Source organism: Ceratotherium simum, chromosome 6 (genome assembly GCF_057802395.1).
Source record: "Ceratotherium simum simum isolate JZ-2026a chromosome 6, ASM5780239v1, whole genome shotgun sequence".
NCBI lineage: Eukaryota > Metazoa > Chordata > Mammalia > Perissodactyla > Rhinocerotidae > Ceratotherium > Ceratotherium simum.
Window position 1 is genome coordinate 8680422 of NC_141905.1, and position 71877 is coordinate 8752298.

A 71877-nucleotide genomic window follows, 5' to 3' on the forward strand; every position below is an offset into this window, starting at 1 on the left:
ACCTCTTTAAAGGCCCTATCTCTGAATTCAGTCACATTATGAAGTACTGAGTTTTAGGACTTCAACACACGGATTTGGGGGAGGCATAATACAGCCCATAACAGATACAAACTACCAAAGCTCACTCAAGAGAAAACAGATAACATGACCAGCCCTAAATTTATTAAAGAAATTGAATTCATAGTTTAAAACCTTTCCACAAATAAAAATCCAAGCCCAGGTATCTTCACTGGGGAATTCTACCAAACATTTCAAGAAGAATTAATACTACATCTACATAATCTCTTCCAGAAAATAGGAGATGATGGAACACTTCTCAACTGATATCAAAACCTGACAAAAACATTACAAGAAAAAAAGCTACAGAACATAGATATATGTTCCCTCATAAACACAGATGCAAAATTCTAACCAAAACTTTAGCAAATCAAGTCCATCAATATATAAATGGATAACACATCATTACCAAGTGGATTTATCCAAGGAATGCAAAGTTGCCTTAATACTCAAAAGTCAATCAACATAATCTACCATATTAATTGACTAAGAAAGAAAATTATATGATCATCTCAATAGATGGGGGAAATATTGGTAAAATCCTGTTCCTGTTCCTTATAAAATTCTCAGCAAATGGGAATAAAAGAAATTTTGTTCAACCTGATAAAGAGCATCCAAGAAAAAACTTTGGTTAACATCATGCTTAACGATGAAAGACTAAATGCTTTCTCTCTAAGAACAGGAACAAGGCAACTTCTTATAATTTCTATTAAACATATTAGAGGAGGTCCTAGCCAGTGCAATAAGGCAAGAAAAATAACTAAAATGCATAAATATTGTAAAAGGGGATATAAAACTATTTGGAGATGATATGATTGTCTTTGTAGAAAATTCAAGGGAATCTATTTTTAAAAAAGCATTATAAATAGTAAGCCTGATCACATTATATAAAAATAAATTGCATTCCAATATACTAACAATGAAAAATTAGAAATTGAAATTTTAAAAATACCATTTATGATGGCTAAAAAAATTTACAGATAAATTCAACTAAATATTTGTTACATCTGTACACTGAAAAACTATAAAACATTGCTGAGTAAAATTTAAAGATATAAATAAATGGAGATATAGAACACATTCATGGATTGGAAGGTATTTCTCCTGAAATTGATATATAGATTCAACATAATCCCAATCAAAATCCAAGCAGGCCTTTATTGTAGTTTTATAATCAACCTTGAAATTAGGCAGTGTAAGTCTTCTGGGTTCTTCCTTTTCAAAGCTGTTTTGGCCATTTAAGTACTTACATATAAATTTTAGAATCTACTTGCCAATTTCTAGAAAATAGTTTAATGTAATTTGGACAGGGATTGTGTAGAGTATAGATCAATTTGGCAAGAATTGATTCTTAACAACATTAAGCCTTCTAATCTATAAACATGAGATATCTCTGCATTTATTAGCTCTTATTTAAATTACCTCAGTGTATACATTCAGTGCACAGGTTGTCGCACCTCAACGCCATGGTCAGTATTTCTGGGTCTGCTCCATGGGAGAGTCCTCTCTCCCGTGTTCTCCTGTAAGACTCTTCTTCCTTCAAACACCACCTCCTCCAGGGAGCCTTCCTTGACTCCCACAACCCTCTGCACTTCAACCTAACTGGTAACTCAGTGAATTAAACTGTTTACACATCTCCCCAGCTGGACTCCTGAATTGGAAGAGCCAGCACACAGACACACGCCTCTTTCACCCCAGGCCCCAGCGTCTAGCACAGAGGAAGTGCTCTGAGAAGGGGATAAATGAATAAATAACTTGCAGAAAACAAAACATCTCCCTTGTGCTGAGGCTTCCCTAGCATCTTTGCTGGGCTACAACAACACAAGCCTAAGGAGTGGAGACGCCCACAGATCTGCAAACACCGCCTGGTGCTCCAGGGAAAACCGTCCAATGGAGGCCAACATTCTATTCTCCACATGTTGAGTTTTTTCTTTCTCCCCATTCCCTGCCCTCTCTAAACCATTTGCCTCTTCCACCAATTTTACAACATGAAACAAAAACAGAAAAGCTCTCTGAAGCATTTTTTTATTTCTCTGTTATTTGTTTTTCTACTTCAGTACACGTGAGCTGTGGCTGTATTTCACACAGAAGCTGACATATCTCATTATGACACGCCCCATAAAACAGAGCACAGATAAATTGCCTGGCATGGTCCTGCTTCACCTGGGTGTTATTGCTGAAATCTCTATTTCTAAGAGCACGAAAGAGAACATCCCTTGAATCTACAGATGAACAAAGACAGGGTGAGCAGCAGCCAGATCTGCCAAGATGGGAGAGAGACCAAAAACACAGGCTCCTGGGTGGCTGTCTGCAGAGACATGAACATCTCAGATGGAGAAGCCACATAAAAATTCCAAAAAGACCAGGGCAGCTGGGGAAACACTCCAGAACTACATCCCATCTACCAGACCCCTCTGGCTTTCTCCATCCTAATAGATCCTGAAATAAACACAAAGATCCAAGGTGGCATAATACCGAAGCCAGTGGTGCCTACTCTTTGGCCTTAATCACTATGTACCTTTTATCCTGGGGCCCCTGACAGCCCCTTTTCTGGGCAGGAGCACCGCCCTTCCCCTCACCAGCCCCCTATGTCCCCAGCTAACACCCTGCAAGACCAGGCAGGCCGTGTCCAACTCTAAAAGGTCTTGCCCTCAAAAGCCTGGAGATCAAAGGCAGTATCCAGAAACTTCTTCAGAGACACCAGGTGAGTGTTCCTGTTTCCTGTGGCCGGTGCAGCTGCTGGGTCACGACCAACATACCTGGGAGAGGAGAGTCAAGCTAAGAGCAGAGCTGGGCGTGGCCCAGCTCCTGCCCCAGGACTGCATGGGTCTAGTCCTTGTCATCCTCCTGCTGTAGACGTGAAGACCTGAGGCTCCAGGAGACTAAGGAATTGGCCTAAGATCAAAGGCAGGAGATCTGGGACATGCAGGAGATTCTCTAATTCAGTTCTAACTGCAGAACAAAATCAAGGTTTACTCTCTGTAAAGTGGTATTGACAGGGATCTCTGTTGAGGAAGCCAAACTGTCATTGACAGTCACAGGGCCAGGGGGGACTCTGGGGCCCAACCCCTCAGTTTCTAACGCGGCCCAGACAAGGGCAGTGGCCAGTTCCAGGTAACACGGCAAAGGGGGTGGGCAGAGCCAGAACAGAGCCTCAGGCCTGGCAAAGGTGAGAGGTAAGTGGCAGGCACCCCCGGCACCCAGCCTCGTACCATATGGGCCGTGCCCGGCTCAGGATGGTCATGAAGCGCGGGCTGATGTAGTCATAGTAGCCCATGTTCTTGTGTTCCTCTTGGCACCACACCAGCTCCGCAGCTCGGTACTTCTCTGCCTCTTGCTTGATCAGGTCGAAGGGGAACGGAGAGATCTGGGACAGGCAGCGAGAAAGGGGAGCATAGCCAGGGAAAGGGGGGCATGCCCCCAGGATGGCAGCCACAGCTACCCTCACAGGCCCCAGCCCTGGCCCTGCCTGACACGCTGCCCAGAGCCTGGGCTGTGACCTTGTCCATCACTCTGGCTGGGCAAGGGGCTGAGGCGTACCTGCTCCAGGCGCGTGATGGCCACCTGCTCCTCCAGGCCCTGGCTGCTCCGCTCCTTCACCAGGTCGTAGTACACCTTTCCCGTGCAGAAGATAAGCCGCTGCACCTGCTCAGCAGCCTGCGCTGCAGCCCCATCCTCAGGAATCACCCGCTGGAAGCTGGTCCCTGGGGGACCAACAGGGCATGGCAGGGGCATCGGCTCCCAGAGGGGCTGGAGCAGCTGGGGAACCAGGCCGGCATCCCCGGCACCCCCAGGCTCTCCCTGGCCACTGAGACTACCCCAGATTTAGATCTGTAGCTGCAATGGGCACCTCTCGAGCCAAACAATGGAGTAGGGGACAGAAAAAACCCTGAGATGTCACTGGGAGAGGGGTGGAGATAGGAGCTGGAGCCAAGAGCAGAGCCCTGGAAGCATCAACATTTAAGGTGATGAGTGGGGGTGGGGTGTGATGCGGAGAGCCCCTGAAGAGAACAGAGAAGGTGACGTCACGCCCCCATCTGATGGTGTCCTTGTCCGAAACCTGCTCGCATCCAGTTGTACCCAACTCTTGCACGTACTCCAGCCACCCAATCACCAAGCTGGGAGGTGAGCTGTTGTCTCTCTGCACTTCCCCCTCCCTCAGCCCCGCAGCCCAGCCCCCAGCTCTGAGTCCTGCCCATTTTTCCCTCCTGAGATCACGCCATGTGGCAGGTACCAGACCAAGCACAAGGCAAAAACCTCTGAGGAAGCTACTGTAGTGTCCCCGTGTCCCAGGTCAGGACGTTGAGGTACAGAGGGTTACTGGCTGCCAGGCCCCACCATAGAAAAGCCAGCAGCGGAGCTCAGCCCAGGCGGTCCAGCTCCAACGTCAGAGCTCTGAACTGCTGGCTCAGCTACCTGCCCACACCAGAGGCGACACCCAAACACACACAAGTGAAACACACACACTTGTCCCCATCGCTGAGGCCCTTCCTGGCCAGCCCCTGCCCCACCTTACTACACAGGACCGTTTTCTGAGACAGCTCTGCTCTGTCAAGCCTCGGGGCCCCACACCTGTCCCTCCCTGATCCTCCACTGGTCATATCTCAGTTCCAAAACCTGGTCCTTCAGGTGCTTCATCTGACCTCCAACTCCCAGGTTAATGAGGCTGAGAGCTCCTGGAGGGGCACCGGGTCCCCAGGGCCAGTAATGTCTGTTTGGCGCATGAGTGCAAAAACTGATGAATGAATGAATGATAGTCAGTGCCCCCCCAACTAGGCACACCTCCACCAGGCCTCCTGCCTCTAAGTTTCTCTGGCACAGCCACGCTGGTCCTGCTGGGTGGCCTGGGGCCCCAATACACTCCTCTGTCCCTGGTGCTTGGCCCAAGTGGCCCATGACCCTAGCTGGACCAGGTTGGCTGGCCACAGCACAAACTTCCCAACCCAGTCACTGGGGGAGACCAAGCTGGGAGCTGCTGCAGGGCCAACAGAGCCACAGACAGAGGTGAGGACAGAAGAGCCCCAGGATCAGAGGCCACGTCACGGGCCACCAGGCCCCACATTAGCCGCCTCCCCAACATGCCCAGGCACGTACCAGACACCATTTGGTCAAAGCTGGACTTGGCCTCTGGGTGCCTCAGCAGAGATTTGGGTGTGAAGATGATCAGCTGGAAAGGAAACACGTGTCCAGCTGCCCGCTGCCTCCGCCTGGCCAGGGCTCCCCACATTTGGCACCTGCACTGCTACGGTGATGACAGGGACGGGTGGCTCACCGGCTTGCGGAAGGGCAGCAGGATCTGTCTGCGCAGCACGTGGAAATAGCTGGCCGGCGTGGAGCAGTTGACCACGATCCAGTTGCAATCATAGAGCTGGCGCACCTCGAAGTCCTCGGTGAACGCCTGGGGGGACAGGGAGCTGCTGGGAGGTGGCCCGCCTGGGGCACCCAGGCCCTGGCCTCGCGGGCACAGCAGGGGGTGTCCTTGTCCTGGGGGAGGGCAGGCAGCACTCACAGGGTAGGCATCCGAGTCATCATTGCTCATCTGCAGGAACCTCTCGGGCCTCGCTGAGGAGTGCTCCGGGCCCTGGAAGCAAACGCCAGACGGCCCAGCTGGCCTGAGTCGGGTGGAGGGTCTGTCACACAGGACAGACACCTGGCCTTGCAAGGACCCGGGGCTCAGGGGAGAGTCTGGAGGGCTTCTCGGAGGAGGTGCCCTCACTCTGGAGCCTGCACCACAGGAAGGAACCAGGAACGTGGGACAAGAGTAGGGAGAGCATCCTCAGAGGAGGGTCTGCCAGAGCCAGCACACATGAACACGCGGGGCAGGAGAAAAAGGCAAGAAGGCCAAGTTGAGACACTCTTTCTCCAGAACGTTCTGACCTACAGAGCGGCCGTTCACTGAGCGCTGCTATGTGCCAGGCTCAACTCCAGGGCCCTACGCACGATTCACTAATCCTGAAAGCAGCCCCACGATGCAGACACTTCCCTCCTCACTTCACAGAGGAAGAATGTGAGGGGCACAGAGATTTAAAAGCAACCCCAAGGTCACCCAGCCAGAAGGGGCAGATTCCACCCCAGGTCTGACTCCTACCTGTGCCCTCGCCCAGGCGGGCTGCTCTGCTCCAGGAGAGCAGCAAGATGACCCCGCACTCCAACCTGGCTCCCCGTGAGACAGGATCTGACCTGTCCCTTAGTGGGGACGCCCCAAGAACCCAGCACCACAGGCACAGCCAGGCCAACCCAACTCTCCCCACCCCGTGAGCAGCCAGCCGCCTTTATCGCTGGGTGACCTTGGGCAGGTCATGCCACTTCTCTCCTCCCATGTGAAACGGGAACAGGACTGACCACCTAGTCCAGTCGGGAGGATTCCACAGATTACACAGGGCATGTAAGGTGCTCGGCACAGTGAGTCTTGGCTCTGAATAGCCACTGAGTGATGACAGTAGTGTCAGTTCCTGACCGGATGACCAGTCCAAGCTGAATGCGTCCTCAGGGACATCCACTGCAGCCCGAGCATCCCGGGCAGGACGGGATTGCCCCAGGTCACAAAGCCAGGCAGTGGCTGAGCACGCCCTGCTCCGTGCTGCCCCTGCAGCCAGTACAGCCCGCCCATCCCCGACCTGGTCAGGCTGCACACCCACTGGGGTGGCATCTCATGATGCTCTCTGCTCCTCCCCAGCTGGCCTGCACATCCTCCCTCTCCCCGACGTGTGACTGCACAGGCTGGTCACCCTGGAGAGGACCAGAGGACAGGCAGTACTGCACGGCATAGGTTCAAATCCTAGCCACTAGCTGTGTGACCCTGGGCAAGCTACTCCACCTCTCTGTGCCTCAATTTCCTCATCTGGAAAGTGGGAGCAGGACCTACTTCATTAAGTCGTTGTAAGGACTAGATGAGTTAACATACAGAGAGAGTTTTAAGCAGAGCCTGCCACACAGCAAGCTCGCAGATGTGTCAGCTATTTCTACTGCCTGTAACAGCAGCACCATCATCGTCTTCAGCAGCAGCAACACACACCTGCGCAGGCCTCACCTGAGCACACCGTGTGTTCCAGGAGGCTGGGAGGTGCATACCTCCGAACCCTACAAGTGGCCAGGGGTCTACCCACCCTCTCCCACCGGCCCCCGGCCCCCACGGCGGCCCTCACCATGCCCTCCATGCCATGGGGCAGCAGCAGCACGATGCCATTGTGCCGCACCCACTTGGCCTGACCCGTGCTGATGAACTGGTCGATGATGCACTGGGCTGTGTTGTGGAAGTCACCAAACTGAGCCTCCCAGAGGACCAGGGCATTGGGGCTGGCCATGGCATAGCCCAGCTCAAAGCCTAAACAGAAAACACCAAGATGGAGCCTGCCACACACTGTCACCAAGGGGTGGTGGCTCCAGCCAGACCCAGCCCTTCTTCATACACCCTCCCTGCGCCACCCATCCTTCCCAGCAGGCCAGGAAGAGCCCAGGGACTCCTTGAGGCCCAAAGGCTAGGATCTCCCTTCCTGGGAGCCGACAACACGCCCAGAGATGCCACCCTCAGCCCTGACCTCATGTATGGCCAGCTTCAGCCTTATCTAGGCCAGAAGCCAAGTCCAAAGACACTCCGGGGAGGCAGCAGGGGCCGTCTGCCAAGAGAAGCCCTCAAAACATGTGCAGGGCTGCTGACAGGAAGGGGCAGGGACAGCCCCAGAGGCAACTCCCCAGAGGGAGTGGCTGGTCTCTGGCGGCGTTCCTGCTTCTGGGAGAGGGCAGTGAGGGAGGCAGCAGGCCAGCCAAAGTCAAGCCAAGAGAGAGAGCACGGGGGACACAGGCTGGGAAGCCCAGGGCCTAGGGAGGGGACCTCAAGACAAGGCTCCTGTGTACAGGGCACAGGAGGCGAGGTGGGGGTCAGGAATGTGGGGGGTGGAGGGGGCGGCCTGGATCAGGGCCGGGCAGCGCCTGCATCCCACAGTGAACTCAATGGGGTTTTCTGTCTGGGCCACTGGTACCCAGGGATGGGCTCTGGTATCCTCAGAGCCCCCACCCAGGCAAGCAGGGCCCCCCAACTGGGCTCCCTGAGGCGCCAGACAGGACAGGACGTCATCTCCCACGTGGCCTCAGGTGGGAGCAGCCCAACCACTGTCCCTCAGGGCTGTCTCAGGACCCAGGTCCACCCGGGGCCCTCTGAGCCTCTCCAGCCACTCCCCCCCAGGTCCTGACCCTGGCTCCCTCCCAGCCCCCGCTGTCTTGGCCTGCAGGCACAGTTCTGACCTACCCAGGACTCCATATTCCGAGAGGGAGCTGTTGCACACGGTATAGGGGGCCTGATCAGGCCACAGGTGGTTCATGGGGACACACGTCCTCCGGTCAACTTCCTGGTCATGGAGAACATGGTGCCGGTGACTGGAGAGAGAGAGAACGGGAAGGGCTGGAGGGCAGGTGGACTGGCACCTGTTCACCCAGAGAAGGTGGGTCGGGCAGCAGGAGGCAGGCAAGCTTTCATCAGTGTGCCAGGAAACCTGACAGTGCCACAGGATGGTGACACCGAGAGGGCCCTGGAAAGCTAGACTGATCTGGTCCCTCCTGCAGGCAGCCTCCCTGGCCCACAGTGGGGTGGTGTCCACACACAGTGTACTGGGGGTCTTGGAGCACAGACTTGAGTTCTCAGCTTCTCACCTAAGAAGGGACCAATGAGACCCGCCTTCTCGACCTCCCAAGTGCTGGGCAGAGCCTGAGACCCTAGGAGGCCACACTTCTGGGGTGCTGCCCACCCCACTACCCCTTTACCCCCTCGCCTGCTCTGCCCAGGTTCACAGGAAGCAGGAACCCCCAAGCCTGGTGAGGACTGACACGTAGCTCCAGGTGCAAGGGAGTGGCCCCTTACGCCCCTGGCTGGAGCAGCGCCAGCAGTGATGAGTGACTGGGACATGAGAAAGACAGTTCGTCAAATCCTGGAAGCCATACCGCCATGACTCACTAACACAGCAGTGACCGAGTCGGGATCCATAACATCTGGGGCCCCAAAGAGAGGAAATGGGATGGGGACACTGACAAGTGTAAGGTCCTTCATCTGGACTCAAAACTCAACTGCAAACAAGCAAGATGCGGGGGCTGGCTTTACAGCAATTCATAAAAGAAAAAAATAAAGGCTCTTGAGGACCATAGACAGCCACAAAGCATGACACTAACCAACAGCTTGGGCCAAGAGGTCAGTTCAGCACACTTGCCCACGGGGGTAGAGAGAAGGCCCAGCGGCCCTCTGGCGGCTTGGCCCAAGGGTGGGGACTAGGGATGGTGATGGGGTTACCTGTGAACACCTCAGCCAAACAAGGGCCTCCTGGGCACCGCAGACAAGGCCCAGGGAGAGGAGGAAGGGCCGGCTCCACTCCGGAGCCCCGGGCTAACCCTGGGAGACCCAGGCACAACTGAGTTCTCAGCGCCCCAAAGGCTCAATGGGGACAAAGCTGACACCCAGAGGGCCTGGGGCCCAGAGCCGCCTGCCCTCACCTGAATGTGCCCCTCTCCACGTCCTGCCCGCTGAGCCGCACGTGGATGCCCTCCTTGAGCAGGGAGCCGAAGGCCATGTACTCTGCCAGCGCCCAGTCCACCGTCCGCTTCTTGATCATGTCCGCACGGCCCCGCAGGATGCGAGAGAGGCCTGCGGGACAGAAGGGCCAGCTTGAGAGACACAGGGGCATGGCCACCCTACCTGAGACAGCCATAGCACCAGGGCCCTGATCCAGGCGTGTGTTTACTCAGTGTATACACCTCCCACAGGAGGCCCAGGGCCAGGAACGCCACCTCCAGGACCCCCAGTCCAACCAATACAATGGGCAGACCTGAGCCTGCCATCCCCACCAGCCTCCCTCCCTACAGGAAGGAGTAGGTACCACTGGGTGAGTGTCTGCCACATGCCAGGCACTGTCATAGGCATCTGTGCACACTGAGTCGGGTACATTCCTCATAACCCCACAAGGGTGGTACCGGCTGTCCCCACTCTCCAGATGAGAAGACTGAGGCTCAGAAGAGGGAAGTAATCTACTCACGATCACACAGCTATAAAGGTGCCTGGATTTAAGCCCAGGCACCCGCCCATGCTGGGCTCCAGTCAGCCTCACACCTGCACAGACCCCCTGTGACGTGCACACAGAGTAGGCACCCCAGGGCACCTGGGCCTCTAAGTATACTGTGGAGGAATGCCCCTGGAACTCCCACAGGCTGATCAGAGGGTGTGCAGGCGCCCCACTACTGCCATGGCGGCCCACCAGGCTGCCTGAGCAGAAGCCATGATGGCCACAAGGTGCCAGCCAGTGCAGCCAGTGACTACCTACTAGCCCAGCTCACCCAGGAGCCAAGGAGTCACCCTCTGTCATCCACCCAGGCCCCCTGCAAGCCCAATGCTCCCATCTTCACGACATTCCAGGCCCAACCGCCCCCTCCATGGGAAGCCCTTGCTTCACTGCTCTCCTTCCGCCTGACCCAGGGACGCCCCAGCAAAGCCACTGGGAAATCCTAGGTGCCTGGCCACTGGCTCCCAGCTGGGAGTGTGGCGTCTGCATCTGCCCGCCCTGAGCGGAGCTGTTATCATGGGCACCTCACGGGGGTGGCAAACAAGGCTCTGCGAGTTCAGCTGCTCAGCCAACAACCAAGCGGGGACGCAGACCAGGCCTCCCTGACCCCTGACGTCATCTCCCACGGGGCCCGATGTCTGGCCTGGGACAGTGGCCCGTGCTGGAGCCTGCACAGCAGCCTCACCCGTGTGGATCTTAAAGTCCTCCAGGGGCACAGAGCTGGCCACGTCGCCAATGTGGGTCACCACGTCCTCAGGAATGCCCGTGGCTGGGCAGGTCATGCTCTTGGGCTCCCCGTCCACATTGAAGAAGCCTGAGAGGGCAGAGTCTCCATGAACTTTTGGGTGGCGGTGGGGCCCCAGGTCCCCCCCAGTCAGCCTGCCTCCGCAGGACTCAGGGGTCAGCCCCTTACTTAAGCCCACCAGGCACTCAGACTCCACCTGAGCCCATCCTCAGGGCCTGTAACAGCTGACAGCTCCAGCTCCTGCTCCCACACCTACCCCACATCCCCCCCCCGGGCTCCTGCGCAGCCCCTCCCTGGGCCCAGGGGCAAAGCCATCCGGCTACACCCCAGGGAGAACCTCTGAGCACCACTTCCAGGGCTCCAAGAGCTCAGCTGACCCACCAACAATCAAGTGGGGACAGAGGCCAGGCCTCCTTGACCCCAACACTGTCTCCTGCAGGGCACGATGTCAGGTCTGGGACAGTGGAGCACCCTCTGAGCACCCCGCCCCAGGGCGCTCTCCACCTGGTGTCCACCCACCCGGGCCTAGCCCTCCCTTCCCAGAGAGCAGCTGGTCACACGTGGTCTGAGGGCGATGCCGTCTCCCCTCTATTCTGGCCTACCCCCACCTGCAGGAACAGGCCCCACGAAGCCCCAGGGATCTCAGGGACAGAGCCTGCAGGCCCTGGGCTGGGCGACGACTGCCCTCATCCAGGGCCACTACGGCCCTGGTCCCAGTGTCAGACCCCAAGGCCCAGGCGGATGGCTCCCAGCCGCGGCACTCGCTCACCGGGCCAGGGGGAGTCCAGCCAGTGCTTCATGTGCAGGATCTCTTTATCCTTGGATCTGCCGTATGCCTCCTCACAGATCCGGTCATAATCGGCGATTTCTTCCTGAAATCAGGATGAAGGCACAGATTGAGTCAGTGATGCCTTGGGCAGCCAGAGCTGGGGGGTAAATCCAGGCTTATAAGTCCTGGTCCCCCTCACCAAGTTGTAGTTCTGTCCGCTGGCCTGCAGGGACCTTGTGGCCAGATGCTAAAGTCTCAGAGTTTAAGGGGGATCCCCCCTACTCAGCAAGGGACTTGGAGGAGACCTAGGAAAGACTCATAGTCCTTGCTCTCTGAGCTCCCTGAAGGCAAGAGGACCAACACATCCATAGACAGATGTGGGACAAACCCAGCTCAGGGCCACCTCCTGCAGGAAGCCTTCCTAGACTCCTGCCTGAGGCTGGACTTCCCCACATCACAGCATTCACTGCAGCCCACTAGGCTGTAAATGTCTTTGGTCCTCTGTCCCCCTTGATAACATGGGGCTGTTGAGGACAAGGACCATATTGGCTACTTTCTTAAATCGCCAGTGCCCAGCACTGGCCTGGTGACATCAGCAACCACCCCAGGGTCCTGGCTCCACTGAGGCTTATCTCAGGTGCTCAGGAACCCGCCCACCCACCTCAAACTCCTGCAGGGTGACCACGCCCTCGGCGATGAGCTTGTCTGCGTACTTCTTCAGCACAGGCACCTGTCTGTGGATCTGCTTGTACATGAGCGGCTGCGTGAACATGGGCTCATCCATCTCATTGTGGCCGCGACGGCGGTAACAGACCTGTAGGGACAGTGGGGGAAGGGGGGCTCAGTCCCTGCCCTCAGGCAGTGTGGTTGGCCTAGTCATTGCACAACTGGGGCACATCTGGCAGGCTACACCTTTTGAGGCCCCTGAAACCCCCCACCACCCCCATCACTGAATGCCCCACCCCTAAGCCTTTGCACAGATTGCTCTTGACAGCACAAAACCTTCCATCCAAGAAGCATCCCCAGCCCTGACTGCTGAAAATGCTGCAGACCTGACCTGCTCAGCAGGGCAGGGACAGGCTGCCCACCCACCACCTTGGCCTCGGCCCCCAGACCCACCAGGTCCACCACGACGTCTTTATTGAAGGTGTTCCTCCATTCAGCCGCCACACTGCACACGTATATTACGGCCTCTGGGTCATCTGCGTTCACGTGGAAGATGGGCGCGTTGACCACGCGGGCCACGTCAGTGGGGTATGGTGAGGAGCGGGCCACTCGGGGGTCCGTGGTGAAGCCAATCTGCAGAAGCAGGAGGGACTGGCAGCGCCTCTGTTTAGTAGAGCTAGAGCAGTGGCTCAAGGAGCTGGGGGGGGGTGCTGTGCCTCGAGGACCATCAGGTGTGCCCAGGAGGCACGTGGGACATGAAGGGGTAACAGGTGAATGGCCCGAAATCAGACACAGCGGCAGGTGCCACGCAGATGGCAGCACCGCCTGGGGAACCGTGCCTGCTCTTTTCTCCTGCCATTGTTTTTATACACGGTAGCAGTGAGGAGCACAGGCCGGGGGAATCCCAGGCCCACCAGTTACTATGTGCACAATCTTAGGCAAAGAACTTAAATTCCGAAGCCTCAGGTTCCTCATCTATAAAAAGGGCTCATTCAATTCCTACCTCACAGGGTTATTCTGTGAAGATTAAATGATTTAAGGCAGTTAAGCCGGGGCTTTATAGGTTCAGAAGAGCTGTTAACAACCACAGCTGCCATACAAGCAAGGCCTGTGACAGTCGTGTTCTACGATGGACTGGCGCCTACGAGCTAAAGGTAGCATCTAGCTACATATCCAGCCTCTGTGCTAGGCGCTGGTTACACCTGCATTCCTTTGCCCTTAAAACTTTCTCCAAGATGTACACATGGATGTATATCTCTCTATACGTGTGTGTGTACATATATATACATGTATGTATAGGTACATATCTCCCATTTCCACAGGGCAGGAAACAAGGCTGGAGAGACTGGGCCTCTTGCCTGAAGTCACATGCTGGTAAGTGGCAGAGCAGTGGGATTAGAACCAGGACCATCTCACTCTTACCCCCAAAGTGCTGCCTCGATTTCAGAGATAGGCGACCCTGAGGAGGCCTGGCATTCAGCCGAAGCCCTCACCTGGTTGTTGACAACGACATGCACGGTACCATTGGTGGTGTAAGACGGCAGGTCGCTCAGGTGGAAGGTCTCGTAGACCACCCCCTGGCCAGCAAAGGCGGCGTCCCCATGGACCAGGATGGACATGACCTGTAGAGCAGGATGTGAGCCAGGAGGAGCCCCATGCCCCAGCCTATACATTCCAGCCCTGCCCCCTGTACTGCAGAGACCCAGGGCCCAGCCTCTCAGAGCCCAGATCCTCAAAGCCCACCCCAGTGCCCACCCCTTATGGCCCAGGCCCTCAGAGCCCACCCCTCAGAGTCCACACCTCGAGTCCAACCCTCAGAGCCCATCCCTCAGAGTCTACTCCCAGTGGCCCAGACCCTCAGAGCCTAGGTCCTCAGGGCCCAACCCTGAGACCAACCCTCAGAGCACAGCCCTCAGAGTCCACTCCTTATGGCCCCGCCCCTGAGAGCCTAGCCATCAGAGCCCAGGTCCTCAGATCCAGCCCCTCAGAGCCCACTTCTCGGGACCCAGGTGAGCCCACCTTCTTGCCCTGGGCATCCCCACGGTAGAACTGCTCTGCCTTCGTCTTCCCCTGCACCACAGGGTCCACGGCTTCCAGGTGGGAGGGGTTGGCCACAAGTGACAGAGTGATAGTCCTGTTCGTGACTCGGTTGATCCTCTCATGATACATGCCCAGGTGATATTTGACATCTCCAGAGCCCTGAAGGTTGAGGTGAGCTGAGATGAACCCAGCCCTTCCATCCCAGAAAGGCAGATGGGCAGATACACAGGCCCACAGCAGGGCCAGGACAGTCTCTGATTCTGCTTCCCAGGGCGGCTGTGCTGTCCCTGACCTACACCCTCTTCCTCCCACCCCCACCCCAGCACACCGCCCCTCCCTGCCCTCCAAGCTGGCCTGAGAAAGGCAGGCAGGTTCCCCTGGGCCTCGGCTCATAGGCCAGACCAGCCGCTCCTCTATCAGAGCCCCTGAGCATTAATGACCACAGAGGGAGTGGGGGAGGCACCAGCAGGAAGGGGCTGGCCACTGGCAGTGGAGGCAGAGAAGTAAAGAACAGATCACAAGTGGTGTTGAGACCACGGGCCAGGCCTCTGGCCCAACAGTGGAGCTGGACCCCTACCTAACTCCTTCCACCACAGGAACCAAAAATGCACACGCAACAGACGAAGCCATAGTTATCAGAGGAAAGTGTGACATGTTTTATGGTCTTGGAGTAGGGAAGGCCTCTCTAAACAATGTACAAACCTCAGAAGCCATAAAAGATAAGACAGCTAAAATCTAATAAATTTGTCATGGGGGAAGCAAATCTATGCAGTGTTTAAGAGAAAAAAATCAAGCTGAGAAAAATATTTATAAGACAAATGCAGGCAAAGGGCTAACTCCCTCAATACATAAAGCACTTCTATAAGTCAGTAAGATAAAGCCCAAGAAACCCATAGGAAAATGAGCAAAAGCCATGAAGAGGAATTCACAGAAAAAGACATATACGTGACTTAAAAACACGTTAAAAGGTACTTAAATTCATAACAAAGAAATGTGTTAAAATGCAATCGTTTTTGTACTCATCATATCAGCAAAGATGCAAAGATTTCACAGAGTAAGGGAGCACGGGGGCCTGGGACCCTCGCACACACCATGGGTGGGCTCGCTGACGTCTGCAAGCTCTTTGGAGGGGAATTCAGTCCTACCCCCTCAGCTCCAGCCACTGTATCTCCTGGGCACCATCTCACAATATACTCATACACGTGTGCAGACACTCATTCCCGCAACCTAATACCCACCGGCAGGAGATGGTGTAAACCAATGGGACGCTCGAGCTCGGGGAGCTCCATGCGCTGCTATGAAACAGGGACAACGTGCTGAGAGGCATTGCAAGCCACGCCCCTGGCCTTTCACGATAAGGCTGTACAGGACAGATATGTGTGTTTGTACAGGCGCGGAACATTTCTGGAAGCACACACCTTAACACAAACAAAAACCCGCCACAGTGGGGGCCAGCCCGGTGGCGTAGTGGTTAAGTGCACGCGCTCCGCTCCGGCAGCCCGGGGCTTGCAGGTTTGGATCCCAGGGGCGGACCAACGCACCGTTTGTCAAGCCATGCTGTGGCGGCGTCCCATATAAAGTAGAGGAAGATGGGCATGGATGTTAGCCCAGGGCCAGTCTTCCTCAGCAGAAAGAGGAGGACTGGCATCAGATGTTAGCTCAGGGCTAATCTTCCTCACAAAAAAAACAAGAAAACTGGCCACAGTGGAGCCTTTGGGAACAGGAAAACGGTCTCACCAGAGAAACTCACTCTCTATACTCTTTTCTTTTTGACCAATGCTCATATTTCTTTCTCAATATAGAAAGAAAACACTAGTAAATATTTTTTTTAAGTCTCCTCTGGCCAGCTTTTACAGTTCACACACATGGCATCTCTCTGACTCCTCACCTCCACCCCGGGGGCAGGGGCTGCTATCCGCATTCTACAGAAGAGCAACTGAGGCTCGGAGAGATGAAGGCGCCGGACCAAAATGAACGGGACGGCGGGCAGATTCTAGGCTGGGAACCAGCAGATGTGGATTCTATTCCTGCTCCGGCCTAATGTGCTGGATGACCTTGGAGCAGTCATTTAGTGTGATTCGTTTTAACAAACCAAGCACCTGTGCTGGGTGCTGGGGCTTTGGATGAGGTCCCTGCCCTCACCCTGTTACCAGCCTGGAGGGGAAAACAGACACACACACATGTGCACAATCTGGAGAAGGCCGGAACGGAGACGGTTCTGAGGGCAAAGGGGGCACAGAGGAGGGTGTGATGGGTCCGCTGCCTGGAGGACCAAAAGAGCCTCCAAAAGGGGAGACAGACAGGGCTGTGAAAGCAGCAGAGAGCTGTGGAGAGAGGAAGGCCATCTGGGCTGAGGGCTCAGCATGGGCAAAGGCATGGAGAGTGAGGCGTGCATGACATGTATGCAGGCCAGGAAGGGGGCGTGAGCAGAAAAAGGTTTCTTCTGCTCATCGATGGGCACAAGAAACCATCCTGACCTGCCAAGGCTGTCCTGGGCAACCAGAGAGTGAGGAGGCCCTTCCAGGCTGGTGGACAGAACTTTGTGCACAGAAGCACAGCCACACAAGTTGAAGTGAATAACTTCAGGCACTGCCCTGCACCTCTCTGGTCCTCAGTTTCCCTAGCTGGGAAAGATTATCCAAGGGCTCTCCCAGCCATCAGAGGCCACAGCACCTGCTCCAAAATGCCTCAGCAGCCTCACACAAACACCCCCAGCCTCTCTCCCACTCTTCTGCACGTCTGTCCATGTTGAGGTCTGTCTGAGCCTGGAAGCTCCCAGCCCAGGCCCTCCCTAGTCCACCTCCCAAATACCTGGCTCTCCAGGAGCTCTGGGACCCGGGCTTGGCACCCACCTCGTCCGCCGCCTCCAGCTTGGGGTCAAACTGGCAGAAGATCTGCTCCAGGTCCTTGCGAATGACGTTGGCCAGCACATTCAGCCTGCCCCTGGAGCCAGAGGGGGCTGGGCTCTCACCTGGCACAGAAGCCGCCTCCCCTCACAGGCTCCAGATTCGCCATGCTCCCTGTCCACCTGGGACCTATCAGAATCATCTGGGGGTTGGGGACAACCCCCTCAGTAGAGCCCAAGTGAGGCCCAGCCCTCTCATTCTATCTCAATCTACGAGGCATGTCAGTGGTCCTGGCCCACCAGCTCCCTGGGCAGGAGACCCCCCTGCACGTCTCAGATTCAGGAGGCCTTCGTGAGCAGGGAGCCACCCAGCCTCATGACAGGATGCCACTTCCCCCCACCAAAAAGCTGAGCCCAACCCAGTATCTTGACCTCAAACTGCTAAAGCCTCACAGCTGATCACACATGACCCCCCTCACCCCAGCCGCATCCTGGAGCAGGACAGGAGAGAGGGGACTGGACTGACCCTAAGATCAGGAGTTCCCAGGGGACCTGTCCAGGGGAGCTGAGGTCCAAGGGGTGGGGGAGAGGAAAAGAGCGAGGGACCGGGGATTCTCCAGTCCAGCCTGAACTTCCCCTGAGGGAGCAGTTTATTCAGAGGTAGGCCTCAGCCTGATGAGAGCAGAGAGGATGGCTCAGAACTCGCCCCCCATAACCCACCAGCAGACACCAGCCCCAGGCCCACACACACCCTGGCCCAACCTCCAGCCCTGCACGGCCCTGCGATGAAAAGGCAGCCCTCTTCCAGGTGGGCCTCTCTCCCACTCTGCGGGGGCAGGGCTGTGGGGCCACAGGAGCCATATGAACACCCCTCAGCCCCTTTGGGAAAAGCCCTCCAGCCTCAGAGGCCCCTCCCCCACCATGGAGGCCTAGCCTAGAACAGCCCCTCGTCCCCCAGATGCCTCCTCAGGCCAAGAGCCCGCCCAGTGCCATGATGTGGTCCCGGAGCCACCCCGACCACCCAGCACCGTCCTTTCCCGCAGTTCCACTGAAGCCACGTGGGCCCACACCACCTCTGACCACTGGGTCAGCTCTGCCTAACCCTGTGACCGGACACTACACATTTCCGGGCCCCTCAGGGCACAGAACCTGTGACAGGCAAACCTGTGGCTCCCAGCAGGCCAGCCCACAGGAGGGGGACCCTCCTCACACTACATCTGGACACCCCTTGTGCTGACGAGATCCGGGGCTAGCCCAGCTGTGAGCAGCCGGAAACAGTCACAGGAGACACCAGGGCTTTGCTGCCCACACTGCTCAGCATGTCCTCTTATGCCCCATGCAGCAGGGCCCCTGGCCACCTTGCTCTCTGTCCCCAGGCTGTATTCCTCATTAGCCCACAGGCTCCAGCTCAGACATAACCGCCCAGCTGCCAGGCCAGCCTTCCAAGTCTTTATCAAGGTCACAGGGAAACGTGTAGTCGGCTGGCAGATGGGGAAAGAGACTCTTGGCTCACCTCCAGAGACCTCCCTCTAGGGGATGCCAACCTGGGGCCACCTGCCCAGGCCCTACCCTCACTTCCCTGGGACATGCCCCTCCACATCTTCTTGTCCTCAGGAACCCCACAAAGATATACCCTTTTTTGAAATCTAGACCCTCCTGGGGACAGCGGCAACACAGTGAGAGAGAAACTGAGTCTGAGAGAACCTGGTTAGTCCCTGGCTCCATGTGATGAACAGGCCAGGGCCCAAGGACTCGGAGAACTTTCTAGGCCATTCTGCCTCTACCCCCACGTCCCACCAACACCCCTGCTCTGATTTTCATCCCCTCCCTTCTACCTCAGTCTTCTGGGCCTGGAGGAGAATGCACAAGGCTGTGGAGGGAATGGAAGGGGCCCACCTGTGTGGCATCCCCAGGATGACATTCTCAATCCCCATCTCGCTGGATTTGTCAATGATGGTCTTGAGGGCCGGAATCATGACCTCACAGCCCTCCAGGCCAAACCGCTTCTCTGAGGACCACTTTCGGGCCAGGAAGTCTTCAAACCTGCTTGGGGAGAGAAGGAAAAGGATGGAGAGGCTGGGGCTCACAGAGGCTGCTCACGAGGGCCTGGATCAAGATGCCCAGGATAGAGGACGATGCAAAGTCAACTCCCTCTACACAGCCCAGGACCTGCCACAGACACCACGATGTCCCCACGAGAAAGCAGCACAGGTGAGGGGAACGCTGGGGGCCCCCCCAGCTTAACCAAAGACCTCTGCCTGCATCCATTCCCAGCTACCACACTCTCTCACTTCCAAACTGTTCCAACAAGCCATCTCGCCCTGCTGCCAGCCCACTGCCCTCCTGCACCACATGCACCACACAGGGCTCTCTCACAAGGCCCCAAAGACCCCTCACGGCACAACTCAAACTCCAGCCCACACCCCACTGCTCAGGGATCCACTCTGCACCAAGCAGCTGGACCAGGTGCTCCTCCAGGCCCCTCAGCCCTGGGCAGACCCAGCTTCAGAGAGCGCCTTGGGCAGAGCAGGCGGTGCCCCACTTGCAGGGAGGCCCTGCTACACACACTCCACGCAGAGACACCTTCCTGCCCAAACATTCCCACAACCACTTTCCGCCACCTCCACCCAGGCTTATTGTGTCCCCTGCTGTCGTGTTCTCCTGGCACCCCATCCCTGCCCACCTGCCCAGCTCTGCCCAAGACCTGGCCCCAATGCTCCTAAGGGTCTCCCTCAAGCCAGGGGTAAGGCCCATCCAGTCCTGCCTTCCCTTGCCAGGCCCCCTCCTAGCTTCTTAGCCAGGGCCTGAACATCTCATACAGCCCTGGAGCAGGCCCCTCTAGCCACTCAGGCCGGCCGGGGCGGCGCTGAGGGCCTCACCTCATGGAGCGCACCAGTCGGGCCAGCAGAGTCCGCTTCTCCTCGCTGGAGAACTGCATCACGCCAGGGGTCTCAAACTTCTGCCGGATCCACTGGCACTGCTCCACATCGTTGATGAACATGAACTCCAGACCGATGTGCTGGCAGTATGTGCTCTGGGGGGACAGGTGGGGACTCCACAAGGAGCCAGGAAGAGGGACAACTGCCCTGGCATCTGGAACAGAAAAGGCAGCGCCCTCCCTCCCTCTAGCACACTCCAGAGAGCTCCATCAGGTGTGCCCGACACACCTGCCTGTGCTCACCTCCAAGCGCCGAATGATCTCCCGCAGAGAAAGGGTGTGTTCAGAGCCCCCAATAAAGGTGGTTGTGGGCAGCTGGAACTCCTCATCCAGGTCAGCCTCCCGCAGGTCATAGAAGGCTGGAGAGGCACACGTGGCAGAGCCCAGGCAGCAGAGAGGAGAAGAACGGGAGGTCAGGCCCAGGTGGGGCCCAGACCCCCCAACACACCCCCGGCATCCTCCCCCCACGTCCCGCCTAAAGCTTAAGGACTCTCTGTCATCAGGGAACAGAGGGCTGGCGCCAGACCCTAGCTTGCCACCACGAGGGAGCCCAGACAAGTCTTTTAAGCTTGCTGAGCGTGGTGTACCAGCTAAGGAAGATGGGGTGACATCTCTCACAGGGACATCATGCAGTAGGTGGACAGGGGCCAGAAGAAAGCCTCCTGGGCGCTCGCTGGGCCCCAGGACCCAAAGGCACCATGGGCTCAGAGCCCCTCACCGGGCCACAGGCACCAGCAGGCTCTGGCATTGCCAGGAAAGGGTATCAACTCTCACCCAATTTATCGATGGTTGTGATTAAGTCTGAGGGCACAAAGGAGTCCAGGTCTGCATCCAGAATGCCCAGGGGGTCCAACTGGGCCACATGGTGGCCCCGGATCTGGGAGAAGAGGAAAAGGTCAGGGCCAGGCTGGGACCCAGCTGGACAGACCTACACCAAGAGCAAGGTCTGGGCCCCAGCCCCTCACTTCCTGCTTTAGAATTTCAAATTTCCACACCTCTCCAGCACCCAGCCACTGCACACTTGTCTATGAGGCCCCCACCATGGCCACTGACGTGGCAGGAGCTCAACTCTGTTTAAAAGTACAACATGCAGCTTTCAAAAATAGGAAAGGATGCACACACAAAAGTAGTTACTACAGTAGTATCAGGAATCACAAATTTCTAGAAACTTCCCAAACGTCCATCAACAGGAGACTGGCATATGGATATGGGAAATCCACTCAGGGGAGTACTATAGAGCTTTTAAAAGGAATGAGAAAAATTCCTATCTGCCTCTGTAAGGGAGACTCCACAAAATATTGTTAAACAAAAGAGCAAATTATAAAAAGATGTGTGTGGTAAACTACCCATTATCTAAGAAAGGGGAGATACAAGGAAATATATGTATTTGCACCTATCTATATATATACAAATAAATATATGCATTATAAGAATAAACCATAAAATAAGAAAACCTTAAAATAAGAAAAATTATTATCTATGGGGCAAGGACAAAATAGGGTGGAGTGGCAGGGCTAGAAGCTAGACTTTAAGAATATCTCTTGATTTGAAGATTTGACTTCGGAATCTTGTAAATATTTTCTATCACTATAAAATGAAATTAAGTTTTAAAATTGAAAGTAAAACAAAACAGGGGCCGGCCCTGTGTCCTAGTGGTTAAGTTCGGCACACTCCCCTTTGGTGGCCCAGGTGCAGCTTCCAGGTGCAGACATACACCACTCGGTGGCGGCCACACTGTGGTGGCGACCTACATATAAACTTGAGGAAGATTGGCACAGATGTTAGCTCAGGGAAAATCTTCCTCAGCAAAAAAAAAAAAAAAGAAAGAAAGAAAAATAAAACAAATGAATTAATGCATCCATTTGGTGGCATAACTACACAGAGAGAAACTATCCCAATTGACTAACAGAATGTTCCCTAAAGACAGACAGAACTGCAGGGAAAAAAGTTCATAAATGCATTTCTATTACCAATCAGTAGTGGTAATCAGAATTGTATTCTGAGACTGTTGTGTGGGGGCTGTGGGAAAATCAAGTAAGTCACTGTATTGGCATCTTTGAGAACCTCTATTTTTGGCATCTTTGAAAGCAGACGGTGACATAAGACTGATGAGGTCAAAGACAAACACTAAGCCTTGCATTTGAAGCATGCAGAAGCATAAGTATAAACCCACAATGTTTGTTAGCTTTTAAAAAAATACATGTTTCCTGGCTCTAACCGCTGAAAGGGCCCAGAAGTCATAACCAAACCAAAGGCAGTGAACAGTCCCAAGCTCCCTGGAGAACTGGCTGCTCCCGGGGCTGGGCAGAAATGTACAAGACGAGTTCGGAGCATCTTGTCACACCAGATAACAGAGGGATGCTCAAACACTGCTGGGGCCGGGAGGAAGGACACAGTTTGAGCAATAATAAGGATAAGATCTGCAACAGATTGAAACTCATCAAATATTTAAATTCATGCATTCATATCATACTAACAAAAGAAGAAAAACTTTCACCGGCCATCTTTGGAGGATGCTAAGGAACCACCTCATAATTCTGAAAATCAGTCAATAAAAGGAAAAATCAACATTGATCTTGCCTTTCCTATACAATTTTTACCTCAGGATAAACAGAGCTGACAAAGGGAAGTTTCTCCTGATAGAAGTATTTCAGGTAATAAACTAAGCAAGAAAGAATATCACCATTTTTACCACCCCTAATGAATTAATGTGTCCAGGAAATAATCACCCAGAGCTGCTACTGATGAAGTGCCCATCACCATCAGGAAGCTGATATTGAAACAAACAAACAAAAAATCAAACCTACACTGGATCAAGCTTCTAGATCTAACTACCAATTCACAGAAATTACACAAGACAAAGGGACAGATGAAGTGACACCATGGGGATGCAATCAGCAAAATCAGACTCAGAAAAACTCTACAGGACAAACAACCGGGTTTCTTCCACAAAAAAACAACAATTAAAAAAAATGGCAAGAAACACAAAAATAATTAGAGAGGAACCTGCAGAGTCCGAGAGACGTAGGAGCCGTAGCAACTTATCACAACCTGTGGCTTTATTTGGATCCTGATTCAAACAAGCAGGAAAAAGAAATCATAAGACGAACAGGCAGACATGAAGACCAACTGGACACTAGACGACACTAAGGATTACTGCTGGGTTTTTCAGGGGTGATAATGGTATATTTTCTAAAGAGCCTTTATCTCATGCTGAAATGTCTGATGAATGAAATAATTATGATGTCTGGGATTTGCTTCAAAATAATCAGCGGCCAGTGGGTGGAGGCAAGAGGTGGGTAATAGATGAATGCTGTATTGACAGGTGGGTAGTAGATGAACACTGTATTGGTCCTGTATTGATGGGTGTGGGGGTTGACTACACAATTCTGCCTTTTATATGTTTGAAAATGTTCATAATAATAAGTTTGGAGTTTTTTTCAGTACTGTGTGCAGCTGAGTCAAACCAGAACTCTGCCTCCTACCGGGCCTGTGAGGGGCTGGAGCCCCCTTGGCAGGTGCTCGCCCACAACAGGCACAACCTCTGGCAGACTTTACCATGCAAATACAGAGTGACAGACCTGAATCCAGAGACTACCCTGCTGGACGGACTGGCTCATACCTGGGCTTGGCTAAAGAACAAAGAGCAGCTGAAGAGCTGGGAACTGTGCTTAGAAGACCAGGCCCTCAGGCGGCACTCCGAATGTTACCTTGTATTTAATACAGAGTTTTACAGTCCTTGTTCTTTGTTTGCAAAGTCAATGGTTCAATCACTTTCTGCTTCTTTCAGCCAGCCAAGAAAAACAGAATCATCACTACTGCTGTTTGCTCGCAGGTGGCCCACAATCCACGGGTCCTGAGGCCAGCAAGGGGGTCCAGTCTTGCTCTCTTCCCTCTTCCCTCCCAGCACAGCCAGTGGCCAGGGAGTGCAGGTCCATCCCACGCAGAGAGCCTCAGTCAGAGGCAAGGCACCATTTCCATTTGCTAATGCCCACACCACCCCCACCACCCCCATTCCTGCAGCATGGGATCTCTGCCAAGGGCCATCCTTCTGCAGGTCTGCAAGACAAGTTTCTCTTAAGAAACACCTTCTGCCACTGATTCCCAGAGACATCCCAACCGATTACACTCGTTATGGAGTGAACACCCAGAGCAGCTCTCCAATGAATCCTCTTCGGTTAAGACCAAGAACATGGAACGTCATCAGGACTCTGACAGAGCAGGGGCCCAGCCTGGAAAGCCAGCAGGGGACAGCCTCTCTCCAGAACAGAGCAGCTGGTATGGGGAGAGATGTTTACTGAACTATTCATTCATTCCACAAACACCGCTTAAGCACCTGCTGTATACAAGTCCCTGAACTCTTGGAACGCTCAGTCAAGAGGAGAAAAACAGACAGCAACAAGGCTCAACCTACTCAACTTGCATTCAACACTTACTGAAATTGATTACTAAGTACTCCTCTAGGTACTTAGGGCAAAGTGGTGTGTGAGACAGATAACATTCCATGAGAAAGACCACACACAAACACACACACACATTTTTCTGTGTAGAAACAGTACACAGAAAAATACCAGTGGGTAAGTGATATGAATGGTAATGTGACAGAGTCCCAGGAAAAGTGAGAGCCACCCGATAGAGGACTTGGAGAAGGGCTCTCCGAGGAGATGATGCTGGAGATGAGCGAGTCCCCTTCCCATCAGCAGCTGGCCACACCCAGGAGCCCTCCCGGCCGCTCACCTGGTAGGCCCGGATCAGCGACTGCACAGCCAGGTGGTCCTCCACCAGCTTGCTGGTCTTGGTCCGGCTGGAGACTGCCGGCCTACTCGCAGAGACAACAGAGGGAGGCCGAGGCTGAGCCAAGCCACAAGAGGCTTCCTCACTGGCTTTCCGGAAAAAGCTATCCCAGGACTGCGCAGGGACACAAGCAAGAAAACAGCCAGGTCAGGGCCTGAGGGGGGTGGGGGGTGGCCCAGCCTGGGGGCCCAGGGGTGTCGGATTTTCCTTTACCACCAAAGCTCTCAGGGCCCTCCCAGGACCCTGCCAAGACCCCTCCTTCTCAACAGACCGAGGCCCCCCACGCAGAGCCCAGATGTCTCCAGGACCCAGCTTGGTAAGCGGTTGGGGGGAGGCTATAAGTTGTGACCCAGGGCTTCTGGTGGGAAAGGGGCTTCCAGGCCTGGGGAAACACGCCCCCACACACCGCAGGCTGGAAGAGCCCTTTGTGGAGGGCAATTTGGCAGACAGGCCCTCAACATTTTCAATGCACATATCTTTTGAACCAGCAATTCCACTGCTAGTAATTGATTCCACAGAAGTACTTGTGTGCCTAGAAGTACCTACAAGGATGTTCCCTGCAGGACTGTTTATAAAAATGGCAATGTAAAAACATCTAAGTGGTGATCAATAGGAAACTGGTTAAATAAATGAAGGTACTCTTAGAATCTGGAAGATTATGCAGTCCTTAAAACAAATAAGGTGCATTTATTACTGTGGATGTGGAATATCGCCAGCTATGTTGTAAAGTGAACAAAGCAGAAGAGGATGTACGGTTTGCTATTTGTGTAGAAGCAAATAGCAGACGTGCATTTGCACAAGCACCTCCGTGTTCTAGCAGAACACAGATAAAAGTGCTTTCCTCTGCACACTCTCATACAGCACTGGGTGGGGAATAAGGTAGGATAAGCCCTGTGGGCAATACTCATCAAAATTATACACAGAGATACGCTGTGACCAAACAATCCCACTTTCGGGACTATATCCTACAGATAACCGCACACATGCAAGATGATGAATGTACAAGATTATGCACTGCAGCGCTGGTCACAACAGCCAGCGACTGGAAATGAGCCAGATGTCTGTCACTGGGGATAGGGGTGGCACATCCACACAATGGAATACTACGCAGCTAGAGAAAAGAATGATGAGGCCCTTGATGGACTAACGTAGAAAGCTCTTGGAGAAGGATGCTAGGTGAAAAAAGCCTGGAGCAAATCAGTGTATGTTACATGTTTCTTTTCTGTAAAGGGGGGAATCCAGAGTTACGTTTATAAGAAGTAACCTACGGAAACTCTCCAAAAGGATACAGAAGCAACTAAGAGTAAAGTGGGGGACAGACAAGCGGGAGCTGAGCAGATAGGGGATGGATTGGGAGGGAGCCTTCCTCCTGTAGGATTTCATCCTTTTTGTTTTTGAACCATGTGAACGTATGACTTTCCTCTGAGGCGTGACTGAAGAGGAGGGAGAGCAGTCTCACTTCTCACTTTTCACCATCACCTGATTTTTTTTTTTTTTACCATCAGCAGGTATTTATCAGCTCAATACGTACATAAACACTTATGCCCCTAACTATATAACAAGGGGCCACCTGGAGACAGCACAGCATGACAAAGGGGGCAGGGCAAGTCTCAGGCCAGGGGTGGCTGAGCAGGGCATTATCATGGCTTCTCAAGCCAGACCACCACCCACTGGCTGGTTCAGCAAAAGAAAAACAACGGACTTTCCTCATCCAACATGAGGACAAGGCTCCTCCACAAACAGGCTCAACAGAGGACCTGAGAGGCAAAGAAACCTGCTCAAGATCACACAGCAGGTAAGTTGCTTCTTCCCACTGCCCCCTCGGCATCCCAGGCCCAGGAGCTTCCAGTCCACACAGTGGCCAGGGTAGGGGTGCCGACCTTGTGGACACTCTGGGGGTTTTCCAACCAGGCGAAGTACATCTCCTCCATGTAACTAAAGCCACCTCCATTTTTGCTGCTTGGGAAGGTGGCTGGTGGCCCAGACGACCTGCTGCACCAGCTGAACACCTGGACATCATGTGGGGCCAGGAGCCTCGCAGCCTGTGCCCCAAGCCGGGATGGCAGCAGCCTCAGCTGACTCATTCTAGACACAGGCAATGAGAGAGAAGCATAAACCACAGGACCAGGACAGAAGGCAGCTCAGGCAGCCACTGCTCACTTATCTGGCATTAGCCAGTCCTACTTGGCAGGTGGCCCTGGGCTAGGCAGTGACAAGGCAGCAGTGAATGGGACTCTGCCAGCCCTCCTGGGTTCTCTGCCTACTGGGAGATCCCAGCTCAATAAACTCCATCAACAGCTAGTGAGTGTGCCCGAGTCCCAGTCCTGCCGGGCCCCATCCACCCCAGCCTGTGCTCCCTCCCTGCCATCCCCCAAAGCCTGATGCAGAGACAAGTATCTCCTAGACCCTGCCTTAGGGAGCACCCAGCCCAGGTCCTGAAGCTCACTCAGAGGGTCACAGGGCATGTGCAAGCAGTACCCTGAAGTGGGCTACGCAGCTGGCAACCTTGGAACTCGGGCAGGGGAGTCCTACAGGGGTTGGGTGTGCCATGCAAGTTCAGGAAAAAGCTGGAAGGAGTCTGGCTGAGTGAAGGTGTGAGGGATGAGGGGTGATGAAGATGCACCATCTCAGGAGGCCCACGGCACTGCTGGATGTCCAGTCATTGTGACCAAAAGCGACCAGTGACTTCCTTTGACTGGAGGCCGATGACACTGGCCTCAATGGCCCCACTTCACAGCAGGTAGGACCGAGGTTCAGAGGAGGGAAGGGCTCTGGGGAGCAGCGTAAGGCAGAGCAGAAGGCAGGCCCCATGCCCAGCCCAGCTCTCGGCTGGAGCTGCCCTCTCTGGCTCCTGTACCTGCCCAGAGCTCACACTCAGGCCCAACATCACTCAGGACAGCTAACAGCACAGGGGGTATGCACAAGTCGGAGAAGGACAGGAACCTGGAGCTCATCTCGCCTCCATTATGTCACTTGCCCTTTCCCAGGGAAGATTCCTGAATCATAGGCTTTCCATCGTGAGTGTAGTTGGGGGAGCTTCCTCCAGCCCCCAGGGGACAGGAGTTCTAAGAGCCTCCTCCAATCCTGGAGAGCCCCAGGGTTCCCTATCCAGGCAGGCTGGGGGCTGACAGGCCCACTGAGACCCTTGCTGCCCCCAGACCACTGCCACCTCGTCCTACACAGGATGTGTAAAGTAGGACCTCTGTTCTCCCACACCCACAACTGGGAGCAGAGCCCCCTCCTCTGCCCCGCCCTGCACTGCCTGGACACAGAACAGCTCCCCTGGAATACTCGCTGATGCCTTTCTGCCCAGAGAATCCCAGCCTGTGAGCAGGCTGCAGAGCCAGAGCCACCCCACCCAGGGCCAGGCAGGCAGGAGGGGGCTGCCCCTCTTGCACAGCTCAGTCCCAGAAAACATGCTTTTTCCAGGTCCTGCCTGGGCCTGGCCCTGAGCCAACGCCCCTGGGGCCAGGTGTGCTCAGCCAACAGGCCACCCCCCATCTCAGATCAGCTCAACCAAGTCACCAGAACCAGAACCAGCTGGCTGGACCTTCCACAAAGGGTCAGGCCCCAAAACAGGGCAGGGCTCAGCCCTCCCAGCCTGCCTCCTCCCTCATTTCCTCTCTCTCCATCCAAACTCACATGACGCAAAGGGAAGGCAGGGGTGGTCTCTTCAAGCGAGGGAAAGTGGGCTCCTCAGGGCAACCAGCAGCAAGTCTAAACAGAGGAAAATTCAAAAGCAAAACTGTGTCACACTGCAGGCAGGAAGGAGGCGGGTTCAGCTGGAACCTGAGCCCCAAGTGCCCCAAGCTCCCTTCCCACATGCTCAGCTCCTGAAGCTCTGGACCTACTCCCCCTGGAGTAGCATCTCTCCAGGTGCGGGGTGAGGGCTCAAGGCATGAGCTCTGGGATCCGAGGGCCAGGGTCCCAACGCCTGCTCTGCCTCTGACTGTCCACGAGGCCTGGGCAAACACACGCCTGCCCAGCCTAGATGGCCAATCAGCCCAGGAGCTATTGGCCTGGGGCATCAGAAGAATCTAAACAACCCAGGAAGCTCTATTATCCTCATTCTAAAGCAAAGGAAAGCAGAGGCCAAGATCATCCATCGTGGGAATAAAAAGGAGAACACAGTCAGTGAGCACTGATTCTGGGGCAGGCACTGTGCTCCTTCAACCCTCAACAACCCCATGAGGTGGGCACTTGGATTAGCCCCACTGCATAAACAGGGTAACTGAGGCACAGAGAGGCTAAGCTGGTCAGTGCTGGGGCTCTGGGTGGTTCCAGAGCCGGTGCCCTCCTCACTGCAGAGTCAAGATGTAAAGCCAGATTTCTCTTAACAACAAGGCACTTTCCAACGGCTGCAGCCAGCACTGCTCTCTCTGTCGGCACCCCCCCCCACCCCCATTGGGGAATGGGACAGTTCACTGGAGCAGTGACAAAGTCTGGCTGTGTCCAGCCCGGCCCGGTGCGGGAACACTGTGTTTTATAAACACTGAACGGTCTGGGGCAACCGCTAGACACTGCTGTGGCCTTCACCCGGCCTGGCAGGAGGACAGCCAGCCGGACACCCCTGCCCCCATCCCAGAAGGGCTTGAGGTCCCAGGAGCCCTGGAGGGCTGGGGTCAGAGCCAACCACAGTATCTGGAGCCAACGCCCCAGCCAGCCCTGCCAGGTCCTGCCCACATGGGCGAAGGCAGCAGCCAAGAGTCAGAGTCAGGCACCCTGAGCACCTCTGGCCCAGCCCAGCCCCCAGTGGACCAAGTGGCAGCTTGCTCTGGGGAGCTCTTGGGGTCTCCTCTCTAGGGACAAGGTCAGTACCATCCCCACACCTACCCCCAGAATTGTAACAACTGCAGACATCCCTGGCCACTAAGTGTCCCACACACAAGGCCCTGTCTGGGCAGCCCCGGTGAGGGCCTATTGTAGAGATCAGTTAACAGAGATCCCGGGGAAGGGCCCTAACCAAGACCTTGAAGCTGGGCAGCAGCAGAACCTGGACTCACGCTGCTGCAGGCCGACTTTGGCCCTGCATTCTGAGAACTGGGTGGGCTTTTCTCAGGAATAAACCCAACTTTGGTTTGCTGAACCCAAGAGAAGGCCACGGAGGCAGACTCCGAGGTACGACGGACGGTAGGGAGGAGGTGAGCTTATTTCCTTGGCAGAGATGAAGCGCCTGAACTAAAGTCACGAGACCGGAAAAGTACAAGGGTAGATGGGGCCTGTTCCAAGAGGGGCTGCAAGAGCGGGTTTGGGCCCGCGGTGGACAGGTGCCAGAGCGAGGCCCTGGGATCCACTTAATGCCCATTGCACCCTGCTGGGACCTCAGGGTTACCCACAGCCCCCCTTCCCCATCTCCTGGGGGTGGGACAAGCACTTCCAGGCTGGCTGCAGCCTCAGGCCAGTCTTGCCTCTCTCAGGGCCTCAGTTTCCCCATCTGTTTGCAGAGACCATGGTTAAAAACTATCTAGAAGGGCCCTGCCCCGACGAAGTCCTGAGACTTCGAAGCTGCCTGCATGTCCCGCCATGCACGTAACACTGGACCCTCCCCAGCCCCACGCGGCCCTCCGCAACCCCGGCCCCTTAAGAGGGCTACGACCAGCAGGCCCCTCCCCAGGCCACGAAAGGCAGCGTGGACAGTCTGCAGTCTTCTGGCTGGAGAATTCTTGCCAGTGCCTGCAACCCCACCGTTAGCGCGTCGCTCCTGTACGCAAAACACTGCACTCGCAGGCTCAGACGTGCGGGAAGGGCTGGGGGGGGGGGGGGTCCTCGGGAAGGTCGCGGCCAGCCAAGGGAGGAGCCAAGGTCACGCTCGCTCCCCCTCCTGCCTTCCCCGAGGCGGCGCGACTCAGCACTGCTGGCAGCGGCGCCCCAGACGCCGGGAGCAGGGAGCAGACGGGCCGCCCCCGAGACGGCAGAAGAGGAGGCGCAGGGACCCGGAGGGGAGGGGCGGCCGCGCTCACCGGGCCAGCGGAGGCCTGGGCCGCAGCGCGCTCCAGAGTCTGCAGGTCAGGAGGCTGCGCGCGGTGCGCGGCACGCGGTGCCAATTACCTGGGTCACGTGACGCGGCGGCGCCCCGGAGATTCTGCGCGTCGTGACGTCTCTGTGGACGCCCCGCCCCACCCCGCCCCTGCCGGCGCTGTCCGCAGTGCTGACGGCCCGGGCCTCAGGCCGCCTGGCCGGGAAGAGTGAAAATCCTGCACACCGCAGGGACCTGGCACGCTTCTGAGCCCCTGAACCCCAATGTCCTCTCCTGAACACTAAGGAGAGTGTAACAGAAAATAAGCAGCCGTTTGTGTGTATGGGAGGATAGTTTCCGTTTTGTCGTCTGTAATAAAGGATACTATTGAAAGTCCTGCTCTCTTAGGGCTGTTTTGGAGAAAATATGAGATAATGCATATAAAGCTTATCTCAAAGCCTGAGACACATTTTACGCATCCATTATCCCAGTGATGGAGAGCTAGGCTGCGTTCACCTCCCTGTTCCCACAAACAATGCTGCAATGAACATCTTCCTACACATTCCCTTATGAACCTGTGTGGAAATTTCTCTGCAATGTGTAACCAGGAGCTGAATTGCTGGGTCATGGGTATGTGTACACTTAACTTGGCTCACCAGTGTCACATTGCTGCTTGATTCTATATTCCCACAAGTAGTGCAAGAGGATTTTTAACTCCTCATATCCCAGCCGATACTTGGTAGTGTCCAGCTTTATAATATTTGCGAGAATAACAGATGCAATGTCATATTATTGGTTTAATATGTGTTTCTCTGACTATCAATGATTTGCATCTCATGTTCTTTGTTAGCTTGGGAGGAGAGGGGCTTCCTATTGTATTTCCCTTGGGTTCTATTCTTGTTTATATATAGGAGTTCCTCTTGTAGGAACATATATATCTGCGGTTCAGACCACCATCAACTCTCCCATGGATTATTGCAACAGCCCCCTAACTGGACTCCTTGCTTCCACACTTGCACCCCTGAATTTTAATCTCAACACAACAGAGTTTTCCTTGTAAAACACCAATTCAAATCATATTGCCCTTCTGCTCAAAACCCTTAAATGGCTTCCCATTTCACTCAGAGTAAAAGCCAAAATCCTCAAATTTGCTTCTAAGGCCCAATATCTCATCTCAAATACTTCAGGCCTGCTACCACACTTAATGAACAAAATTAAGATACCAAAAGAAATATGTAATGTAATACTCTTTGTGTTAATGAAAAGCACATGCCCACAAACCTACAACATACATTTCACAAGAACACATTCAAATACACTTTCAAATACAAATTCAAATAATGAAACACATTAATATGGTTTCCTATGGGGGAAAAGGTTTCAGGATGTAGATACGAGGGAATTAATTGATTGCCCATACCAGTACTGATAGAGTGCCATGAATGGAGGAATATGATTAATTCTACCTGCTGCACCTAAAGTCTACCCCAAAAAAGTTGTTTATTTGGAGATATTTTAAGGTCCATACCTGTTTAATTTACTATTGTGTCCCCAGCACTTAGCATAGTGCCCAACTCATAGTATGTTTTCAGTAAATATTTGTTGAATGAGTAAATGGACACTCAACGTGGATCCCAAAATGTAAGTAAGAGTTTGTTTCATGCAGAAGGGTGGGATTAGTTGGGACTTCTTTGATTAAAAGCACCAGAAAATGACCTGGCTGGCTTAAGCCAAAAAGGAGTTGATAGGAAGGTTGTCTACAGGACAACTCACAGAATTAGAGGAAAACTGAAGAATTACTCTCAGCAAGCAGGGCTGAGCCAGAAATGGACTGTCTCTTCAAGGCTCTTACGATGTTCACGATTCAAATTCCAGGAAGAGAGAAGCTAAATGATCTGGCTTGGCCTCAAATAGGGGAAAAGGGGCCTGGAGTCACCCATCTGAAACACACATGGGTTGAGAAGTGAGTCAGATGGTTCACAGGATGCTGGTATCACAAGAAATAGGAGTTAATGCTAGGGAGGAAAAATCAACACATATGCACTGAAGACCCCCCCAGCAGGAAAGCACCATATGCAAAGGCAGAGTTGTATGAAGGGGAATGGGAACTGCCTGGATGAGTGCAGGGGACTGGTGGCCTAGGCCAGATGGGACCTGGCTTTGTGTACCGTGTTAAGAGATTTAGACTCTGTGCAGTAGACCATGGGACACCAGCAACATTTTAAGTGGTGAAGGACATGGTCAGATTTGCTTTTCAGAATTCTTCCTCTGGCAACTGGAGGGAGAACAGAGTGGTAAAAGATGAGAACAAAAATATATCCAGCTGAAAGGCAACAATGCGCTGGCAGTAGAGATCGGGAAAGGGGGACAGACTTTAGAGCCATTTAGGAGTCAGTTCCACATTTTAGTGGTGGACCAGGCATGAGTGGTGGGGGCAATGATAACTCACAGATTTCTGGCTTTAGTGACTGGGGAGACAGTGGAACCTCTCAGTGATCTGGGAAACAGGAGGAGATGCAGGCTGGGGAGAATGACATAAAAGTTTACAAGTCGAAGCCACCAATGAGCCCCTTAAGAAAGATGAAGAGTGTGATAGGGAGCAGCAGGCAGGAACAAAGCCTTAACAAACCAAAAGGCTTCAGAGCGTCCCGATTGCCCACAGCAGTCTTCAGAGTCATGAGAGACCCATGGCGGGAGAGAGACCCACGCTGTGGAGGGAGGCTAAGTCACTGGAGGGGTGGGGCAGACAAGGACAGAAGCCACTGCTGTGGGAGCCCGCAGGGCTGCCAGGCCTTCCAGCCTATTTGGTGCTCTGCTAATTACATTGATTGCTTTAATCAATGTAGCAAACATTTGGGGCAAGCAAGGCTCCCATGAGGGTGGTTGCCATTATTAGAAGACTGAGAGAGCTTGAGGCAGTGACTGAGATCTTCAGAAAGCAGACAACTTTTTTTTCTTAATTGCGTCTGTGTGTGTGTGTGCGCGCGCGCACGCACGTGTATGTCAGAACATACAAGTTTGTATTTATTCTGGTTGTAGAGAATTTAAATAATACAGAAAGACACAGAACAAAACGTGAAAATCCCCCTTCCACCTACCCCAACCTCACCTTTGTCCCCTTCAGAGATAACTATGGGCCACAGTCTGGTGAGTGTCTTTATAAAACTGTCTATGTATTTACATACGTCTACTTTACAAATACACACTTTTTTTGTTGTTTTTGTTTGTTTGTTTGTTTGTTTGTTTGGTGAGGAAGATTGGCCCTGAGCTAATATCTGTTGCCAATCCTCCTCTTTTTGCTGAGGAAGATTGGCCCTGGGCTAACATCTGTTGCCAATCCTCCTCTTTTTGCTGAGGAAGATTGGCCCTGAGCTAACATCCGTGCCCATCTTCCTCTACTTCCAAGACACATCATGGCTTGATGAGTAGTGCATAGGTCTGTGCCTGGGATCCAAACCTGCAAACCCCGGGCAGCCTAGGTGGAGCGCGTGAACTTAACCACTACGCCACTGGGCCGGCCCCACAAATACACACTTTTAAAAACATAAAATGGATCCACTAGAATTATAGTTCTTCAATTTGCTTCTTTTTTTCCTTTGTCTTGAAGATCTTTATTTTAATCTCAGTACATGTAGGACCACCTCGTTCATTTTAATGGGTATATCGTATGCATTCTAGGGGTGTATGAGGATTGTATTTAACCTCTCTCATTGAATGGACATTTACATTCTTTTTGACATTGACAACAACAACAAGAAAAAGTCTTCCTGCGCATATCCTTCGGCTCAGGTGCAACAATTTTGGTAACATTGATTCTTAGAAGAAGTTTAACACTGGGTTAAAGGATATGCATTTTTAAAATTTTAATAAGTACTATCTTGAGTAAGAACATTCCAATTTATGCTTCCCCATTAACATTTGAAAACTTCCACTTCCTTACATCCTTGCCAAGACTTGTTATTATCAGACGTTTTAATTTGTGCCAATCTGATAGATGAAAAAAACCTCACTTTGTTTTAGTTTGCATAAAACTGATAAGTGAAGTTGAGAATCTTCTTATATTTTGATTATTTTGTATTCCTTTTCTATGAGTTTCCTATTCATGTTCTTTGTCCATTTTTCTATTGGGTTGTTTACATTTTTCTTATTGATTCATCCAAACTCTCTCTATATACTGGATAAGGATAGTTTGCATGTTATAAATGTTTCAAATATTTACTCCCAGTCTGTCACTTGTCTTTTAACTTTGTTTATGGATGCTTTGGCCATATTGTAATTTATTCTTGTTGTGGGCTACATTGTGTCTCTCCAAAATTCCTATGTTGGTGTCCTAACCTCTGAATGTAATCGTATTTGGAGACAAGGTTGTTAAAGAGTTAATTACGTTAAAATGAGGTCTTTAGGATAGGCCCTAATCCAGTATGACTGGCGTCCGTATAAGAAGAGGAAATTTGGACCCAGACATCTGCACACATGGAGGGAAGACTGGGTGAAAACAGAGGGAGAAGGCAGCCCTCTGCAAGCCAAGGAGAAAGGCCTCAGAAGAAACTAACTCTGAGGACACTCTGATCTTGGACTTCTGGCCTCCAGAACTGTGAGACAATAAATGTCTGTTGTTTAAAGTCCCCCCAGTCTGTGGTACTTTGTTATGGCAGCCTGAGTAAATGAGTCCAGTGCTCTTGTGGAAGGTTCCATCCCTTGATTTGAGAACCACTCAGGACTTTAGGGTTTTCTCTCAATTCCAGCTTCTCCTGGGTTCGGGCTCCTTCTCTCTTCAGGCAGGGTAGGAGTGGCCCCATTTCACCCTCTCAGACAGCGCCACTAAAGTCTGCTTACAGTTTACGAGTACATTTCTTTTGTTCTTTTCCTCTCCCATCTCATTATATTATGATTTTGAGGAGAGATATCAAAGGGACAGGTCATCACCCAGGGACAAATACTTTTAGTTTGGGGCAGATTTTATCCTCACTTTTTAAAATGTATCTTTTACACACACAGTTGAGATAATACTTTATTTACTTAACAGGATAACTTAAGCATTTCCCATGTTGTTAAATATTTATAAACCTGATTGACTGCAAGTATATAATGCTATACTTTTTGGGGTGTTTCCTCCAGTACAATTTTTTTTTAATTCCAAAGTGAGCCATTCTCTGTCTGTGGCCTCTGAGCAGACCTCACACTGTTTGCTTTGTTACCACCATGATTACCGCGCCCAGCAGAAGGCCCGGTTAGGTGTCATCTCATTTAATCTTTACAACATTTAAGAGATGAGGAAGCTACCACTTGCAAAGATCACTTATAAACAAGCTAGTGGGTGGAGGCAGAGTGACGCTCTGAGCATCAATGAAGAAATGTCAGAGTAGACCTCTGAGGCTTCCAGCTCTAGTCTCAACACCACCTAACAGAGCTGGAAGCTGAGTGCCCACCGAGGTTATGTGCACAGAGTCACTGAACACAGCCAGATGCAAAAGCCTGGCCTCCCGCCTCCGCATCCTGGTCTTAACCCCGGCTCTTTCCATGCCCCAGTCTGCCCTCTCATATGCTTCCCTCCCTCCCCTAAAGAGCGCACAGCCCAGCAGGCATCGGCTCCTGAGGACTTCTCCAGACAAAAGAAGTCCAACCTCCCACCTCACCAAACTCTCTCCTTTGGGGGCTTGGCAGGTGGTGATCTATAGATGAAACTTTCATTAATTCAGGTCACAATAGCTGAGAATCAGTCTATCGCCGTTCAATTTCAAGACACGTTCAGACTAACCTTAACAATTTATGCACACAGTTATTTTAAAGCAAATTTATTAAAATCAGTGATATGTAAAGAAGACATTTTTAAAATTAAACTTATTTTGAGATAATTGTAGATTCACTTGTAGTTGTAAGAAATAATACAGAGAGATCCTGTGTATCCTTTACCCAGTTTTCCCGAGTGGTAACATCTTGCAAAACTATAGTCCACTGTCACAATCAAGATATTGACATTGATACAGTCAAGACACAGAACATGCCCATCACCACCAGAATCTCTCATGTTGCCCTTTTGTAGCCACATTTGGTTTTTTTGTTTTTGGGGTTTTTTTTAGCCCTTCTGATAGGTATATCTATGGTGATATCTCATTATGGCATCTCATTATGATTTTATTCTGCATTTCCCTGATCGCTAATATCTTTCCTTGTGCTTGTTTGCCATCTGTGTATCTTCTTCAGTGAAATGTCTCTTCATGTTTTTTAGCCTTTTTCTAATTGGATTGCTTATTTTTTTTTTTTTTTTTTTTTTTTTGCTGTTGAGTTCTTTACATAGCCTAGGTACTAGTCCTTAGATGGATATGTGCAATATGCAAATATTTTCTCCCGGTCTGCAGCTTGTCTTTTCATCCTCTTAGGGTCCTACCCTGAACAAATATTTTAATTTCTGATGAAGTCCATTTACCCATTTCTCATTTTATGGCTCATGCTTTTAGTTTCCAATCTAAGAACTTTTTGCCTAGCCCTAGATCCTCAAGATTTTCTTTTATTCCTAAAAGTTTTCTAGTTTTATGTTTCATATTTAAGCACATCATCCATTTTGAGTTCCTTTTTGTGTAAGGTCTGAGACTAAGGCTGACGTTCATTTTCTTGCCTGTGGACGCCCAGTTGCTCTGGCACCATTTGTTGAAGAGGCCATCCTTCCTCCGTTGAATCACTTCTACCCCTTTGTCAGAACTCACCTGGGCATATTGGTGTGGCTCTGTCTTTGGGTTGAGCTTTATTGAGATACAATCCACATACCATACAATACCCCCTTTTAAAATGTACCATTCAATGGTCTTTAGCATATTCTCAGAGTTGTGCAAACTATCACCACAATCAGTTTTAGAACATTTCATCACCCCAAAAAGAAAGCAAAAGAGAAACTTTTAGCACCTTAAGAAAAACAAGTTGTTCCAAGACCTCTGGCATATTACAAATTATCTGTGTGTGCCCCAGAGCGGAGAACAGGCCTCCTCTGAAAAACCTGGGATGTAGTGGAAGTCTGGCCACAGGTCTGGAATGGTCAGCTCCACCAGAAGGCCCCATAAGCACTTGGACAGGTTCCCCGCGATCAGAGCTCCTCCCACAGGCCTCACCTGGCCCCAGCACTGGGCCTTGGTCCATAGCCTCCTGAGGACAGGCCAGAGTTTTCATCCCCCGAAGCTGGAACCCCTGCTGCCAAGCCGCTGCATCAAGTCTCCACCTCCCGCTGGCCCTTCACACCCCGCCCCCGGCCAGGTGGGGCAGGCACGGAGCCTGCAGGGACTTGGGCTTCTGTTTGGAGCAGCAGGGTGGCAGAGGTAAGTTCAGCCCCCAGCACCCTGCAGCCTCCTCCCCTGCAGCAACTGAGGCCTCCCACCTCCCAGAGCAAGCCCCCAGGGAAGATCACCACGAGGTTATCGGCATGAAGGAAACAACATTCCAGGCGTTGCTCTCACTCCAGGCTCGGGCACCCGCCGCCGGGTCAGTCATCGCTCCCCGGTCCCCTCGCAGGCGGCAGCACCTCAGACCCCTCTGCCCCAGCCCTCGGGCTTCTGCTCCTCTGGGTCCTCTTCAGCAAGGGAAGCTTCCCTCTGAGGAGGCCTGCGACAGTACCCCCCCGGGGCGTCTAGAGGGGGTGGGGAACCTGTGGCCGCTAGCTGGACTCCCAGCCCGCTCGCTCATCACCGCCACCACCGCCACCACCGCCACCGGTGGCGTTTTCCTTTTCAGCCGCTCCGGGTGTGGACTCCGCGTGGCAGGCATCCCGCGGGTGAACATTGGCCGGGAAGAGCTCATGGATGCCGCCTGCGCGCTGGCTGGTGGGCCAGCTGATACAATCGGCGGAACCAGGAGCTCGGGGAGGCCCATGGGGTGGGGTGGGGAGGTAAGAGGGCCTTTGGGCTGGGGCCCTGAACCACGAGTAAGAGTTTTACAGGCGGTGTAGCGAGCGAACGTAGGCAGAAGCAGCAAGAGAGACAGAGCCTGGCGGCCACGGTGCCAGGCTGTTTAAGGGATGCGGGGTCGTTCCTGGAGCGCGGGTTTTGGAGGAGGTAGAGAAGAGAAGGGAGGCTGCAAAGGCAGGTTGGGGCCGCTCGTCCCTCCCCCGAGTGTGTGTGGAGGGACGCGATGCAGGGACACTGCTGCAAGCGGGCGGAGCCGCAGGGAGCTGGGCCGGAGCCCCGCGCGGCGCCGGGTGCTCTCTGGGGCCGACCTCCGGGCCCCCCTGGCGGTAACGCCCCGCAGTGCGCCAGGGCCTCCCGAGCCCTGCGAGCCAGCGATGACCCACTGTCTGGGCTAAAAATGACCCCTCCCCGTATTCCCGCCCCCGCCTCTTTCCCCTCCCAGGCCCCCGCCCCCCACCAAGCGCGCCTGGCAGAGAATGCCCTGGTAATGATGCTCCGAGCCCGGGCACCGCAGTCACTGCGGGCGCGGCTCATCAGCCTCACGTCGTGCCTGCCAGGCCGCACCACCGCCCCATCCCTGCTCTGAGCTGGGGGCGCCGCGCTGATTGGAGGGGGTGGTGTGGAAAGGTTTGTTGAAACCGGCGCCTGGGAGGCAGGCCCGCGTCCATCCTGATGAACTCCCTCAGGGACTACACCAGGAAGGTCAGATCCAGGCCCTTGATGTGTGGAGACGCGGCCTGCGCCCTCAGAAAGCCACGTCTCTCCTAAGAGAGGCCTGAGTTTCTTGTAAAATGGAGACAGGCAGCTTGTGTGGTGCCCACACACCATGTGAGCACTTGGGTATGAGGTCCCTCCCAGGCAGGGCCAGACAGCTGGACCCCCAAGCTTGCCCTCTTGGGGGTTGGGGACTAGGACAGATGTATCAGGGAGGGCTTCCTGGACAAGAAGGAAAGGATGTTGGAGTGAACGGGAGTGTAGGGGATCAGAATTGGCCACCCCAAGATGTGTCTCTTTGGCTTGATTATTTTTTTATTTTTATGTATTTATTTATTTTGGTGAGGAAGATTGGCCCTGAGCTAACATCTGTGCCCATCTTCCTCTATTTTGTATGTGGGACACCGCCACAGCATGGCTTGATGAGCCACAGCACGGCTTGATGAGCAGTGCATAGGTCCATGCCGGGGATCCAAACCTGTGAACCCACGGCCACCCAAGCCCAAGCTGAATGCAGACACTTAACCACTATGCCACCAGGCTGGCCCCTGGCTTGATTATTTTTAAAGACAAAAGACTCTGAAAGAAACTTGGACCTTCCCCCTAACTGCCTAAAAGAATTTAAGATAGAAGGGCCTGTCTCAGGAAGGAGCTATCACCATAGATCATTTTAGGTGTGGTAGACAGGAATGCATCTCACAAGGGCCATTTTATCAAAAGATCACTTTTGGGTCCCATCGTCTATAGATGACCCAACAAACACTTGTTTTTCAAATATTTGCATTTCCATCTCCATGTAAATTGCCTTCCTCCCCTTTGAAGTCCCAAACCGCTACCCCTAACATCCTCCTTTGTCTTTAGCTGAAGATGGTATTTAAGGTGGTTGCTACAGCCATTCTGGGGGGTTACTCGGTTTTCCTGGGTTTCCCCCATGTATACATGTTATTAAACATTTATTTTCTCCTGTTATTCTGTCTCATGTCAATTTAGTTGTTAGACCAGCCAGAAGGACCTAGAGGGTAGAGGAATTGTCTTCCTCCCCTACAGTTTGGTGACCAAGATGGGACAAAACTTAACTGACTGGATGCCCTCACTCCTGGACTATTGCAGCTGAGAGATCCTGGACCCCCGACAAGAGCCAGCAGGAGGTAAGCGTTCTTACCAAGTCAGTCTCCCGGATCAATGCCTGCAGGGTCCAGTGGAAGAGAGTGGTGTTTTTTTTTCCTTTTCTAAAGTTAGATTAGCAGGAGAAAATATGGGTGAAGCTAGATTCTTGGACTCAGCAACTCTGGGAAATTTGGTTTGAGTACTCATTGGTTTATTGATCCTTTTCCTCCCAGAGATGGTTGCTATTTTCCCTTGTCTCTGTCTTTTGTGTCGTTTGTCATAAAAAGGAAAAAACATAAGGTAAGATGCAGGCATCTCTATAAGCCTATTGTCTGGGAATATGTACATGAGGTGAAAGCAGTTGCTAAGGGGCATTTTGGAAGCCAAAAACACCCCAGCCCTGCAGCACCTCCTTCCTATGTATTAGTCTGACTCCAAGAGACCCAAGGCTTAGCTAAAGCTGTTAATGTGCATATAAGATGATGTTTTTTCTTTTGTCTTGTTCTGTGTCTTGAGAGCTTGGCTTTGTGACCTCTTTGATCTCCACCATCCAGAGGATGCACGTACTGGCATGCATCTTGGTGGCCAGTTGAATAGACTGGAGTTCTGAGATGCACCCTCTTTGTCTGGCTGTATCAGCTGTCAGGGGAGTTTGTCGTAAGGGGTCCCAATTGCTTTCATAAGGGGCCTTTGTTGTCTCAATGGTTGTCACTTGTTACTGCCTGTGCAATGAGGGCCTTTGCTTTCTTAGACTATTTTTGGGAGTGAACTTTCTGGATCTTATGAGGGCTACTTCTTTTGCACTTTTAGGGATGTCTCTCATATCCATGGTTAAGCCATAAAGGCTTATTGGCTTGAGTCGCTATTAAGATCCTACTCATAAATGTGGCCAGATGATGGGTCATTTAAATTGGAAAAACTTCTAAATTGGAAAAATTTTTTAGAGAGCTCTCATCATAATTGTTTTCTTGGTACCTGTGAAAAGACCAAATTAAAAAGGACATGCAAAAAAATAATAACTAGCCTTAAGATCCTGACTCAGGCTACAATTAAATTGAGAAAATGTAAAAGTATGAGTGTTGATAAGATTATAAAGTTTAGAATGTTTGAGCTAATTTTATATAAAGAGCTTATATCAATTTTGCCTGTGCGTGTTTTGAAAATGGAAGTTATGTCTGGCTGGGAATGCTTCCCCTATCCAGTATTGTAAGTCTGAGACCTGTTGATAAAGTCCTAATGGAAGCTATGATTAGAGGTATAAGAGTTGATGGAATTCAGATGCAATTTTGTAGGAAAATTGATATATTTACGGGCTTTATGTGAAGTGATTACATCTCTTTTTGGCTGATTGTATTATAGATTGTATTTTGGGGATAGACATTGTGTCTCATTGTGTTTCCCCTGCCTCATTGTAAGACAGCATATAAATCTGCCCTTCAGGCAATGTTAGTTAAACATACTAAAGGAAGTCAATAGGGTTGCCTGAGCCCACACAGTATAGGATAAAAACTAGAGGCTTATATCAGGTGCTAATATAAAAGGTAATAAAGGGCCAGCCTGGTGGTGTAGCAGTTAAGTTCATACACTCCGCTTTGGTGGCCTGGGGTTCACAGGCCTGGATCCCAGGCGCAGACCAAGGCACCGCCTGTCAAGCGATGCTGTGGCGGTGTACCATATAAAATAGAGGAAGATGGGCATGGATGGTAGCCCAGAGCCCATCTTCCTCAGCAAAAGGAGGAGGACTGGCAACGGATGTTAGCTCAGGGCTAATCTTTCTCACACACACAAACAAAAAGATAATAAAAGCTCCGCCCCTAGGTAAATTGGTAAATTGGTCTAGGGTAAAATTGTACACTTAGAGAGCCTTTGTTAAATGTTTTGTGCAGACTTTTAAAGCTGTGGCATATTGTCCTAAAGTTTTAAAACAATAGCTGTGGAGTCTTTGTGCTTGTGTATCTATATGAAACTGAACCTATTAATATCAAGTTTGTGTAACCAATGCACAGAAAGCCAATCACTGAGACACTGGTGCTTGGAGGTGGAGAGAGGTTTATTTGAATTGGCCGAGATGAGAAGGCGGGGGGAGGATAGGGTCTGTCAAATCCACCTTAACAAGAGAAGAAAGCAGAGCGTTTTATAGAGCTAAGGGGCTTGGCAGGAAGGGTTTGGAGAAATAAAGGGCTAATCCATGTTTCTTTCAATAAGCCCCTGGGCAAACTGACTTCTGGGTGTCAGTGGCAGCTGGGGCTGGTTATCTGGTGATCCTTAAAGGCATACTTTTTCTTCTGTGAAACAAGCTCATAAATCCTCAAGATACTTGAGTCACCCCTCAGGTTAAACAAGAAAACAGCAAATTGACAAGATTACTTCTTTTCATAACAAGGTTGAAAGGTAATCTCATTGATATTTATAGTAACCCTCAGGTACCTGGCTTCATATATGCAAGTTATATACGTGTGACATTTTACCTCCAGATGGTATGGCCAAAATTAAGAGCTCTGTTTAATTGGCTTAAAGGAAGTGCTTATATAAATTATTTCTAGCAGGCAAAGTCAGATATTATGCCGCTGGTCTCGATTGTGCTGGGTCCACAAAATGCCCACAGCGGGGGCGCTCCCCGGCTCAGGGCCCAGCGCCTCCAGGGAGGCTGTGTACCTGTGAGCTGCTCCCGGCGGCCGTGTAGCTGGCGGCTTGTGAAGGCGGCGTTTTTCCTCTCCAGAAGGGAGTCTCTGCCTCTTCCACCTCAGTTAGGATTGTCCGTTGTTGCAGGAGTTCCTCTTATCCAGTTTTCAGTTCTGTCTCAGGGGTAATTTTTCCACGAGTAGTTGTAAATTGGCTGTGTCCATGGGAGGAGGTGAGTTCAGAGTCTGCCTACGCAGCCATCTTGACTCCCTCTATAAATTATTTCTAAATGTAATAGAAATATAACCCAAATGTCTTTCAAGTTAACATGGTATGAAATAATCTTTGGTAAATGAAAGCTTATTTAGGTTTGTTGGCTTGATTAAAATAGACATGTCCTCAGAGTTGTCAGCATTGGATATGATACAGACAAGCAGCCTGGGTTTAGTAGTCAAATAAGCTCATGTTATCCCTGTTACAAATTTGTCAGCAAAATAATAGCTTAGAATGATAATCCAGTTTTGTCAAATGTCTCATGAAGTTTTCGTGAGTAATCTGAACATAGTTGTTGGGAGCAAATGATTTAGATGTAAGTGAGATAAAAGTTTATAGATAAACTTTTAGCAATAATTATATTTTTTGACATGTATATTTAAAATAACTTCCAAAATTTCTTTGGTAATTTGAAATTTTGAAGTTTTGCTTGGTTAAATTAAATGATGGAAAACTCATTAAATATTTAGATCATTTCCAAATAAGAAAATATTAGACATTAATTACTAAATATGGGTTTATCTACTTTTGGCTTCTTATTACAGAGTTTGAGTCTATTAGTAAACATGTCTTGTGTTTTATTTAAAAGATTGTACTATGAAGTAGCATGTTTCTAGAAATTATAAAAGGTATTTATAAATTTGCCAAGCCACAGAATGCTAATGTAAAAATTCATAATTGCTTACTTCTTAGTTTTCACTAAAAATTAAGGACTATAAGGGTTAAAAATTCTAATATGTGATTAAAGCTACTAAAAATTAATAAGGAAAACATCTTTATATTCAAGGAAAGTAAGATGTATGTTTTCAGTAAAGAAGATATAAGAAATATATTTTTGTTTATTAAAAGGTCATAAAAGGTTTATGGAAAAAAAAACTCACAAAAGAGTTCTGTACATGGTCAAGTTGGCTAAGATTAAAACGAATCTAATTAAGTAAATGAGTTTTAATATCAAAAGTAAGCTGGTGAAAAATTAGAATTTGGTCTTCTCTCTCTTAAAAGGAGAACTTTTTTGAACTTTTAGTCTGCTCTTGATAACGAGGTTATGAAAGAGTTTTTTTCTTTGAGTAGTCTACCAGAAGGGTAGGGAGTTTGTGGTTTACCAAAATAAATTTCCTGTATTGTTTTTATCAGGTCTTTAATCACAGGTGCTAAGGTTTTTCTTACAGCCATTTAATTCTCTTCATTCACCCGAAAATCTTTAATTGTCACCATGGTTAAATGGATAACTAAGCATTGTTTCACAGGGACCTATGATATTTTGTGGGTAAATGTTACTAATATAAGTATTTTAAAAATTGTATAACATTCCTACAATTCTGATCTGTCCTGGTTATCAGTCATAATTCTAGTTAGTATTTTAAAGTATTGTATGTCACAAAAATAACCAAATTTCTTTGTCAATTGCCATTTTAAAGTCTTTTGTCATTTACAGCTTTTTTTTACTCTGCTTTTGCAAATATGTTTCATCTTCAGAGAAATTCATGGAAAGGACTCTGACAGTTACTCTAGAATACAGGTTTCTGATAAACTTTCAGATCATAAAACTGAACTGGATAAGAAATTACAGAACTCTAAAAGAGAAACTGATGACTTCATGAAACTGCTAACAAAAGATCAAGAGTTGATTACATGGGACTAAAGGAACTGATGAGGAAGATAATAAGTTTTATGACTTTTGGTTTGAAAGATTGCTGGATGTTTAACGTTTTGTTTTCCTAGATTTAAGAAAACCTTTTTTTCTCTTAAGCTAACTATGACTTATAGTAATTTGGTAAATTATACCTTTGTAAGAAGAATTGAAACATTTATCTTTTTTTCCTTACCTGATCCCTCCAGAATTTGGAAACTCTTAGTGAGTGAATAGTCTTATTGTCATGGCAATATAGTTATTTGCATAAGTTCAAAAAGAATCTGTTCTCCTTGTAACAGGATACAATTGAAAACATTGGTTACATTACCAAGGCTTTGACTGGAATGTCATATTTGAGAAAAAAACATGCAGATTCAGATATGACAAGACAGCTGAGGGACAAATTGCCTTTACGAAACAAATAAAGCCACTTGGAAATATTGGCCTGGTACCTTGCTTACAGGGTTGCCAGCAACCTGGCCAGATGAGTAAAGGTGGTCTTCCCTGGCAGGTGCAAAGAACCTCGGGATATTTTGGGGACCTTGAGAAGAGAGGAATTCACCCAAATCTATAGGTATTGCAAGCAGAGTCTGAAGACAAGTCCTTGGCTTTGCTTTCCTGGCCTTGAGAGGCCTTTAAAGTTCAATCTGAGATTCCCTATGAAAAGTTCCAGCAAAGCAGATTTAAAAGAGCCTTTATGATCAATTGTTATTCTTGCTATACTTATGTAAATAATTGAGCCAACCTTATTTAAACTAGACTTATTTTGCAAACCAGTTAGTCTTAATTTAGCTATCTTTGGTAAAAATGAGGGTGATTTTAGAATGAAAAAATATGTTTTAGTAGAAACTATAGTACACATTTGTGGATATTATAGATTCTAGTTCTGTTAATTGTCTTTGAGGGTTTTGTTTTCTACCTGTGAACTAGACTGGATCTTGAATTCTTCTAGTTTCCTGAAATGTCTGGCTACAAATCTCCAAGGTAACATTTTCAATTTTCTCCATCATTTTCATTTGGAATCATTGAGAACTGAAACCACCCTTGTTCCTGAAGCCCTGCAAACTGAAGCTGGACAAATTGATATAAACTTAAGAGAGATCACCACGACAGCATGCCTGTTGCTATGTAAGCCACTCAAAAGATACCTGAACACCAGCTGACATCATCAAAGACATTTCAAACTACAAAAGATGCTTTGACTCTGACATCTAGAAATCTTGACTGGATGTCCCCTGGACTCAGAAACTGGTTTATAATTTGCTCCAACCATTAACCTTCTTTTTCTTTTGTTTTCATAGAAATGCTTGTTATTAAATACCTGATTGCTTGCTTACACAATTTAGGCCTAACTTTGGGAGTCCACCTGCATCACTGCCTTCTAAAATGAACCAGACTGATCTGTTATCAAGACTAAGAGAAGTGTTCAGTGAGATGGAACAATATACCAACTCAGCTTCTGGACTATGAAACTTCTTAAAGTTTCAAAGACAGAACTGTGGGGGATTAGAATTGGCCACCCCAAAATGTGCCTCTTTGGCTTGGTTATTTTTAAAGACAAAAGACTCTGAAAGAAACTTGGACCTTCCCCCTAACTGCCTAAAAGAATTTAAGATAGAAGGGCCTGTCTCAGGAAGGAGCTATCACCATAGATCATTTTAGGTGTGGTAGACAGGAATGCATCTCACAAGGGCCATTTTATCAAAAGATCACTTTTGGGTCCCATCGTCTATAGATGACCCAACAAACACTTGTTTTTCAAATATTTGCATTTCCATCTCCATGTAAATTGCCTTCCTCCCCTTTGAAGTCCCAAACCGCTACCCCTAACATCCTCCTTTGTCTTTAGCTGAAGATGGTATTTAAGGTGGTTGCTACAGCCATTCTGGGGGGTTACTCGGTTTTCCTGGGTTTCCTCCATGGATACATGTTATTAAACATTTATTTTCTCCTGTTATTCTGTCTCATGTCAATTTAATTCTTAGACCAGCCAGAAGGACCTAGAAGGTAGAGTAATAGTTTTTCCTCCCCTATAGGAGTGTTGTAGGCAAGGGCCTGGAGGGCAAGCAAGAGTCAGGCTGGTCTGGGGAGGTAAGGGAGGGGAATTCAGGGGTTCTCTGTGGCCAGGTATCAATTGCTCCAGGGCAGAACTTGGAGGTAGAATAGAGACAACAGCCAGGCCCAACAAAGGGCCTCAGATGTTATACCTGATATCTGAGTCCTTAAGGTTCTTCAGGGTTTAAGCAGGGAACATGGTCAGATTTTATTTTAGAAAAATTGTTCTGGAAGGTGGTGGAGGACTGGTAGGAAACAAGGCAGAGGCAGGGAGGGTGCCCCCCATTTGAGGAGAGAGCCAGTAAGGCCTGTGTGAATGGCAGTTGTACCAGTGGGGCCTGGGGAGGAGGGACCCATGGCAGAGTCTTAGAGAGATAGGTCTACTGGGCTGGGGGCAGTTTGGCAGTGGATCACGAGGGAGGAAGAGTCCAGGTGCATTCCAGGCCCCTGGAAGTGCGTCCAAGACCCCTCATGCCTCTCGGGGAGAGGGTTAGCAGGGCTGGGCCTTAATATTCTTTGAGGCCAAGAGAGTTGTGTTTCCTCATTACCCTTGGAGAGCTAAGAAGAGCTCAGTGGAGAGAGACACCCAAGCAGTCCCCGTTTTCATGGTGGTTTCAGAAGAGAGGTCACTCTCACCAGGTTCACAGACCCCTCAGCCCTGAAAATGCAGAGGAGGCAAGACAGAGACCAAATAAAGGAAACAGAAGGAAAGAACACTGAAATGGTTAACAAATCAGGCAGAAGACAGACACTTTTAACCGAGTCACTTTTTAGAGTCAGGATTCTTTTTATTTCAATGCCAATACGTGCTCATTATAGAAAAGTTTAAAAGCACAAAAAATTATAAGAGGAAAAATATTCATATCCTCCCACTCAAACTCAACCACTTAGTTAAGTTTATCACTTAGTGTTTTCCTTCCTTTCTTCCTTATATAGTTTTCAAACTTGAACACAGCTGTGGTTATATTGTCTTCACAACTTGCAGAGTTCCTTTTCATTTAAGAATTTCGTCAAAGCATTTCCCATTATGTAACAAACTCCCCCAGGTCGCCTGAAACATGGCAGCATTGAACAAGTGACCCTAATCCTGGCCTGCCAGGTTCAGCTTAATCCCTGACCCCCCAAATCCCAAGGAATCTACAAATTATGAATACAAATGCCACCTGCTTTACTTGCCTTTTGCATTATAACAGAAGTTAAGAAAGCTGGCTTCCTGACTCTTACTCTTTTTTTTTTTCCTGAAAAATATTTAGGCAACTACAAGCACAGTGACTTGGAAACTACAGCAGTATAATTAACTTCCAGTGGAAGCAAGGAGGACGTGTGGGCTGAGGTTAGTCAGTAAGATTGGGGAGCTTCCTGTATTATATGAAGTGTGTGGGCTAGAGCTGACGGCCTTAGGGAATAGTCAATGCCGTTTTGGGTTGGGTTCAGATTGATTTCATAAGGAAAAACTGAGCTATTGAAACATTGTCAGATAGAGACATTGTCTCGTTATTTAAACTCCACCAAAAAAAAAAAGAGTTTGCAACTTATTCTCCTGGAGGGAAGGAGATATTTGTCATTATTCACACTGTGAATTACAGATAGAAAGAGTGTGTCTGCTGACCTCTAAGGAAACTTGAGGGAACAGGCCTCATGTTTTGAGCCCAGAGATCTAGGAGCACGAGCGCTCAACATCTAGGGATTGGGCTGCATCACTGCCTATGTCCTGCTCTTCAGGTTGGGGTCTACAAGCCAGAAGCATCAGCATTGCTTGGGAGCTTGTTAGCAGGCCCCACCCCAGACCCAGTGAATTAGAATCTGTATTTAAACAGCATCCCCAAGGGATACGCACCTTATATTGGGGAAGCTCTCCTCTCCGTAACATCAAGAATCTTTCAGCCTGTTTCCTTCAGAAAAATTATGACTATATGTTCAAGAATTCCAATTTTTGGGAACATCTTTCCTTTTTCCTCTTTCCAGGAGGCAATTATTTTTCTCCCAGTTGCCGCTGGGGAATGTTTTCTACTATGACTTGTGTGGAAGATCACAGGAATATGAAAGATGATTCACTGACAGGCCATGACTTCTTTGGAAGGTTTGCATCGTATTTTTAGTATGTACACTTTTAAAGTTCTTATTATTGTTAAGCATTTATGGCCGGCTCTGTTTCTTCTTTTTGGCTTGTCATCTTTCCATGGTCATATCATGGACCAGACCCCGAATCAGAGAAAGGGGCCAGGCTGTGGTTGGAGATGTAAAATCTCCTCGTTGAGGGCATGGCTGAAGAAACGAATCTCTGGGGATGCTGATGAATTGTGCTGTTAATTCCTTGGGAGTTAAGGATACGCTGAACTCGTCACCTCTAGACTGTTGGAAGCCCACTCCTTTACCCCAATCAATCAGTGCCTTATTGCTTTGTCACAGGAGAAAGGCATGATAAAGGAGGTGATGAGGACTTAAATCTAAACCCCAGATCTGTCACTGAGTCATCCTGGTCAAGTCACAATCTCTAGTGTGTAAATTGTGGGATGCAACAACCCAATGTGAAGTATTGGGCGTGCCTAGGGAGTGGGATAAAGGCGTGCAACAATCTTCTACTATTTTTAGTCATTAAGATCTGATCACTTCTGCTACAAATGGGTGGCAGAAGTACGATGGCTTTTGCTTTGATGAATTATGTTTTTCTTTGCTATTTCTGAGAATATTGTAGCTTAGCTGCATCTGAACACTAACACCAATTTACAAGATGCATGAGTCATCATGGAAGAGACCTGAAGAGGGAAAACAGGGCTTAATAAACCAGTCCCTGGGTCGGAGCCTAACAGCATCCTTCTCCAAAGGGCTGGGCTAGGTCTGCAGCCAGGCATTTGTCAGTGACTATCAAAGAGGCCTGCGTGCGAAGTGCGAAAGTCACCTGAATGCACTAAGGCTCTTCTTTTCCTAACAAGTAGATTCTCACTTTACTGAGACTCAACTATGTGCCAGATGCTGTTCTGGGAACAGTGAACATGACATGATCCCTGCCCTCAAAAGGCTCACAGTCTGTGCACGGGAGACAGATAAGTAAACAGGACATTATGACCCAGGATAAGTCATGTCTGATGGAAAGTGCAGGGCCCAGGGCCTGAGAAGAGAGAAGTTAAAGCTGGAGTTAAAGCTGGCATAAGATGAGTCAAGAGAAGGAAGAACAATAGAAATCTTGAGTAAATAGTGATGTACCTGGAACCTAAAAAATAAAAAAGGAAACACCAGTTTGCAGAAGCCAAAAGGGGCCCCAGAGTCCGCCAAACACAGGAAGTGTAATGCAGGGGGCTGGTCCTTGATATCAGACTCAGGAGCAAGGGCTTCTGGACACAGGAAAGGAGTTACTGGGGTCCTGGTTTCTGATCTCAGCTTGGGTGTTCTCTCCAGCTGCTTTCTCTGGGCTCAGTTTCTCTATCTGAAAATAGGTTGAGACCAGATGATCTGTGCAAGCTTCTTTCCAGGTGGAACATCCTATGGCTGCTTAACATTTTAAAGCAGTGCAGAGCTGCAGCATCTCAAATGCTCATTACAAGTCATCTGCCTGTATACATTGTATCACTTTATGACATAATTTAGCTTTGCTTGTGTATCCATTGTACATATGAGACTACAAAGGTGTGCATGCTAAAAAAAAGACAAGCGAGAGAGAAAAGGAAAAAGAGAACGGCTTCGGGATGAGACTTGGGGTAAAAAAATGAGACCCTTTAACTCTTGAGTGCTCACCATGCAAAGGGAACCCAAGACTGTCCTGGGATGGGATAGATGAAGGCCTCTCATCCTTCACAAGCTTTACCCTTCTTCCGCCATCCTCAGAGTACAACATCTAAAACCAGGGTACACACTAGTTAACTGGAATCTAATGAGGTTGAAATCCAGGTCCCAGCTCCATTGGATCAGAGCCACACTCAGGAAGCAATGACAAAAGACACGAAGCATGTGGAGTGAGAATTGAGCGTGGAAATAAGGCACTGGAATCTTGGAGGCACTCAGCAAAAGAAGCTGCCAGCCTCCTTATCTTAATAAAGCCTGCCAGACCAGGTGGTTCGTATCTTTTCTCTAAGCATCTGTTTCCTGAGGTAAAAAGCAACCAACAGCCTGTGTCTGCCTTAAAAATAAAGTGAACATCAAGAATGAAAGACCTGCCATAAAGAAAAAGAAAAAAGACAGCAGCATCAAAATCGATGAAGTGGTTGTAAAGATGGAGGAGGGGAAGCTGACACTAGCACATGTGACGGGGAGGAGCCCTCATTCAACAAATATTCAGGGTTTTCCTGTTTGCTCTGTGCTCAGTGCTGGGCACTCAGACATGAAACAGCCAGTCACTGCCCTGCTAAAGCAGAAAGAGGAGATGGACAGATGCACACACAAATAAGAACAAAAGCCTGTGCTGAGAACCCAAGTTCTTCCCACTCAGAGTTGGCGTGGACCAACAGCATCAGCGTCACCTGGGAGTTTGTTAGAACTGCTCCAGAGTCAGAATCTGCATTTTCACAGGAACCCCAAAGGTTTAGAAGCGCTGGTCTATACGGTGAGGGCCTGCGGGTAGCATGAGTTTGGGAGGAGATGGGCTAACTCTGCCTGAGAAGGTCAGGGAAGTCTTCCCCGAGAACATCACATTTGGGCTGGATCTTCAAAGATGAGTAGGAACTTAACGGTTTGAAAAGAGAGGGAAGGAAATTCCAAGCAGAGGAAGGGGTAGGATAGAAAGGTAGCAGACTGAAAGAGATGAAGCTGAACTGGGAACATAGGCTGGAATCTAATTTTGAAGATACTTATCCACCATGTTAAAGAATTCATGTTTTTTTGTCTCCTAAGGATGGAAATCAAGTAAGGAGGGAGAATATTCTCCAGGCACCATGCTGATGTTTAATCAGTGGACATTGCACGTTAAAGGTACTGATGACCTTGCTCACAGTGGAAATATGTTTTCAGGGGAAAAAAATCGGAACAGACTAGTGCCCTCCAGGTTTGCTCACAGAGGGTGGGAGTGGCCATAAACTTGAAGGGAAACAGAAAATTTCCATCTAAGAACATTTTTTTCTTAAGGCAATAAAGGCAAGGAAATGATCGATTTCTTTAAATGGTATTAAACTAAAACAGTGCCAAGGGACTGGAAATTAATTTTTCTTAGAGGCAAAGTAGCAACAGTTTAATCTTTTAAACAGCCTCATGAAAAGCCAAGGCAGATAGAGAATGCTTGCCTCACTTTAGCTGAAACTCAGTTCTAACTCAGGACTCAGAAGTCTGGTATTCTGATGAGGATGGTCTATCAATGTGCCAGATCAATCAGATGTTGAATCGCTGCCCAGGATCCTGGCTCTGGGTGTGATTACCGTCCCTGGGCAGGCCCAGACCTTCCTTCATCCTCCAACTGGCTGGATCCTCTCAACTATGAGCCAGAGAAAGCCACAGGGCTTTTAAAGGTGGCAGAAGACATTTCTCCTACTCTGCTATTATAATGATTCTTGATTTCTTAAGTGATCCAGTGTGTGTGGAATAAGATAGTACATCAAATCTAGCAGGAGTAATTCAGACAGCTGCCACTTTTAGAGATAAACTTGTCTTGGCATCTGAAGGTGCCTTATTGTAGCAAGTCCTTGGGTCATTGAGACTGTTAACTGGAGGGTAAAGTTCGAGAAATAAAAAGCAGAGCATTAGCAGGTAGGACTAAATCACCCTGCAATGTGTAGAAGTGGCAAAAAAGTGGAGGCTTCTGGTACTAGCCCCCACTAGACGCTGGCACGAGGATGAATGCTTTACAGTGCTCACCTCTAATTTGTTCTATCATCCTACCAGATAGCTGTCATTAGCCTCAATTTCAAATGAGGAACCTGGGGCTCAGTGAAGGTGGCTGTTAGGGCCCCACAGCCAGGATGTACAGAGCTGGGATTCAAGTCTAGGTCAGACTTATTGTTGACCATAGCCCACCACCCTCCACTTCTTGGAGTGCACTGTGCTGTCACTCAGAAGTCTCTAAGAGCCCTCAAGTTTGCTGCAGGTTTGTCTAGCCTTCAGAAAATTCACCAAAAGAGCAGAACAGACAAAATCCACATAGATAAAACAGATTATTGAACAGTGATTGTTAAATTATATAAAATTTGTAAACTATATATAATCATATATAATAGTGATTGTTTTACTTTAAAAAGCTTCACATCACAAAAGGTTTTAGCATAGGTTTTACATATCCAGCTTCTAAATGCACTTAAGATGATCTGTTTACAGATATATAGTTTGTAGTTTTTCCAGAACAGTTTTCTTGTCTCTGTTTTACAGGTGAATGGGTATTTCACATAAATGCAAATGTATGGATCCATTTGGTTCCTTGAGACACTAGTAATAGTAACTCAATAAGCATTTATTTATCACTTATTCTATTAAAGACGCTGTGCTAAATCCTGGAAGAGAAACAATGAGGGACACAGGTCCTGTTTGAAAGAGGTCTCTCTCCACAGGGGAGATAAATCAGACAAGCAGAGGTTTTTGTTTTTGTTTTAATGTTAGTGACAGGAAAAAAAATTAGAGAGAAAGAGAGGTTTTACCAGCCTAAATGGTATTCAGATGATGCTTGTTATAGAGACTCAGAAAGGAGTAACGGGATCAGGTTAGGGAAAGCCTTGCTGAGCCAAGACTTGTTGCTGGGTTTAGAAGGGAGATAAAGGCAAAAAAGAGAGGCTGGCCCAGTGGCATAGTGGTTAAGTTCGCGCACTCCGCTGCTTCAGTGGCCTGGGGTTCGCAGGTTCACATACAAAATAGAGGAAGATGGGCACAGATGTTAGCTCAGAACCAGTCTTCCTCAGCAAAAAGAGGAAGATTGGCAACAGATGTTAGCTCAGGGCCAATCTTCCTCACCAAAAAAGTACAAGAAAAAAGAAAGGCAAAAAGAGAATGTATTTATCAGGCCCAAACAAAAGTATAGAGAAAGATGTGTTTAGGGAAGAGTTAGTAGACTAATTTGAATTTGAAGAAACTTTGCAAATGGATTAAAGATTGTTAAATCAGAACAGGCAAGCTGGAGCCAAACTGTGAAGAAAGCCTTGAAAGACCAAAGCAGCAATCCGGAAGGCTCTCTTTAGGTGTGGCAGCCACCAAAGGTTTTTTTTTTTTTTTCTTTCCAAATCCAGTACACTCCTTAACCCATTCCTTAGCCTGTTTGTCATCTTTAACTAGGACAAATTTTTGTTTGTTATTTTTTTTGTTTCGTCTTTTTTTTTCCACATACCTAGAATATAATACCTTAAACTAATGGGAGAAAAGTAAAGATTGTCAATAGTAGTAACATTCTAAAGTTTGTTCTAAGACATCGTGGTAGCCTTATATGAACAGATATTTCACATTTTTCTTTTTGTTTACGACTTTTCAGAATTCCATGGATCTTTTCCTTAGGTCACCAAGATGTCCCAAGGGTTGCACCTACTCCATTTCCGAGGATAACTTCTCTCTGCTCCTCTTTACAGTGTTGGATTTCTACTTTGTATCTCACACCTCTGTCTGATTTTAAGTCACACTGATTCTTTCATATTAATAAAAAAATTTAGAGATGATAACTATTAACCACATAAATTTTGGATAGAAAATAATTCTGTCTTAGAATGTGACTAAATTTTAAATCAATCTTTGAGGTTTGGGATAACTGTAGGTAATCCTACAATTATCCCAAAGGTTTTTGATCTCCTCAAAACTCTTCCTTCCTTTTCAACAATTGGGGCTGGGACAACTGGATATCAACATGCAAAAGAATGAAGTTGGATCCCCTACCTCACATCATATGCAAAAATTAACTCACAATGAATGACAGACCTAAATGTAAGTGATAAAACTATAAAACTCTTAGAAGAAAACATAGGAGTAAATCTTTGTGATCTTGGGTTAAGTAATTATTTCTTAGGTACAATACCAAAAGCACAAATGGTGAAAAAAAAAACTGATAAATTGAGTTTAATCAAAAATTTTAAATTTTGCACTTTAAACCACACTATCAAGAAATGGAAAAGACAACCTATAGACTGGGAAAAAATATTTATATGTATGTCATATATCCAAAGAGGAACTTCTCACTAGAATATTAAAAAATCACTTACAATTCAATAACGAAAAGACCACCCCATTTAAAAATAGGCAAAAGATTTGAACAGACGTTTCTCCAAAGAAGATATATGAAGGCCAGTAAGTACATAAAAAGATGTTCAATATCATTAGTCACTAGAGAATTGCAAATCAAAACCACAGTGAGCTACCACTTCACACACACTAAAATGACTATAACAAAAAAATAAAGTCAATAATAAGTGTAGGTGAGGATGTGGAGAAAATGGAATCCTCATAGACTGCTGGTGGGAATGTAAAATAGTGCAGCCACTTTGCAAAACAGTTTGGCAGTTCCTCAAAATGTTAAACATAGTACCATAAGATCCTGCAATTCCTTTCTTAGAAAAATTCACCAAGAGGAATAAAAATATACGTTCATACGAGGACTTGAATGTGAATATTCATAGCAGCATTATTCATAATAGCCCAAATAGTAGAAACAACCCAAATGTCTACCAACTGGTGAAAAGGTGAACAGAATGTAGTATATTCATACAATGGAATATTATTCAGCCATGAAAGGGAAATAGTATTATGTATGCTACAACATGGATGAACCTCAAAAATATTATCAAAAATAATAAAAGAAGCCAGACACAAAAGACCACATATTGTATGATTCCATTTATATGAAATGTCCAGAAAAGGCACATACAGAGACAGAGGGCTGGAGGTGAGAGTGGGAAGTAAATGGAAATGAAGTTTCTTTTGGGGTACTGGAAATATCCTAAAATTAGATTGTGGTGATAGTTGCACACCTCTGTACATATACTAAAAATCACTGAAGTGAACACTTAAAACAGCTGAATTTTATGGTATGTAAATTATACCTCAATAAAGCTGTTTTTTTAAAAAAAACAAAACAAAGCAAAACTTCCTTCATTCTTCCTTTACTCCTTTCCTGTCTTTCTTCCCTTCCCCTCCTTTCTTTTTCTTTTTCCCTCACTCTTTTGCCCAACTCTTAAGCACAGGTGAGTATTTAAAACATAAGTGTTCAGCAAGCATCCACGGTACCACCACACAGGTCAATAGATGGAATATTGCCCGCTCCCCAGAGGGCCCTCCCAGACACGCAGTGCCTCTTCTCAATCACAACCCCTCCTTCTCCTCTCAATACCAGCTGTGCTGGCTTTTATGGTAACCACTTTCTCACTTTTCTTTATAGTTTTAACACTAAGTATGCATCCCTAAATACTAGATGTTAGTCTTAATTCTTTTTGAAATAGACAGATATAAATATAGATATTCATACATTATGTATACTTTTGTGTTTGGTTTCTTTCCTTCAACAAGATATTTGTAAGAATAAAGTTCAGAAGTAAACCTTCATTGATTTTTGATGAAGTTGCCATAGTAACTCAATGAGGAAAGAAAAGCCTTTTCAACAAGTGATTGAAATAAATGAACATCTACATACAAAAAAAAAAAAAAGAACCTTAACCCTTACCTCACCACATATGTAAAAATTAACTTGGAAAGGATTATAGACCTTAGTGTAAAACCTAAAGTTCAAAAACTTTTAGAAGAAAACAGAGGAGAAAAAAATCTGTGTGAACTTTGGTCAGGCAAAATTTTCCTAGACAGGATACAAATAGCACAAACCATTAAAAAATTTTTTTGATAAATTAGACTCTGTTATACTTAAAAACTGCTCTTCAAAAGACACTATTAAGAAAATTAAAAAACAAGCCACAGACTGGAAAAAAATATTTGCAAAATACTTATCTGATAAAAGACTTAAATCCAGAACACATAAAGAATTCTCAAAGATCAGTGATAAGACCAACTAGTATGGCTAAAATTAAGAAACCTGACAATACCAAGTGTTGATGAGTATGCAGAGCAGATGCCACTCTCATATAATGCTGGTGGGAGGACAAAATAGAAGAGACACTTTGGAAAACAGTTCGGCTGTTTCTTATAAAGTTGAACACACACCTATTGTAGAACCCAGTGATTCCTAGGTATTTATCCAAGAAAGTGAAAACATGAATCCACACAAAGTCCAAATGCTTATTGGAGCTTTATTCATAAGAACCAAAAAATGGAAACAACCCAATGTCCATCAATTGGTGAAAGAATAAACAAATATGATACCTCCATACCATGGACTACTATTCATCAATAAAAAGGAATGAGCTACTGATACACATGCTACAACAGGGATGACTCTCAAAAACATATACCTGGTGAAAGATGTCAGATAAAAAAGGCTATACTATACTGAAGGATTCCATCACATTCTGGAAAAGGCAAAATTATACGAACAGAAACCAAATTAGTGTTTGCCAGAGGCTGGAATGGGGTTAGGGGATTGACTTCAAGGGGCAAGGGAGAACTTTTGGGGACACTAAAATATCTTGATTATGGTGACAGTCACATGGTTGTTTACATTTGTCAAAACATCCAACTGTACACCTTTTCAGGGTGGATTTTATGCCTCAATAAACTTGACTTAAAACAATATTCATCTACGTTGTTTTGTGTAGCTATCATCTTAAATCATTTCTCTGGATTATGCCATTGTATGAATATACCACAATTTATTTACTTATTTTATTATTGATGGGCATTGAAGTATTCATCATTTGGGGCTATTACAAACAATCCTGCTATGAACATGCTTTTACATATTTCCTAGTGCATGTGCATGCAATTCTGTTGAGTAAATTCTTAAGAGTAGAGTTGCTGGGTCATGAAGTATGCATATCTTCAACTTGAGTAGATAACGCCAAACTTACTTTCCGAAGCTATTCTAACAATTGATACTCTTATCAGCAATGAATGGGAGTATCCCAGGAGTTTCTTGCTCATTTTTCTACTGGAGCTTGTCAGTCTTTTTCTTACTGATTTGTAGAAGTCCTTTATGTTCTAATCTCTTTGTTGACTATATGTGTTGCAAACATCTACTCAGGGGCTTGCTCTTTCATCTGTAATTGGCGTCTTTTGATGAAGATAAGTCTGTAATTTTAATGTAGCCCAATTTATCGTTCTTTTTTTTTTTTTTTTATTGCAGTAACATTGGTTTATAACATTGCAAAAATTTCAGGTGTACATCATTGTACTTCTATTTCTGCACGGACTACATCATGTTCACCACCAAAATACTAATTACAACCCATCGTTCTTTTTTTTATGTTTGATGTTTCTGGGGTCTTGTTTAAGAAGTTTTCTTCTAACCTGAGCTCAAAAAGATATTCTCCTTTACTGAATTCTAAAGGCTTCATTATTTTGACTTTAACATTTACATTTACAATCCACCTTAAATTTATTTTTCTGTGTAATGTGAGGTAAGGGTTAAGATTAGTTTTTATCCATACAACTGGTCAATTATCCAGGCACCATTTCTTCAAAAAACCACCTTCTTCCTTCTGCTCATAAACCAAGTGTCCGCGTGCATATGAGCCTGAGTTGTTGCATATTTCAAACTATTTTTCTATAGCAGTAATTCTTGAAAGACAGACTGGCTAGATACAAAGTTGTTTCATTTGTTTACTTTCATTTAGGGTGACCTGCCTTTTTGTGACCTAGATGAACTCTGGAGTTTATTTTAAATACTGTTCCACTGATGCCTTGCTTTGTATGTTTCTTTTGAGAAGTCTGATGTCAGTCTAATTCTCTTGCTCTTCTTACAAGTTGCTTGGTCTTTCCAGACTTGGAGGCTCTGAAAATATTTCATCTTTAAAGTCTAATATTTTTGCTAAGATATGTCTTGGAGTTGATCACTGTAAGTCAATTTTACCTGGTACCCAGTGGGTCTTTTCAATATGTAAATTCAAGCCTTAATTTATCTCTGGAAAGTTTTCTTGGATTATGGTTTTAAATATTAGTTTTGTTCCATTGTTTTATTTTTCTTCTCCAGGGATTCCTAATATATGTATGTTGGCTCTTTGCCTGTCTTCTATTTAAACCATTTTCTCTCTGATCCTTTTTTACTTTCTTAATCTCATTTTTAATTTTCTTGGCTATTTTCCTGCTTTTATTCAATAGTCTTTATAAAATTTTCATTTGACTATATTCTCCCTTGGGCACTTTGAAATTTAGTCATTTCTGATATGACTTTATCTTTTTCTTCCTTTTGTTTCCTGAATTCAATCAACTCTTGTTTCATTTCTTATTTTCTTTGCCCATTTCCCTTCTTAAGTTTTGAGTTTCTATTCCAATGTGTTTTTCAAATCTTTATGTACTTGTTTTAGGTTAATACTGATTGGGATGTTGTGTTACAATTTTTGTCTGTTTCCTGGTTCTAGGGAGATTTTCATCAGCTGAAATGTTCTGATTTCCCTTTTCTGTTTTCTTCTCATTGTTGCTTTATATAGATAAAAACTACATATGGTATGCATTCCAGGAACAGGACTGGTAGGTACGGGGGGTGGTTACAAGATTCCTACCCCCAGAATCCCCTCCCTCTTCTGTCAATGTTGCCAAGTGCGTTTTCCTTCATAGATGGCTTAGGGATGTATGAGGGGGAATTTCATGCATCTTTTGACATTTTGGCTCTTTTCCAAGATCCTACATTTCCCTCTCTTTTTTACTTTTTTCCTTTCACCACCTAGGTTTCAAAAGTCATTCTTTCTCCTTTTTCTAGCAATTTTGTGAGGATATTCAAATATGCAGAAAAATTTAAATAATTTTCCAGTCAACATTTATATACCTATCACTTACATTCTCCAATTAACATTTTATAATTCTTGCTTGTCACATATTGGTGAAACTATCCCTCTATCCACCCATTAATCAGTTTTATTTTTGATGCATTTCAAAGTAAGTTGTCTACATCGGTATATTTTACCTTAAATACTTTATCATGTATATTACTAAATAGAACTCAATATTTCTTTACAGTTTTTTTAAAGTAAAATATACATATAAAGTACATATAAATAAACATATAAATATAAAGTAAATATACATATAAATGTATTAAATATATTTAATATTAAATATAAATTATTTGTATTAAATATAAATTAAATATACATATAAATATAAAGTAAAATATACATACAATGAAATGCACAAATATTTAGTATATATTTGCTAAAGTTTAATAATTGCATACATCTGTGTAACCCAAACCCCGATCAAGATACAGAATATCACCAGCACCCTTGACAGTTTCCTTATGCCCCTTCCCGGTGAATCCTCTACCCCGTACTTAGACAGTGTTCTCATTTTTCCACTATGAATTTGTTTTGCCTATCCTAGAATTTCATATAAATGGAACAATGTGGTATGTACTCTTTTACTCAGGCTTATTTCTCTCAGTGTAATGTTTTTGAGATTCATCCATATTGTTTATATTTTTTTTAACTCTTTTTTTTTTTTTTTTTTTTGGTGAGGAAGATCAGCCCTGAGCTAACATCCATGCTAATCCTCCTCTTTGTGCTGAGGAGGACCGGCTCTGAGCTAACATCTATTGCCAATCCTCCTCCTTTTTTTTCCCCCCAAAGCCCCAGTAGATAGTTGTATGTCATAGTTGCACATCCTTCTAGTTGCTGTATGTGGGACACGGCCTCAGCATGGCCGGAGAAGCGGTACATTGGTGCGCGCCCAGGATCTGAACCCGGGCCGCCAGTAGAGGAGCGTGTGCACTTAACTGCTAAGCCACGGGGCTGGCCCCAATATTGTTTTTATTTTATCAGTAATTCATTCATTTTTATTTCTGAGTAGTGTTCTATTGTATGAATATAGCAGAGATTGTTTATTTATTCTTATGCTCATGGACTTTTGGGTTGTTTCCAATTGGAGGCTATTAAGAAATAGCTACTGTGAACATTTTTGTGCAGGTATTTTTGCATATATGTGTTTCATTTCTATTGGGTAAATGTGAGGAGTGGAACTGATGAATCATGGGGCATCTTGAGCTTTACAAGAAGCTGGCAGACCTTTATCCACAGTAGCTGTACAATTTGACACTCCCACCAATAATGTTGGAGGGTTCTTATTGATCTGCAACCTAACCAATGTTTCATGTTGTCAGTCTTTTTAATTTTAGCCATTTGTAAGTCTTATTTGGTGAAGTTCAAAACTTTTGCCCAATTTTATTGAGTTATTTTTATTTATGTTATTGAGTTGGAATTCATACATTTTAATACCATTCCTTTGTCAGATATAAGTTTGCAAATATTTATTCCTAGTCTGTGGCTTACCTATTCATCTCCTTCATGTGTCTTTTGAAGAGCATAAACATTTAATTTTGACAGTGTACTTAATCAATTTTATCTCTTATGCTTAATGTTTCCTTGACATGCCTAGGAAATTTTTGCCTACATTCAAGTCATGAAGATATTGTAAGTTTGTCTTTAAAAGCTTTATGGTTTTAACTTTTATGTTTAGGTCTATGATCCATCTCAAATTAAATTTTGTGTATGCTGTGACATAGAGGTTGATGTTCATTTTTTTCCATATGGGTACCCAGTTATTACAGCAATGTTTGTTGAAGACTTTCCTTTCCGCATTGGATTTTTCAGGCAACTTCATTGAAAATAAAATTTCAGTATATAAGTTAGGGGCCTATTTCTGGCTATCTATTCTCTGTTCCATTGACCTATTTCTTTATCCTCATTGTAGTACCAAACTGTCTTTATTACTGTAATGTTCTAATAACTCTTGAAACCTAGTAGTTAATTCCTCCAAATTTACTTTAGTTCAGCTTTGCTTTGTAGATTGCAGGTTCTTTGCGTCTCCATATACAATTTAGAATCAGCTTGTTAATTTCTACAATATGTCTGGTGAGATTTTCATTAAGATTATGTTGAATCTATAAATTATTTTGAGGAAAATAGATAACAACAATATTGAACTTTCCAACCCATGAGCATGGTATATCTCTCCACTTATTTAGATGTCCTTTAATTTCTCTCAGCAAAGATTTGTGGTTTTTAGTGTATAGGTCTTGCACATCTTTAGTTAATTCATTCCAAAGTAGTTTGTGTTTTTGTTGCTGTTATTGTAAGTGTAATTTTTAAAATTTCATTGCCAATTATTAGCTGCTGGTATAAAAAATTACAATTGATTTTTTAAAATCTTAACCTTGTATACTGTGACTGCAAAATTAACTTACTAGTTTTGTTAGTTTTTTGGTAGATTCCTCAGGATTTTCTGTGCAAATAATCATGCCATTTGAAAATAGAAACATTTTTGCTTTTTCCTTTCTTATTTTTATATCTTTCATTTCATTTTCTCACCCTATTAGAGTGGCTAGGACTTCCAGTACAATGTTGAATAGAAATGGTAGGAGTGAGCATCCTTGCCTTGTTCTTGATCCTAGGGGAAAATATTAAATATGTCATTGTTAATATTATGTTAGTTGTAAGTTATTCAGAGATGCCCTTGATCACTCTAAAGAAACTTCCTCTATTCCTGGCTCACTGAGAGTTTTTTTCATGGAAGGGTACTGAATTTCTTTTCTAAAAAATAACACTCCTCTCCTAGAAGTAATGCCTTTCAAGGCTGCCACCTTGAGTCCCATAAACTTTAATGTCCCTTCCATTTAATTATAGTGCTCTGATCTGCTAAGACTGTTTTTCAGAATTTTTAATTTTTTTAACAACTTTATTGATTTATAATTCACGTACCATACAATTCGCCCATTTAAATTGTGCGATTCAATGGTTGTTAGCATATTCACAGATAATTGAAACTGTCACCATAGTCAATTTTAGAACATTTTTGTCACCTCAAGAAGAAATCCGGTATCCTTTAGCTATCACCTTGTTATCCCTCCATTCCTTATCCCCAGGCCTAAGCAACAACTAATCTACTTTCTGTTTCTATAGATATCCCTATTCTAGACTTTCTCATGAGTGGAACAGTATGTGGTTTTTTGTAACTTGCTTCTTTCACTTAGCATAATGTTTCCAATATTCATCTATGCTATAGCATATATCAACACTTCATTCCTTTTTATGGCCAAATAATATTCCATTGTATGAATATAACACATTTTGTTAATCCATTCATCCATTGATGGACATTGGGTTGTTTCTATCTTTTGACTATTGTGAAGAATGCTGCTATAAACATTCATGTACAAGCTTCTGTGTGGACATATATTTTTACTCCTCTTGGTCTACTCCCTAGAGTGGAATCCTGGGTCATATGGTAATCTTCTGTTTAATTGCTTGAGAAACTGCCAGATTGTTTTCCAAAGTAGCTGGACTATATGTTCCCACCAGCAGTATATCAGAGTTCCAATTTCTCCACAGCCTCACCAAAAATTGTTGTTACCTGACTTTTTGATTCTAGCCATTTTACTGGGTGTGAAGTGATACCTCATTGTAGCTTTGATTTGCATTTTCTTGATGATTAATGATGTGGATGGAGCATTGTTTCATGTGCTTGTTTGCCATTTGTGTATCTTTGGAGGAATGTCTACTCAGATCCTTTGCCCATTTTTTAACTAGGTCATTTTTCTTTTCATTATTGTGTTGTAAGAGTTATTTATATATTCCAGATACAAGTCCCTTGTCAGAAATATGATTTGCAAAATTTTCTCTCATTCTGTGGGTTGTCTATTCACTTTCTTCGTGGTGTCTTTTGAAACACAAAGGGTTTAAATTTTGATAAAGTTCAACTTATCTATTTTTTCTTTTACTATTTGTACTTTTGGTGTCATATCTAAGAATCCTTTGCCAAATCCAAGGTCATGAAGAATTCTTTAATTTTATTTTTTATTATGGTAAAATAAGCATAACATAAAATTTAGCATTTTAACCATATTTTGTGTATGTTTCAGTAGCATTAAAGTACATTCACGTTGTTGTGCAACCATCACCACCATCTATCTCCAGAATTTTTTCATCGTCCCAAACTGAAACTCTGTACTCGTTAAACAGTAACTCCCTAAACCCCCCTCTCCTTAGTCCCTGGTAAACACTGTTTTACTTTCTTTGTCTATGCATTTGACTATTCTAGGTACCTTGTATAAGTAGAATCATACAATATTTGTCCTTTTTTACCTGGCTTATTTCACTTAGCATAATGTCCTCAAGGCTTATCCATGTTGTAGCATATATCAGAATTCCTTACTTCTTAAAGCTGAATATTATTCCACTGTATGCATATATCACATTTTGTTGATCAGTTCATCCATTGATAGACATTTGGGTTGTTTCCACCTTTTGGCTATTTTTGTGTGTGTGTGAGGAAGATTGGCCCTGAGCTACATTTGCGCCCATCCTCCTCTATTTTTTTTCGTGAGGAAGATCAGCCCTGTGCTTACATCCGTCGCCAATCCTTTTTGCTGAGTATGATTGGCCCTGGGCTAACATCTGTGCCCATGTTCCTCTACTTTACATGGGACGCAGCCAAAGCATGGCTTGACAAGCGGTGCATTGGTGCGCGCCTGAGATCTGAACCTGCGAACCATGGGCCGCTGAAGCAGAGCACGCGCAACTAACCATTGCACTACCAGGCCAGCCCCCATCCTCCTCTATTTTATATGTGGGTTGCTACCACAGCATGGCTTGATGAGTGGTGTAGCTCTGCGCCTGAGATCTGAACCTGCAAACCCAGGCCACCAAAGTGGAGCACGCAGTACTTAATCACACCGCCACCAGGCGGGCCCCCGGCTATTTTGAATAATACTGCTATGAACATTGTTGTACAAGTATGTTTGAGTCCCAGCTTTCAATTCTTTTGTGTATATACCCAGAAGTAGAATGGCTGGATCAGATAGTAAATTAATGTTTAATTTTTTGAGTAACAGCAAGGTCATCAAGATTTGCCCCTATATTTTCTTCTCAGAGTTTTATAGTTTTTACTCTTTCATTTAAGTCTTTGATCCATTTTGAGTTAATTTTTGTATATGGTATGAGGTAAGGTTCCAACTTCATTCTTTTGCATGTGGCTATCCAGTTGTCCCATCACCATTGTTGAAAAGACTATTCTTTCCCAAATTAATGGTGTTGACACCCTTGCGGAAAATCAGTTGACCATGGATGTGTGAATTTACTTCTGGACTCCCAATCTATCACATTGATCTATATATCTATTCTGGTGCCAGTAAGTTTTGAAACTGGGAAGTGTGAGTCCTCCTACTCTGTTCTTCGTTTCCAGGATTGTTTTCACTATTCTGGTTCCCTTGCAATTCCATGTGAATTTTAGAATCAGTGCATCAATTTTATAAAGAAGTCAGCTGGGATTCTGATAGGGATTACATTGAATCTGTAGATAGGTTTGTGAAGTATTGCTAACCTGACAATATTTTCTTTTGATCCAAGAACATGGGAAGTTTTTCCATTTATTTATATATTCTTTAATTTCTTTCAAGAATGCATTGTATTTTCAGAGTATAAGTTTTGTACTTCTTTTGTTAAATTTATTCCTAAGTACTTTATTTTTGATGCTATTATAAGGGGAATTACTTTCTTAGTTTCATTTTTGAATTGATCATTGCAAATGTATAGAAATACAATTAATTTTTGCATATTGATCTTGTATCCTGCAACCGAACTCATTTATTGGTTCTAAAAGATTTTCAGTGGGTTCCTTAAAATTTACTATATACAAAATTATATCATCTGTAAATAGAAATAGGTTTACTTCCTCCTCTCCAATCCGAATGCCTATTATTTCTTTTTCTTGTCTAATTGCCCTGGATAGAACCTCCTGTACAATGTTGAATAGAAGTGTGAGAGCATACATCCTTGTCTTGATCTTAGGGGAAACCACCCAGTCTTTCACCATTAAGCATGATGTTACCAGTGGGTTTTTTGTAGATATCTTTTATTAGGTTGAAGAAATTCCCTTCTACTTTTAGTTTGTTGAGTACTTTTAATTATGAAAGAGTGTTAGATTTTTTTCAAATGCTTTTCCTGCATCTATTGAGATGATCATGTAATTTCTTTTTTTATTCTATTGATATGATGTATTACATTAATTGATTTTCAGATGTTAAACCAACCTTGCATTCCTGGGATAAATCCCACTTGGTCAAGGTGTATAATTCCTTTCATATGTTTGCTGGATTTGATTTGCTAGTGTGTTCTTCAGAATTTTTGCTTCCATATTCATAAGAGATATTGGTCTAAAGTTTCCTTGTACCATCCTTGTCTGGTTCTAGTATTAGGGTAATATTTGCCTCAGAAGAATTTGGGAAGTGTCACTGTCTCTTCTAGTTTTTGGAAGAGTTTGTGAAAATTCGCATTAATTCTTTGAATGTTTGGTAGAATTGAGCAGTGAAACAATCTGAGCCTGGGCTTATCTTCATGGTTAGTTTTTAAAAATTATTCATGCAATCTTTTTACTTGTTTAGGTCTATTCATATTGTCTATTTTTTCTTGAGTCAGTTTCAGTAGTTTGTGTCTTTCTAGGAATTTGTCCATTTTGTCTGAGTTATTTGAGTCATCCCTCTTTTTTCTTTGTCAAACTAGCAAAAGGTTTGTCAATTATGTTGATCTTTTCAAAGAGCCAGCTTTTGTTTCATTGATTTTATTGTTTTTCTATTCTCTATTTTATTTTTTCTGCTCCAATCTTTATTATTTCCTTCCTTCTACTTGTAGGTTTAGTTTGTTCTGCTTTTTCCAGTGTCTTAAGGTGGAAGGCTAGGTTATTGATTTGAGATCTTTCTTTTTCCTTAGTGTAGACTTTTACAGATATAAATCTGTCTCTAAGCACTGCTTTAGTTGCATTTCATAAGTTTTGGTATATTGTGTCTTAACTTTTATTCATCACAAAGTATTTTCTGATTTTCCATTTGATTTCTTCTTTGACCCATTGGTTATTTAGGACCACTAATTATTTAGAAAAAAAACACATTTATTTATTTCCATTCTTTGAATAATTACTCATGAAATTTTTAACATACATATTCATATTTAGTCATTCATATTTAACAATGTCTCATACATCCACTTGAAAATACAAGAATGCCAGATTATTTCTGATCACTTTCCTCCAAAATTTCATGCTATTACTATCCAATACTTTACTTTACTCTTTGTTTTTAACCTCATAAATGAGGCATTAATGTTATTCTTGTTATACCAAAGAATAAAATACCTAGGAATAAACTTAACCAAAGAGGTGAAAGATCTGTACACTGAAAACTATAAAACATTTATGAAAGAAATCGAAGAAGACACAAAGAAATGGAAAGATATTCCGTGCTCTTGGATTGGAAGAATTAACATAGTTAAGATGTCCATACTTCCTAAAGCCATCTATAGATTCAATGCAATCCCTATCAAAGTTCCAACAACATTTTTCACAGAAATAGAACAAAGAATCCTAAAATTTATATGGAACAACAAAAGACCCCGAATAGCTAAAGGAATCCTGAGAAAAAAGAACAAAGCTGGAGGTATCACACTCGCTGATTTCAAAATATACTACAAAGCTATAGTAACCAAAACAGCATGGTACTGGCACAAAAACAGACACACAGATCAATGGAATAGAATCGAAAGCCCAGAAATAAACCCACACATCTATGGACAGCTAATCTTTGACAAAGGAGCCAAGAACATACAATGGGGAAAAGAAAGTCTCTTCAACAAATGGTGTTGGGAAAACTGGATAGCCATATGCAAAAAAATTAAAGTAGACCCTTACCTTACACCATACACAAAAATTAACTCCAAATGGATTAAAGACTTGAATGTAAGACCTGAAATTGTGAAACTTCTAGAAGAAAACATAGGCAGTACGCTCTTCGACGTCGGTCTTAGCAACATCTTTTCAAACACCACGTCTGACCGGGCAAGAGAAACAATAGAAAAAATAAACAAATGGGACTACATCAAACTAAAAAGCTTCTGCACAGCAAAGGAAACCATCAACAAAACGAAAAGACAACCTAACAATTGGGAGAAGATATTTGCAAACCATACTTCTGATAAGGGCTTAATCTCCAAAATATATAAAGAACTCATGCATCTCAACAACAAAAAACTACCAACCCAATTAAAAATGGGCAAAAGACCTGAACAGACATTTCTCCAAAGAAGATATACAGATGGCCAACAGACACATGAAAAGATGTTCAAAATCACTATCAGGGAAATGCAAATCAAAACTACAATGAGATATCACCTCACGCCCATCAGAATGGCTATAATTAACAAGACAGGAAACAACATGTGTTGGAGAGGATGTGGAGAGATGGGAACTCTCATACACTGCTGGTGGGAGTGCAAACTGGTGCAGCCACTATGGAAAACAGTATGGAGATTCCTCAAAAAATCAAGGATAGAACTACCGTATGATCCAGCTATTCCACTGTTGGGTATTTATCCAAAGAACTTGAAAACACCAATTTGCAAAGGTACATGCACCCCTGTGTTCATTGCAGCGTTATTCACAATAGCCAAGACTTGGAAGCAACCTAAGTGCCCATCAAGGGACAAATGGATAAAGAAGATGTGGTATATATACACAATGGAATACTACTCAGCCATAAGAAACGATGAAATCCAGCCATTTGTGACAACGTGGATGGACATTGAGGGTATAATGCAAAGTGAAATAAGTCAGAGGGAGAAGGTCAAATACCGTATGATTTCCTTCATTAAGTAGTAGATAATAACAACAATAAACAAACACATAGGGACCGAGATTGGATTGGTGGTTACCAGAGGGGAAGGGGGGAGGGAGGAGGGTGAAAGGGATAATTTGGTACATGTGTGTGGTGATGGGTTGTAATTAGTATTTTGGTGGTGAACATGATGTAATCTATGCAGAAATAGAAGTACAATGATGTACACCTGAAATTTTTACAATGTTATAAACCAATGTTACTGCAATAAACAAAAAATTAAAAAAAATAAATAAATAAAATAAAATTATATTTACATATACATTACTAGTTTATTTGTTCATCACTCCTTCTTGTATTTTGGACTATCTTTCTAAATCATTTACCTTCTTCCTAAAGTATATCCTTTTAGAAGTTGCTTTAGTAAAAGCATGACAGATAAACCTTTAATTTTTGTTTTATCTACAAAGTCTTTATTTTCATTCTTGAAAGATGGTCAGCTGGATTAACAATTATTCTTCCAGCACTTAAAGATATTATTTCATGAATGTTTATTCACTAATATATTATTTCACTCACTATTATTATAATTTATTATATAATTATAATAATTTGCAATGAATAAAAATCAAGACACAATATACCAAAACTTATTAAAATTATAATAATACAATTACATGGGGCCGGCCCCGTGGCTTAGCGGTTAAGTGTGCGCGTTCCGCTGCTGGCGGCCCAGGTTCGGATCCCGGGCATGCACCCACGCACCGCTTCTCCGGCCATGCTGAGGCCGTGTCCCACATACAGCAACTAGAAGGACATGCAGCTGTGACATACAGCTGTCTACTTGGGCTTTGGGGGAAAAAATAAATAAAAATTATATTAAAAAAAATAATACAATTACATTATAATTATGTTATAATAATATTATTATTTCATTAATTTTATTTCTTTACAGAAAAGAAAGAGTATTGCTCTTTTCTATCTTCCTGCTTTTAAGATCTGCTTTTAGTCTCTGCTATTTTGCAATTTCACTCTGACATGTTTAGGTATGTATTCATCAGTCCTAGAAAATTCCTGTCAAATATTGCCTCTTCTCCATTTTCCCTATTCTTTTCTGGAACTTTGATTAGACCTATTTTAGATCTCATTCTGTCCTCCACTTATATTACTTAATTAAATTTAAAATGCTTTTTCACATAAAAAATCTTTATTGCTTCCACCTGGTCCACAGCTTGGAAAAGTGTCTGGGAGGTGTATAAGCAACTGCCCTGAGAATAGGTTAGGTGCAGAAGTTCAGGTGGAATCCCTGAGGCCAGGGGAATGCAGTAGTGCCTCCTTGAAGGCCACTGAATTCAGGAGGCCTCTAACCATGCTTGAGAGTGAGTCTTTCAAAGTGGTACTACCCAAGCTTGGCCTATGGAGGTTGCTCAGGTAGAAGCCCATCTTCTTGATCAGTTTCACTTCCTGCTTTAGGAAGTGGTTCTTCAGGAAGTCGCATACATGAGGGGCTGTGCTGGCAGAGCCCAGAGGATGCAGATCTAGCAGGGCTACGTTCAGATTCTTCTCTAGAACCATGAAGCCCTCCAAGGCATCCAAAACGTAACCTGACTCATCTTGAGACAGCTTCTGCTTATCCTCAAAGAAGGCACTGTCACCACACTGGTTTTGCAAGGAGGCACTTCATACCCTTCTGTTTCTGCCTTGCCAACTCACAGAAGTGGCACACACCCTTTAGGGCCATATGTGGCAATTAAAATACTAGCCAAGAGAGAGTTAGATGTTGGAGGTTCATAAATGCAGGTTGGCCAGGTAGTGGACAGTGGCCTTGGCCTCATACGAATAATTCCAAGGATCTGGGAGCTCTTGTTGGAGACAAGACCCTGACCACAAAATAGTGTTAGCTGGCCTTGGAGGCAAGGGCTGGTTGAAAGGTAGTCTAGAGGCTGAGGCTGGATGGGAGATTAGAGGGTGGTCAGAGCCTGGAAGGAGAATAGTCCTACGGTATCCTCCATCAAAACGCTGTTGAATCAAGAGACAAATCCATGGAGGCCTTCAAATGCACCATCTCTTAATTTATTTTTAATTTTTATCCATTCATTTGCCTCTCTGTATTTCAATTTGGGTAATTTTTCAGATATATCTGCCAGATCTCAAACCCTCTCTTCAACTGTGTCTAAGCCATCATTTAGCCTACTTTATTTCCCATTTCTTTAGGTTTTAGTTGATTCTTTTCCTAATTTGCCTAGTCATTCCCTCTTCCTTATTGGCCCAAAGTTTAGTAATGCAAATTATAGTGCAGTTATTGGCACCTGCCCTCAGGGCAACTCTGTCTCTCCCATTTGCTTACCATTTACTATTCCTAGTTTTAGTTTTAACTCACTTGGGGAGAGGTGGAAGGGAGGTGGGACTTTTCAGGAACAAAAAAGCTGTAAAAGTATGTTATATCTAGAATATAGCTGTTTTTTAGCACTTACTCCACCTTACTGGCAGAAGCAGAATTCTCTGGGCCCCTTCATATCTCCAAGGCCTGGTAAATTCTAAAAACCCAGATACAGAGCAAATGTTTATAGAATTTAGGCTTACTACTTCTAAAAAAAAGGAAGGAGGAGCTGATATTTTCATAGATACATAAAGGTACGGAGAACTACAGTTCAAAAGACTAGTGAAAAAGTCTCATGACCTTCATCATCATTAAGATTCCCAGAAATAGCAGGTGTTCAATCATAGAACCTTGACACTGGGCACTTAAGTCCAATCAGTGGCTCCCCATTGTTCTTAGAGACTGAAATCTTCAATGCAGCTCAAAGCCACACAAAGTCTGGCCCCATAATTGATTCACAATATTCTCTCTTTTTTAAAAGAGACTATTTTTTGAGCAGTTTTAGGTTTATAAAAAGTTAAGCAGGTAGTACATAGTGTTCCCATATACCCCCACTTCCCCTGAGTTTCCCCTATTCTTAACATCTTGCATTAGTGTGGTACATTTGTAACTGATAAGCCAATATTGATACATTATTATTAATAAACTCTATAGTTTACATTTGCCTTCACTCTTTGTGCTGTGAAAACCAGTGCCACAGGTTTTGACAAATGCATAATGTCATGTATCCACCATTACATTATCATAAAGTATAGTCTTATCATCCTAAAAATC

The 71877-nt window shown here is 46.3% G+C and overlaps 1 protein-coding gene across 2 annotated transcripts; it reads right to left on the minus strand.

The window, feature by feature from the left end:
* Positions 1-2066: 2066 nt before the first annotated feature.
* OGDHL (oxoglutarate dehydrogenase L) lies at positions 2067-30910 on the minus strand. 2 transcript variants are annotated; one of them, XM_014789001.2, is made up of 24 exons: positions 30855-30910; positions 28537-28611; positions 26775-26979; positions 24838-25008; positions 20875-20977; positions 20344-20459; positions 20042-20196; positions 19059-19205; positions 17170-17260; positions 14297-14476; positions 13771-13899; positions 12731-12910; positions 12273-12425; positions 11612-11714; positions 10783-10911; positions 9535-9685; positions 8303-8430; positions 7203-7381; positions 5567-5638; positions 5330-5455; positions 5152-5224; positions 3598-3761; positions 3270-3424; positions 2067-2816 (listed from the first exon to the last, which is right to left on the minus strand). In XM_014789001.2, the coding sequence occupies exons 3-24, from the start codon at positions 26976-26978 to the stop codon at positions 2693-2695; spliced, it is 3033 nt and encodes a 1010-aa protein (XP_014644487.2). In that variant the 5' UTR covers position 26979; positions 28537-28611; positions 30855-30910; the 3' UTR covers positions 2067-2692. The 2 variants fall into 2 exon arrangements, with proteins under 2 accessions (XP_014644487.2, XP_087287962.1); XM_087431836.1 differs by having other exon boundaries at positions 12731-12928.
* Between the last annotated feature and the right edge of the window lie 40967 nt (positions 30911-71877).

What these genes read in the sequence shown, in the direction of transcription:
- OGDHL (XM_087431836.1), bottom strand. Translation starts at nt 26,978, where the DNA reads ATGAGTCAGCTGAGGCTGCTGCCATCCCGGCTTGGGGCACAGGCTGCG. An exon ending in GCTGGACTCCCCCTGGCCCG is followed by an intron (nt 10,912 to 11,611) that starts GTGAGCGAGTGC and finishes CTGCCCTCTCAG; the next exon opens with GCTTCTTCAATGTGGACGGG. An exon ending in GGACTTTAAGATCCACACGG is followed by an intron (nt 9,686 to 10,782) that starts GTGAGGCTGCTG and finishes TCTGTCCCGCAG; the next exon opens with GCCTCTCTCGCATCCTGCGG.